Source organism: Perca fluviatilis, chromosome 23 (genome assembly GCF_010015445.1).
Source record: "Perca fluviatilis chromosome 23, GENO_Pfluv_1.0, whole genome shotgun sequence".
Lineage (NCBI taxonomy): Eukaryota > Metazoa > Chordata > Actinopteri > Perciformes > Percidae > Perca > Perca fluviatilis.
The window spans coordinates 897514-969602 of record NC_053134.1 but is presented as its reverse complement, the minus strand read 5'-3'; the positions used below and the strand labels follow the sequence as shown (position 1 = coordinate 969602).

At 42.0% G+C, this 72089-nt stretch overlaps 3 protein-coding genes across 5 annotated transcripts; 2 read left to right on the top strand and 1 right to left on the bottom strand.

Moving 5' to 3' along the window:
• The first annotated feature begins 19288 nt into the window (after window positions 1-19288).
• ncaph2 (non-SMC condensin II complex, subunit H2) lies at window positions 19289-37903 on the top strand. The gene is given in 20 exon segments (XM_039791042.1): window positions 19289-19440; window positions 20549-20690; window positions 21071-21172; window positions 21357-21418; window positions 21798-21893; window positions 22732-22786; window positions 23846-23925; window positions 24618-24775; window positions 26379-26536; window positions 26781-26867; window positions 28682-28745; window positions 29403-29504; window positions 30086-30130; window positions 30254-30324; window positions 30654-30789; window positions 31466-31558; window positions 31865-31914; window positions 35163-35264; window positions 36210-36359; window positions 37340-37903. Coding segments are annotated over 20 exon segments (2028 nt in total). The 3' UTR covers window positions 37463-37903.
• Window positions 37904-38783: 880 nt separating this feature from the next.
• LOC120553557 (protein SCO2 homolog, mitochondrial) lies at window positions 38784-43462 on the bottom strand. The gene is made up of 3 exons (XM_039792090.1): window positions 43392-43462; window positions 41420-41799; window positions 38784-39356 (listed from the first exon to the last, which is right to left on the bottom strand). The coding sequence occupies exons 2-3, from the start codon at window positions 41777-41779 to the stop codon at window positions 38922-38924; spliced, it is 795 nt and encodes a 264-aa protein (XP_039648024.1). The 5' UTR covers window positions 41780-41799; window positions 43392-43462; the 3' UTR covers window positions 38784-38921.
• A 1634-nt stretch (window positions 43463-45096) lies between these two features.
• LOC120553556 (coiled-coil domain-containing protein 136-like) lies at window positions 45097-68846 on the top strand. Of its 3 annotated transcripts, none has more exons than XM_039792088.1 (10): window positions 45097-45216; window positions 51185-51362; window positions 52570-52785; window positions 52861-52935; window positions 53921-54211; window positions 56999-57041; window positions 58287-58497; window positions 61604-61738; window positions 66497-66611; window positions 67635-68846. In XM_039792088.1, the coding sequence occupies exons 2-9, from the start codon at window positions 51311-51313 to the stop codon at window positions 66599-66601; spliced, it is 1128 nt and encodes a 375-aa protein (XP_039648022.1). In that variant the 5' UTR covers window positions 45097-45216; window positions 51185-51310; the 3' UTR covers window positions 66602-66611; window positions 67635-68846. The 3 variants fall into 3 exon arrangements, with proteins under 3 accessions (XP_039648022.1, XP_039648021.1, XP_039648023.1); XM_039792087.1 differs by having other exon boundaries at window positions 51185-51368; XM_039792089.1 differs by lacking the exon at window positions 66497-66611 and having other exon boundaries at window positions 51185-51368.
• Window positions 68847-72089: the final 3243 nt, after the last annotated feature.

The following is a 72089-nucleotide window of genomic DNA, read 5'->3' as shown; positions in this document are numbered from 1 at the left end:
ACATGGCCTTCAACTGAAGACCATTACATCACAAACTTCAAACTGACAGAACACAACCATTACACAGCCTGGTTCCCCCAAGTTAGTTTACAGTCTACATATCCATGCCAGTACCATGTGTAGGGCCCTCCTCCATCTCCTGCTGGTGTCTTTTCACTTTTTTGGCTGTGCTTACACTCTTAAGGATCCACTTTGCACTGGCGGAATGGACACTATTGGCTTTTGAGATCCTAACCATGTCGTCATCCTTCATTGCATTGACAGTCTGTGCTCTGAAGCCACAATTTCTCCATCAGAGCCAGCATGGCAGTGGCACCCTCATTGAATGTAGAAATAGCCTTCATGGCTGCAGTTTTTGGACATTGGGCCCATATCACCAAGTTGAGGCATGTGTTGGTATTCTGAGTGCCTCCATGCTGCACTGTCACTGGACATCCGGTGATACACAGGGATGAGCTTCTTATGGTGATCATTCAAAAGACCAATAATTAGAACAATGGAGAAAGCAAACAAAGTAGACTAAATTGTTATTAGACACATTATCTTCACACTGTCAGAGATACAAAGAAGAGACGGATCCTGACTAAATACAGGCTCAGTGACCACCAACTGGGTCAGACAGAGATACTCTTCCTCCTCCACTGGGAAAAACTATCTTCACTAAGAGATTTACACCTTGGAAAAATAGCCAAAAAAATAAAATTTCCCAAAGATAAAACCAGAAAAGAAGCTGGGAGTTCTCCTAGGAGAGGGGACAGTAGCTCTACTGACAGCTAAATATGGATCTGCCTGCCACAGCCTGAGGGACTCACAACCACTTAGGATCCCAAAATAACAGATTTGTTTAGTATTGTATAGTAATTATATTAGAATAGTATATATGTGACACCTACATATTTAATATATGACATGTAGGCTATGAATATCTGTAAACTGCTTGGTATAGAGAAAGAGAGAGAGAGAGAGAGAGGGTCTGATTACCTCCGCTGTCTGAACACTCCTGTTTTCTGAACGACAGTTTAAACATCAACGTACTATGTGAAGGTATTTCATCATCTGCTGTCTTAGTGTGTAATCCCCTGTGTCTTCTTGCTAATAACAACTGTTTTCGTCTTCTCTGAGGTGATTTTCGACCGTTTTCGACACATTTCTTTCGACATTCTGAACTACCGCGGAAATGAGATGACAGCGTGCAGACAGCGATCGCAGCGCGATGATTTAGAACGCCAACTTTTGTTGAATTTAGGAGAAATCTACTGACGCAAACAGACAAAGTGTAGTAAAATAAAGACCTTAATGTGTATTTTTGACGTTTTTCCACCACAATTCTGAAAGAATACATGTTATTGAAGACAAATAGCCCAAAATCTAATAATTGACCAGTGAAAAAAAAAATGTTTTTGACTGCCGTGTCTCGCCTTAAGTATTGTCCTGGCAGCCACTTTAATGCCAACCATGATTACAGAAAACTCTTTACTTGATATGTTGTGTAATTGACTTCTGTCACCTAATAGACAGAGTCTTGGCGATATTGTTTGGTTTCTTCAGGCCCAGTTACCTAAATATTCCAAAATTATTCTCATAGTCTCATGATAGTTACATAGTCACTGATATGGTCATAACCACTACAGTGCTCACTTACCTATTTTTGAGGCGGAAATGAACTAAAATTTTTTGCAGAGAAGGCATGATCTGTCCTCTGGAGGACATGGCCAGACCACCGGGAGCTCGGGGGATTGGTGCGTGCGTGCGTGCATGCATGCATGTGCGTGCATGCGTTCGTGCATGCATGCGTGTTATCAAACATGATTTATTTATCTCATCATCAGAGAAAACTTTGCAGCATCAGCTCTCTATCCAGTAATCAATGTCCTTTACATGACTCTAAAACCATGGAAGCTGACGTGTCTTCATTCGCACATTATTCAGAGATAAGAGAGCGGGGAAGCACCCCCACACACACACACACACACACATACAGACGATAAGGGAACATCTGCATCCTGTCAGGATCAAAGGTTCACTTCTAACATTCAAAACTTATTTTATATTATTATAATAATAATCATTGGGTATTTATGTCTTATTTCCCATCATTTCTGTTTGTTATTTCTGTAATCTCTCTCTCTGTCTTTTGTGTTCTAGTTTAAAGCTTTTTCTGCATGAATGTGTCAACCCCCTTTTGTTTATATTTTAACAAAATAATATGTTATGTTAATATGTTTATTGGTTTTTATTTTTACAACAAGTACAAAATGGATCCAGGAAATTTAGCATGCAACCATACTTCAAACAAATACACACACCCAAAAACACAACACCAAAATACAACATGGGCTCAGCTACACAGATACAATACAAGAAAAATGAATGAATAAGGAAAGAAAACATACACATTAAAGTATTTTCTCTTATGACCTTATCAGAAAATCCCTCTAACATAATGTCAGCGATAGATTATAGACATAGACCAAGATGTAATAACAAGTTTATAACACTGACAACACTGCAAGATACAACTATTATAAATGCATTAAAGACAATTCATATTCCTTCATATATAATATACAAAATCACATAATATTTAGATTTAAAATAAAACAACTGGAACACACACACACACATACACACACAGACACACACACATACAGACACACACACAGACACACACAAACAAAGACACACACACACAGACACACACATACACAAACACAGACACACACACACATGCACACATAGACACACACATAAAGGTAAAAGTATTTGTAATAAAACTCTTAGGTGACAGTAATGTTAAAAAGTGAATTCTCAACATGTTAAACTATGAAACAAATGTCCCCTAACAGAACAGTATAATCACAACATCAAGAAAAGATCAACTAACTCAATATATATACAATATAATATCATCTATATATCATCTACATATATACACAACATACTAATACAGACAATAAGGGAACAGCTGCACTCTTATGTTATATTATTATAATAATAATCATTGGGTATTTATGTCTTATTTCCCATCATTTCTGTTTGTTGTTTCTGTAATCTCTCTCTCTGTCTTTTGTGTTCTAGTTTAAATGTTTTCTCTGCATAAATGTGTCACATCCCTTGTTTTAAAGCCAGTGTATACCAGGCTGTATTGAAGCCAGTGTATACCAGGCTGTATTAAAGCCAAAGATAAAATGATCATATATGCATATTAAGTGTGTGTGTGAGCTGAAAGCTGCGCTCCTCTCCGTGTCCTGAGGTTCACAGCGACTACAGCAGCACAGAGCATCAGCAGCAGGACACTGAGCACTGAGCATCGCACTTTGAAGAAGGTGGAGTAAATCCCAAAGGGCTCCATGTACACTAACACAGTTCTGCTTCTTGACACACACTGGTTATCATCAAATGGGTCATAAACTGTACACCAGTACTCCCCTGCATCTCCCACTGAGATATTAGAGATAACCAGGCTCCCATTATTATAGTACCTGCTCACTTTGCTCATGCTCTGATCAGACTCTACACTAAAGATTCTTCCCTCTGTTCGGTTCGACTTGATAAACCAGCCATGCTCCCTACCCTTTCTCCAATCTGTGCATCTGAGAGTGACTTCTTCTCCCTCTGAGAAGAACTCTACAGCAGGCGGGCCAAATTTGGGGCACACCACCAGATAATAATGTTGTTGTCTGATAGAGGCTTCAAAGATGTACAGTCCTGAGTGATTTAACATTAGAGATGAAAACACCAGCGAGTAGTTTTTGTCTACTGAAGTTAGGTAGTGTAGTTCTAGGTCAGTTTTGGAGAGTGTTTTGAGATTAACCTTCATCCAACGTGGGGGATGTTCATCAGTGGAGTCAGTGATAGTGCACGGCAACACAGCGGTCTCTCCCACTGAGCGGTAGATTATCTCATACGGTACCAACCGTACACTGTGACTGCTAACACACTGCTGTTGGTTCATTACCAGACAGGTGTACCACATAAAGTCTGTTGTTGTGATGGTGAAAAAAAAAAAAGGGTGTGTTTGTCACCACTTGGTATCTTCCTCTAACATTGTCCATCACTGATGTCGTATTGTCCCCAAAAACTCTGCTCCATGTTTCTTGCTCATATCTAGAGTCCCGTTTGAGCCACTGGATATCCAGATTATCAGCTGCTCCCTCACATGGCAGGTCCACTGTTTCTCCAAGTCTCGCTGCGAAATCTCTCCCATATATTGAAGTACAAACAGTAATAGTGAAGTTGTTCTCATGCGTCACGTTGCCCTCAGTCCAACACTCCTCTCGGTACAGGCCAGAGTCTGAATGGGTCAGGGGGTGGATGGTGTAAGAAGAAGTATTCACCCTGCTGACAAGTCGTTGTTTCAGGTCTTCAGGTACTGAGGAGCTGTTGGACCAGAGGTCAGAGGTGTTCCACAGGACAAGCTTCTCCTCACCAACAGATCTGGAGATCAGGCAGGAGGTGCTGTTCTCGGGGAGATGGAAGGTGTAAAAGGATCTTTCGTGTTTGATGATGATCTGTTCTTGTGCATGGATGTAGTTGATGAGAGCAAACAGCAGGAAGGAGAGCTCTGTGACTGCAGCCATTCTGCTCCGAGGTTGACAAACACTGACACCACTCAGCTCATATACGCTCTACACCAACCCTCATCAGCAGCTGCTCTTTATCTGTTACCAAACATGACTTCTTTATCTCAGCATCACAGGAAACGTTGCAGCATCAGCTCTCTATCCGGTAATCAATGGGCCTCATTCACCAATATCTTCCTAAGTTTTCTCTTAAATATGTTCTTAAGAAGGTTCCTAAGAAAAGTCTACTTCGGATTCATGACGTGTTCTTAAACAGCAGATTTGTTCGCATCTGTGTTCTTAGGATTGATGATTCCCACGTCTTCGTAACAGAAAGCGTGTGCAAGTTGTTCCTAATTAGCATAAGAAAACGCCCCGCAAATTCCCATATAAGGACATTACACTTCCTGTGCACCTCCTTGGAGACAGGTTTTCGGAGATTGTCGGAGCCGCGGTGGAGGAAGTACTGAATCTCAGTACTTAAATAAAAGTACAAATAACCAGAGACATATTTACTTTAGTAAAAGTAGAAGGTGTCCACTACCACAAACAAGGCCTATCTTTTAAAAAAAGTTCCTATCCTAACCAGCATAAAACGGAAATGTGTTGTTAGAATCGGAATGCGGTTGGTTTTATCATATGTCAATGGTTTTATTCATGGATGTATTTTAAGACAGTTTTATTTTCTTTAACCATGCAAGTAAGCAAATAAAGTGTGTGAAGCGGCGCAAATGGGGAGATGTGAAGAGGTCCAGCCAAATAAATAAGATATGAACGAGTCTTACGCAGCCTGGCGGAGGAGTAAACGACGCTGTGGAGAGAAATAGATATAGCAACTTTGATTTAAAAACGGGAATAATAAAAAACAAACATTTTCATTTTCACTTTTACCAGAGGCTGTATTACCGAGGGTCAGCGGCGCTGCGCCCGGGCTCTGGAGCACCGGAGCCAGCTTGGATCGGCGGTGCCCCATATATACAGTATCTACGGCAACCAAACTTTACTGGTGAGACAAACGTGTGACGGTCAGGAAGACGTTTTGGCAGGGGGAAACTGATCAGAAAATGTAACGGAACATTGTAGAAATGTAGTGGAGTAGAAAGAATAGATAATTGCTGCAAAATGTAACAAAGTAAAAGTCAAAAGTAGGCTATGCACTATTGAGTCTACTTAAGTAAAGTACAGATACGTGAAAAATGTACTTAAGTACAGTTACGAAGCATTTGTACTTTGTTACATTCTATCACTGCATTTTGGCCATATAAATAGCGACCAATCACCAAATAATGCAGGATTTAATCAGTTTAATTGCTGATGTAAATTCCAGTGTTAGTGGGTTTTTTTGCATAATATGATTTCTTTTTCAACAAATGATCAGAAATACATTACAGTACAATACTATCATTGTAAACTACTGTAGAATTAAATAAAATGCAGTAACCAATCATTTGGAGCAAATTGTCATCACTCAAATGTGCTTTTCAGTGTTCGTAGATTTTGTTCTTAGCTAAGAACAAATCCAAGTTAAGAAAACATTAGTGAATGCCAGAATCTTCGAAAAAAGTTCGTAAGAAGGGTTTAAGAACACATTTCTTCGTAAGAACAGTTGGTGAATGAGGCCCAATGTCCTTTACATAACTCTAAAACCACAGAGGCTGAAGGGTCTTCGTACACACATCATTCAGAGAGGAGAGAGAGAGGGTGTGTCTGTGTGTGTGTGTGTGTGTGTGTGTGTGTGTGTGTGTGTGTGTGTGTCTGTATGTATAAGAATGTGTGTGTGTGTGTGTGTGTGTGTGTGTGTGTGTGTGTGTGTGTGTGTGTGTGTGTGTGTGTGTGTGTGTGTGTGAGAGAGAGTGTGTGTGTTTGTGTCTATATGTGTGTATGTGTGTGTTTCTGTGTAGGCCCTGGGCAGGTAGATGGCACATTAAAATATAGACAAATTATTTACAGTATACAATACAGATACATAAAGTCATGAAAATCTACAGACATTATTGTCCCCCTATCCCACCCCATCTAGAGCTAAAACTATACCCCCCCCCCCCATAAACACACAGTAATTCAGCACATCAATTCACTGGTGGGAGTAAGTCTACTTTGTTAACAACCAATGATTTGCTAAATGTGAGAATGAGTGCAAGTTAGTGCATGAAGTTAGCTCTGTAGGAAGAGTGTTCTACTGATTTATAGCCACATAGAGGAATGATGTCATCCCAAATATAGTTTTGCGTTGTGGAAGACTACATTCGCCCCTCGTGGCTGATATAGCTACCCATGTTGTTTTTTCAGAGCAGAGAGTAACAAATATTTTCAGAGAAGGAGCAGAAGCATTATGAATTATTTTTAAATTTAAGCAAACATTTGAGTGAAAAGTAAAATTTTCAAGATCTAGCATTTCATATTTAGTAAGAATATGACACTTGGTCAGGCTCCATTATCGTTGTTATTGATGCTAAAAGTCTCCTTTAGCGTCATATAATGTGTTTCATCTCAACGTGCTGGGTCGGGACTATTGGGGTCCCTTTAGACGCAGTTATGTTAAGGAAAAGGTGGTGGGTGGGCTTACGTTTCCGTGACACGCTGGAAGAACGGACGGTTGGTTTTAGGAAATGTGCCGGGCGGGACCTGATCCCCGGTCTCCTGGGTGAAAGTCATGTGTCTTACCAACAAGACCACTTCCATATGTGGTCTTGAATCAGACCCAGATCAGATTTTTTTCAATGCGGCCGCAGTGTGAACAACGAAGGAGGATTTTATGTGACTTTTACATCAATCTACATCAACATTCGTCCCAATTCTGCTCTGGCGGGAGTTAGCCCTAGACACAGACAGTAACATTAAAACCTAGTAGGCCTACAACATGGAGAACAGTGATGGAACAAGTCAGTGGAGGGAGAGGGAGCTGTTAGACCTAATTAGTGCAATTAATGTTATGGCTGACATTACACAAACCAGTGGCGTAGGCAGAAATAGTATTTTTGGAGGGCCAGTACAAAAGTGAGTGGGCCATTTTCAAAATGACATAGAAGTAGCAAAAAGGACAAACTGAAAAAACAGCAACAATGTTATGCCTTCCAAAATAAATTGCATTACAACGGCAATAGCAGTACTGTCTCAAACATGCTCAACCAACAAAACTCAGTCTAAAAAGTTTGTACACAATATAGACAAAAACCTGTCGATTTTAACCTTTTCAGGCTAAAATATATGTGCACCTGCAGAACCAGCAGCATTCGCTCTGCACAGCACTGTTATAAAATTAACCATTTTATTGCACAAAGTGGCAACTAAACATGAACCCAAACAGCAGAGAAGGCATTTACATACTGCATGACATGGAATAGCCAACATCAGACATCACACATGTATACATATCCTTAGTGCATTCATAACAGCATTGTTGCTTCAGGACTATGGTCAGATCATGAGCAACAAATGTGCTACCAGCAGTAAAAGAAAATCAAAGAATGAAAACTTCCAGCCTAGCATTGTTTGAATCATGAAAGATATAATGAAAAGTAGCCAGCAAAGCGTCAAATCTTAGACAGTGTATGGAGTCCACAGCAGTGACAGGATCAAAGAAAACTAATAACGACGTCACTCACAGATAAGTTATCCTCTTCTTTAATGTAGGCAAAACACAAACGTGTTTCAGCTAGAGGCCTTAATCAGTGTTCATCATTTCTTACTAAATAGGAAGGTTACTAGGTTACTTAAATAATAACAAGAACAATAAGCATGAAACCCGTTTTACTTAATGTTACCTGTGTGAGGGCCTCCTCTCTGGCTGATGGGCTGTCAGCTCCGCTGGGGAAATGTCTGCACATGCTGCAGAAAAGCTGCTGGTCAGGGGATAGGACCTGTACATGTAAGCATGGACGCCTGGCCAATAGTAGTGTGTGAATGCTATTGAAGGGCGGGTCTTGGTGTGGCCATGGTGGGATTCGTAATATCGCAGCCCGGAGAGTCTGCCTGTTGTTATCGTAGCAACCACCTACGTTCCAAGGCTTCCTAATTGTTTGATCCTTATTCTATGGTCTAAACCGTCTAATTTTAACCAGAAGAAAATACACATTAAACACACACAAAACAAGTTCTGTTACTATTTCCTTTTTTTTTTTACATATATTTGAATATTTTTCATAACAAAACGTATATTGCTCAAACTTGGCTGGGCGGGCCAGTGCCACCCTGGCCCATTACGGACTACCTGCCTAACACAAACATTTAGAAACGGAAGCGAAAATGCTTACTTCCTCCATAACCTGAGTGAGTGAGTGAGTGAGTGTGTGTGTGTGTGTGTGTGTGTGTGTGTGTGTGTGTGTGTGTGTGTGTGTGTGTGTGTGTGTGTGTGTGTGTGTGTGTGTGTGTGTGTGTGTGTGTGTGTGTGTGTGTGTATGGTTTTAGACTTGTGTAAAGGACATTGATAACTGGATAGAGAGCTGATGCTGCAAAGTTTCCTCTGATGATGAGATAAAGAAGTCATGTTTGATTAAAAAAAAAAAGAGAAAAAGAGCACCTGCTGATAATGTTGTCATGGCGATGTGACGGCCTTGAAGGAGCTGATGGGATAACATTTCACTGGTACTTAAACTAACCACGCACGCAACCAATGCCTGCAGAGCTAACGTTAGCCATATCTCCCATCTCTACAGAGACACACACACACATACACACACAAACACACACACACACACAAACACACACACACACACACACACACACACACACACACACACACACACACACACACACACACACACACACACACACACACACACACACAATCTACAAAACACACACAAAAAAAAAAAAAAAAACCACAAACACACACACACACACACACACACACACACACAGAGACACACACACACATATACACACACAGAGACACACACACACATACACACATACACACACACAGACACAAACGCAGAGCCAGATACACACACAGAGACACACACACACATACACACACATGCACACACACACACAGACACACACACAAACACAGAGACACATACACACACAAACACACACACAGACACACACATACACACAGACACACAAAGACACAAACACACACACACGCACACACACACACACATATACACACAGACACACACACAAACGCAGAGACACATACACACACAGAGAGACACACACACACACATACACACACACACACACACACACAGAGGGGTTGCATATTACAGTTGTATCACACATTGTCAGATATTCCAGAGGTAATAAATCAAACAAGACTTCCTGCTGCAGCCCTTAACAGATGGATGTTTGTCACTAATCCACTGCAGTAATATATTCTTCTGCATATGTAAGAATACAGAAGAGTCTCTGGTGTTTTAACACTACATATCTAGAGGGAGACCAAGAATAAGAGATATTGGCTCCATCTGTAATTTTAGACATTAGACCAGTATCTCTGCAGTTTATGACCAAAGGCAATGGGTTAGAGTCCCAATCTCTGTTTTACATTTAAGACACATTGGTGACACAGTAGGGTTCAAATGATCTGTGGTCTGTGGTTGGGCGATTCATTTCATTCATTATACAGGAAAGGATTAAAAGTAGAATTAAGTTACAGTTTAAACGGGCCTGACTGGTTTCCAGCAGGTTCCTTTTCTGCAGAAACATAGAACACATGTACAGGACATTAGCATGGGCTAGACACATAAAGACAACTAAAGACAGAGACACATATACAGGACATTAGCATGGACTAGACACATAAAGACAACTAAAGACCGAGACACATGTACAGGACACTAGCATGGGCTAGACAGATACAGACAACTAAAGAGAGAGGCACATGTACAGGACATTAGCATGGACTAGACACATACAAACAACTAAAGACAGAGACACATGTACAGGACATTAGCATGGGCTAGACCAGTGTTTCTCAAATGGGGGTACATGTCCCCCTAGGGGTACTTTGGAGGACTGCATGGGGTACGTGAACTTTTTGCAATAATGCTAATTTATAAATATGTCATGCATATTTCTTAAAATAATTATACTATAATAATGAATGAATTAAGTGATGGATTCTAAATATTTGAAATGTAGCATTTAAATGTTTTTGTTAAAGAAAAAGTTTTTGTTTAGTGAATCTAACACTGTCGACGCTGTATTGTACCTCTTTATACAGACTTTTTTTATGTTAAAAATGTTTTTGCGCTGGTCAGGGGGTACTTGGCTTAAAAAACAATTCAAAAGGGGTACAATATTGAAAAATATTTGAGAAACACTGGGCTAGACAGATACAGACAACTAAAGACAACAAACAAGACTTGGACAATACATGAACAATCAATGAGTGCAAGTGTAACTGTTGAGAACAGTTAGTGTGCCTTTTGAAATATGTGATGGATGGTAGTGTTCTGATGTGATGGGGATGTCATTCCAAATTTTGGTGTATGTATGAAAAGCGGATTTCAGACCATATTTGTTTTTGTATGGGGGGGCTGGAATGAAGGCCTGTGAGACGGATCTAGTGAGGCCTACTGGTCTCATGTTGTGTGTTGGGAGAAGTGCAGTAAGTGTTGGTGAAGTGCGATTTTCAATCAGAAAATCAAATGTAATAGCTTGGCTGTTGATTTAGTTCTGATAACTCAGAGCGTTTGAGTGCAATACAATGGTGAGACCACTTTGGAAGATGACTGTGGATCTTCAGAGCTTGACTGTACAAAATATATGCGTATGTACAGTACTGGCCAAAAGTTTGGACACACCTTCTCATTCAATGTGTTTCTTTATTTTCATGACTATTTACATTGTAGATTCTCTACTGAAGATTTGAATTCTTAACAAAAAAGTGTGAAATAACTGAAAACATGTCTTATATTATAGATTCTTCAAAGTAGCCACCCTTTGCTTTTTTATTAATAAGGGAAATAATTCCACTAATTAACCCTGACAAGACACACCTGTGAAGTGAAAACCATTTCAGGTGACTACCTCATGAAGCTCATTGAGAGAACACCAAGGGTTTGCAGCGCTATCAAAAAAGCAAAGGGTGGCTACTTTGAGGAATCTAAAATATAAGACATGTTTTCAGTTATTTCACACTTTTTTGGTAAGTACATAATTCCATATGTGTTCATTCATAGTTTTGATGCCTTCAGTGAGAATCTACAATGTAAATAGTCATGAAAATAAAGAAACACATTGAATGAGAAGGTGTGTCCAAACTTTTGGCCTGTACTGTATATGCATATACATATGCATATGTATATGTATATACATATGCATATACATATACAGTACATATGCATATGTATATGCATATGCATATGTATATACATATGCATATGTATATACATATGCATATGCACAACATATACATACGTATACATACGCATATGTATATGTATATGCATATGCACAACATATACATACGCATATACATACGCATATGTATATGTATATGCATATGTATAACATACATATGCACAACATATGCATATGCATTCTATGTGCAATTTTAAACTGTATTGATTTGGCTCGATTACAAACCAAAACTGATTTAGCGAATAACAGACGATAAGGGAAAATCAACTGTTTACTTCTAACATTCAAAACGTATTTTTCTCAGTAGTAGTATTTTGACTATATATATATATGAAGTGTGTCTCTGAATATTTACTTTAGAGTTTCCTAAATTACTCATTAAATGAGGGTGGTGGTGGGGCGGGGGGACTTGACACTTCTGAGGAAGCTGCATGTCATAGTGAGTGTTGATTGGCTGATACTCGTCTAACATCTACCAACCAGATAGTGTTGTGGGCGGGACATGAAGGAAGACTCAGTGGTGAGGTAAACGGGAGCAGAGGGAGAGACTCAGATCTGTAGCTGAGACAAAGTAGAACACCTTTTATTTAATTAACTTTATAATAAAACACAGATACAGATCATCTGCAAACTGCCAAATATGGGACAGAGCCTTTCCAGCTGCTGCTCCATGACGGTGGAAGCTACTGCCTTCACATATCAGATGTGCTCCCTCCATTTCTGTTTTTATATCTGGGATAAAGAGCCATTATAACTCTCTAATTTCTCAATCTGTTCTCATCATGTCTATCATTCTGGGTTTGGGAACTGCTGCTTGTTGTTGGTTTGGGATCTTCTTTTTGGGTTTTGATATTTACATTTTCTTTTATTCAGCACTTTGTTCGGATTAATGTGTGTTTAAATGTGCTCTAGAAATCAAATTTATTTACTGAAAGTTAACATAAGAAACATTTTACAGACCCAGAGATATGTTGTTTATAATAATTAATCAGAAATCACAATCAGAACAAGTTTTATAGTTCATTAAAAATGTTTATTAAACAGACGATAGATTATAGATATAGACCAAGATATAATGACAAGTTTATAACACTGACAACATTGCAAGATACAACTGTTATACATGCATTAAAGACAATTCATATTCCTTCATATACAGTGCCTTGCGAAAGTATTCGGCCCCCTTGAACTTTTCGACCTTTTGCCACATTGCAGGCCTCAAACATAAAGATATAAAACTGTAATTTTTTGTGACGAATCAACAACAAGTGGGACACAATAATGAAGTGGAACGAAATTTATTGGATATTTCAAACTTTTTTAAGAAATAAAAAACTGAAAAATTGGGCGTGCAAAATTATTCAGCCCCTTTACTTTCAGTGCAGCAAACTCTCTCCAGAAGTTCAGTGAGGATCTCTGAATGATCCAATGTTGACCTAAATGACTAATGATGATAAATAGAATCCAGCTGTGTGTAATCAAGTCTCCGTATAAATGCACCTGCTCTGTGATAGTCTCAGAGGTCCGTGTAAAGCGCAGAGAGCATCATGAAGAACAAGGAACACACCAGGCAGGTCCGAGATACTGTTGTGGAGAAGTTTAAAGCCGGATTTGGATACAAAAATATTTCCCAAGCTTTAAACATCCCAAGGAGCACTGTGCAAGCGATAATATTGAAATGGAAGGAGTGTCAGACCACTACAAACCTACGAAGACCCGGCCGTCCCTCTAAACTTTCAGCTCATACAATGAGAAGACCGATCAGAGATGCAGCCAAGAGGCCCATGATCACTCTGGATGAACTGCAGAGATCTACAGCTGAGGTGGGAGACTCTGTCCATAGGACAACAATCAGTCATATACTGCACAAATCTGGCCTTTATGGAAGAGTGGCAAGAAGAAAGCCATTTCTTAAAGATATCCATAAAAAGTGTCGTTTAAAGTTTGCCAAAAGCCACCTGGGAGACACACCAAACATGTGGAAGAAGGTGCTGTGGTCAGATGAAACCAAAATCGAACTTTTTGGCAACAATGCAAAACGTTATGTTTGGCGTAAAAGCAACACAGCTCATCACCCTGAACACACCATCCCCACTGTCAAACATGGTGGTGGCAGCATCATGGTTTGGGCCTGCTTTTCTTCAGCAGGGACAGGGAAGATGGTTAAAATTGATGGGAAGATGGATGGAGCCAAATACAGGACCATTCTGGAAGAAAACCTGATGGAGTCTGCAAAAGACCTGAGACTGGGACGGAGATTTGTCTTCCAACAAGACAATGATCCAAAACATGAAGCAAAATCTACAATGGAATGGTTCACAAATAAACATATCCAGGTGTTAGAATGGCCAAGTCAAAGTCCAGACCTGAATCCAATCGAGAATCTGTGGAAAGAACTGAAAACTGCTGTTCACAAACGCTCTCCATCCAACCTCACTGAGCTCGAGCTGTTTTGCAAGGAGGAATGGGCAAAAATGTCACTCTCGATGTGCAAAACTGATAGAGACATACCCCGCCACTTACAGCTGTAATCGTAGCAAAAGGTGGCGCTACAAAGTATTAACTTAAGGGGCTGAATAATTTTGCACGCCAATATTTCAGTTTTTTATTTCTTTTAAAAAGTTTGAAATATCCAATAAATTTCGTTCCACTTCATGATTGTGTCCCACTTGTTGTTGATTCTTCACAAAAAATTACAGTTTTATATCTTTATGTTTGAGGCCTGAAATGTGGCAAAAGGTCGAAAAGTTCAAGGGGGCCGAATACTTTCGCAAGGCACTGTATAATATACAACATTACATAATCTTTAGATTTAAAATACAACATCTGGAACACACACACAGACACACACACACACACACACACACACACACACACACACACACATACAGACAGACAGACACACACACATACATAAAGGTAAAATTATTTGTAATAAAACTCTTAGGTGACAGTAATGTTAAAAAGTGAATTCCCAACATGTTAAACTAATAAACCAATGTCGCCTAACAGAGCACCCCCCCCTCCCGAAACAGTATAATCACAACATCAAGAAACTCAATATATATATACAATATAATATACAATATAATATCATCTATATATACACACAACATACTAATACAGACAATAAGGGAACAGCTGCACCCTTATTTTATATTATTATAATAATAATAATTGGGTATTTATGTCTTATTTCCCATCATTTCTGTTTGTTGTTTCTGTAATCTCTCTCTCTGTCTTTTGTGTTCTAGTTTAAAGGTTTTCTCTGCATGAATGTGTCACATCCCTTGTTTTAAAGCCAGTGTATACCAGGCTGTATTAAAGCCTGTGTATACCAGGCTGTATTAAAGCCAGTGTATACCAGGCTGTATTAAAGCCAGTGTATACCAGGCTGTATTAAAGCCTGTGTATACCAGGCTGTATTAAAGCCAGTGTATACCAGGCTGTATTAAAGCCAATGATGAAATGATCATATGTGCATATTAAGTGTGTGTGTGAGCTGAAAGCTGCGCTCCTCTCCGTGTCCTCAGGTTCACAGCGACTACAACAGCACAGAGCATCAGCAGCAGGACACTGAGCACTGAGCATCGCACTTTGAAGAAGGTGGAGTAAATCCCAAAGGGCTCCATGTACACTAACACAGTTCTCTCTGTTGACAGACACTGAAAATCATATCGGTCAATAACTACACACCAGTACTCCCCTGCGTCTCCCTCTGAGATATTAGAGATAACCAGGCTCCCATTGTTATAGTACCTGCTCACTCTGCTCATTCTCTGATCAGACTCTACACTAAAGATTCTTCCCTCTGTTCGGTTCGACTTGATAAACCAGCCATGCCCCTTATCCTTTCTCCAATCTCTGCATCTGAGAGTGACTTCTTCTCCCTCTGAGAAGAGCTCTACATCAGGGGGGCCAAATTTGGGACACACAAACAGACAATTTTGTTGCTGTCTGACTGAGACTTCACAGGAGTACAGACCTGAGTGTTTTAACTTTAGAGATGAAAACACCAGCGAGTAGTCTTGGTCTACTGAAGGAACAGTCTGGTTGTGTAGGTCTAGGTGAGTGATGGAGTCTCTTCTGAGATTAACCTTCCCCCAACGTGGGGGCTGTTCATCAGTGGAGTCAGTGATAGTGCACGGCAACACAGCGGTCTCTCCCACTGAGCGGTAGATTATCTCATACGGTACCAACCGTACACTGTGACTGCTAACACACTGCTGTTGGTTCATTACCAGACAGGTGTACCATGTAACGTCTGTTGTTGTGATGTTGGAAACACGAAGAGCTGATGTGTTTGTCACCACTTGGTATCTTCCTCTAACATTGTCCATCACTGATGTCGTATTGTCCCCAAAAACTCTGCTCCATGTTTCTTGCTCATATCTAGAGTCCCGTTTGAGCCACTGGACATCCAGATTATCAGCTGCTCCCTCACATGGCAGGTCCACTGTTTCTCCAAGTCTCGCTGCGAAATCTCTCCCATATATTGAAGTACAAACAGTAATAGTGAAGTTGTTGTCATGCGTCACGTTGCCCTCAGTCCAACACTCCTCTCGGTACGGGCCGGAGTCTGAATGGGTCAGGTTGAGGATGGTGTAAGAAGAAGTGTTCACCGAGCTGACGAGTCGTCTTTTCAAGTGTTTGGGTACTGAGGAGCTGTTGGACCAGAGGTCAGAGGTGTTCCACAGGACAAGCTGCTCCTCACCAACAGATCTGGAGATCAGGCAGGAGTTGGTGTTCTCAGGGAGCTTGAAGGTGTAATTGGTCCATTCCTTTTGGATGATGATGGGTTCTTGAGCATGGATGTAGTTGCTGAGAGCAAACAGCAGGAAGGAGAGCTCTGTGACTGCAGCCATTCTGCTCCCAGGTCGACAAACGCTGACACCACTCAGCTCATATACGCTCTACACCAACCCTCATCAGCAGCTGTTCTCAAACTACACCCCAATCTCCAAAACCACCAGTTATTTCTTTCACTCAGTTTTCATTTGCATGGAACACTTTTAATCAATTATCAAATAACTATTCTATCCCTAAGACACAAAAATCTAACAAGAAGTGACTTTATTTCCTTCTCCAAACACAGCCAATCACAATGCTGCACCTATTCACCAGGTCACCCCCCCCACACACACACACACACACACACAAACACACACACTCCTAGAGATGGTAGATACGGCTAATGTTAGCTCGACCGCAGGCGTTGGTTGCATGCGGTTGCATTGGAGGCGGTTAGTTTCAGTTCCAATGAAATGTTATCTGTCAGATCGCCATGCCAACCGTCATCAGCAGCTTCTCTTTTCCTGTTTTTACCAAACATGACTTCTTTATCTCATCATCAAACTTTGTAGCATCAGCTCTCTATCCAGTAATCAATGCCCTTTACATGACTCTAAAACCACACACACACACACACACACACACACACACACACACACACACACACACACACACACACACACACACACACACACACACACAGAGACAGACACACAGAGACAGACACAAATAGACACACACACACACACACACACACACAGACACACACACACACACACACACACACACACACACACACACACAGACACACACACACACACACACACACACACACACACACACACAGACACACACACACACACACACAGACACACACACACACACACACACACACACACACACACAGACACACACAGACACACACACACACACACACACACACACACACACACACACACAGACACACACACACACACACACACAGACACACACACACACACACACACACACACACACACACACACACACACACACCCCACTTTTCCGTCTCTCAGTCAGAAACGTGTGATTGGATTCAAACTGAACACGGCCGACTGGTTTTCTCCCAGAATGCACTGGGAGCAGCTCTAATGGACTCATAGTGAAACATGTGTTGTCGTATACATCCCATAATAATGCTCTGATCAGAGTTCATTGAGACACCTGTGTGATGAACACGAGGCTGCAGGAGAAGAATCACTAATGGAGACGAAGAAGAGATGAGGATGGGGGGGGGGGGCGTCTCCTTGGTTACGTCTCTGGCTGTTATATCAGGGAGATTATTTATAGATGGAGGCTCCCCGTCGTCCATTCATTACAGACTAATAATACTCTAATAGTCTCTGATATTAATATGATACTGATGCTGCTGGGGGGTTAGAACTGAACTGAAGGGTTGGGGGGTGACAAAAGTGTCAAAAACATCTGAAAAAGCGACGAAAAAACAAAAATCTAAAAAAAAGAAAAATCAAGTGAAGACATTATGTGTATATATATATATATATATATATATATATATATATATATATACACACACACACACACACAGCCATCACAACTCTAAACATTCAATTACTTCATCACGCTGAGTGATCATCTTCCCTGATTTGAACTGAATTTGCACTTTTCCAGTACTGTGATCTTTTAAAAAGAAGTAGATTTTTTGGTGTGAGAGTACAGCGTGAGTAAGTGTATGAATGTATACTAGTATGTACTAGAATCACCTGTCCCATTATGTATATGTGGGGGGATGGTTTGTGTGCATGAATGTATACTTCTATGCACCGGAAGGAGAAATACTAAATGTTTTTGTGACAATGTTTTACAATGTTTTAAAATTATATATATATATATATATATATATATATATATATATATATATATATATATATATATATATATATATATATATGTATGTATTAAAGAAGTAAAGACATTTTATACTTTTGCATGTTTCTGTTATTTTCTATCATATAGTTTACATTTTCATGTATAAGTATTATGTGTATATAGTATTATGATTGTATTGTGTTTAAGATGTTGAATAAAACAGAAAGTGATCGCGTGATCTCAGCATTTCTCTCATTGTGAGGGGGGAGGGGGGTAGAATATGAGATATCTGGAAAATGAATTGCAAAATGTTGTCCCTTTTTTCAAAGTTTTATGTCTTTTTTGTGTCTTCTTTGACTTTTTTGTCTTTTTTCCACATTTTCTTCTATTTTTCAGACACTTTTTTGATACTTTTATCAGACAATTTCTTGATACTTTTATCTATTTTGACATTTTTGTCTATTTTTTTCCACAGCTTTGTCTCTTTTTCGATATTTTTTTTGTCTCTTTTTGACATTTTTGTCTCTTTTTTCCACAGCTTTGTCTCTATTTTGACATTTTTGTCTATTTTTTCCACAGCTTTGTTTTTTTTCAGACATTTTTGTCAGTTTTTTGACACTTATAGCTCTTTTTCCAACATATTTGTCTCTTTTTCGACATTTTTGTCCATTTTTTGACACTTTTGCCCATTTTTCCAACGTTTCCCTCTCTCCTTTCAAGCTTTTTGCCCTTTTGTCGTTGAGAGCGTTTAAATGACTTCCTGCTCAGAAGGGGGCGGTAGACTCCTAACAGCTGTTTGCAAGCTCCCATTATTCAAGAGAAGAAGAAGAAAAGAAGAAGGCGCGCGGGCTGTTTGTAACCGCTACATAACATTAGCGGAGAGCTGTCATTTGTTTTAACCGCGGTGAGTACTTTACGTGTCTTTTCTCCTAAAGCAGCTTTATAACTTCACGTTAACGTCAGTTTAACATGATTAGGGACTAGTTTAATGAGAGTAGGCTCATATAATGGGTAGGTTTTCGTCTTATTTCAGCCCAGAGAGTCGCAGTGTTTCTGTTTGTTTGAGGAGGACATCCGGGCCGGATTAGGTTCACAAATCTGTCATTTGTGGTCTAATTTGAGTTTTTTAGGTTAAATTCCGTCTGACAGAAAACTAAGTAAGATGCTGAACTAATCGATCTGATATTCTGATGTATTCGGCTCATGATTTAATTTCTCACAGTGTTTATGTTTTACACAATCCGGGAATGTTGTGACGTTAACGTTCAACCCGTGAACGGCGCTAATATTATGAGAAATAACCAGAGATTTAAATTGTTGTTGTTATTGGTGGTAAAAAGTCACACCTTTAGACCTTTAAACACATTGCACCTCAGCTATAGGTAACGTAAGTACGTTATTTTGTCTTTTTAATCAAATATGACATTAGTAGCCTACGCTTAAAATGTCAGATTTTTAAATGGAGTTTGGCGTAAACAGCGGTGGAAGAAGTATTCAGATTACTGCAGTAAAATTACTAATACCACAACGTAACAATACTCTGTTATACTAAACGTCCTGCATGGAAAATGTTACTTAAGTATAAGTCTGTAAATATCATCAGGAAAATGTAGTTAAAGTATTAAAAGTAAAGAAAAATCCTCACATTTAAGAAACTGGAAACGAAAAAAGCTAAAAAAAAAAAAAAAAGAAGAGAAAAGGGTCAACAGCATCAAATGTTACTGCACAATTAATTGTCTCAGAAATAATTAGTTTATTTTCTTTTGTAAAATTTAAACATATTTATTTATATTTTTCAAACCAGTAAAGTTTTGAATGAATTCCAGGATACACATGACCCAGATAATGTAATAACACAAATACACAGACTATGAAGTAAACAATGCCTCTTTATTATCATAAAACATTGTAGTTTGTACACACACACACACACACACGCACGCACATGCACAGACACACACACACTGTGATGTCGTTGGGGTCCTGACTGTGATATTGTTGATATTGTGCAGGATCGGAGTGCGTCTGGTTCCCGGCGTGCCCGCCATGGAGTCAGCAGAGAGCCGATTCCCTCATCTGCTGCAGCCAATCAGAGAGCTCACCAAGAACTGGGAGATCGACGTGGCGTCCGAGTTAAACGACTACTTAGACGAGGTAAACTCTTCGTTATCGTGTCAGAAAATCAACCATAAGATAATAAGATGTTCTGATTAGAAACATAATTCAACATCTATCTATCTATCTATCTATCTATCTATCTATCTATCTATCTATCTATCTATCTATCTATCTATCTGTGGACATATCTGTGTAATGATCAGCCATTGGTCAAGATTTTAAGACCTGATGTGGGATGATCAGCCATTGGTCAGGATGGTAAGACCTGCTGTGGGGTGATCAGCCATTGGTCAGGATGGTAAGACCTGCTGTGGGGTGATCAGCCATTGGTCAGGATGGTAAGACCTGCTGTGGGGTGATCAGCCATTGGTCAGGATGTTAACACCTGCTGTGTGTGTGTTCCTGTGTGTCTGTAGCTGGATGACATGTGCATCACGTTCGACGGAGGGAAAACCAGACTCAACTTTGCAGAAGCGGCGCTGCTGATCCAGGGCTCGGCCTGCATCTACAGCAAGAAGGTCTCACACTGGACCACACTACCCACTAGAGAGTTATTGTGTGTATTGTTTTGTTTTGTGTGTGTGTGTGTGTGTGTGTGTGTGTGTGTGTGTGTGTGTGTGTGTGTGTGTGTGTGTGTGTGTGTGTGTGTGTGTGTGTGTGTGTGTGATGGTTTCCTGATAAAGACGTGTGTGTGTGTTTCAGGTGGAGCTCCTGCACAGCCTGGTTTACCAGACCCTGGACTACATCAACGACCGGAACAAGAAGTAAGACTCTGCACCAATGTTTGACAGGAACGTGCGTCAGCTGATCCTGTGTGTTTGTGTCAGCTGATCATGTTTGTTTGCGTCAGCTGATAATTTTTGTTTGCGTCATCTGATCCTGTGTGTTTGTGTCATCTGATCTGTGTGTTTGTGTCAGCTGATCCTGTGTGTTTGTGTCAGCTGATCATGTGTGTTTGTGTCAGCTGATCCTGTTGTGTCAGCTGATCCTGTGTGTGTTTGTGTCAGCTGATCCTGTGTGTGTTTGTGTCAGCTGATCCTGTGTGTGTTTGTGTCAGCTGATCCTGTGTGTTTGTGTTAGCTGTTTGTGTCAGCTGATCCTGTGTGTTTGAATCAGCTGATCCTGTCTGTTTGCTCCTGACAGAGGAAACAAACAGACGGCGGCAGCTAAGGGTGCCGCAGACTCAGCGGCAAGCGACCACGACGGCGATGATGAGGCTGCGGTGAGAAACAGCTGTGTGTGTGTGTGTGTGTGTGTGTGTGTGTGTGTGTGTGTGTGTGTGTGTGTGTGTGTGTGTGTGTATTAGGGATGTGCTCGATTGAAGAACTTCTTAGTCGACTAACACTCATTCAGTTGTATCGACTAATCGATTAGTTGATTTAATCGACAGATCTGTAAATCTGAGTTTCTCCACAAAGAGTCATGCAAAAGCACCACTTTAATTCTTGTGTTTACCAGATATGAGCTCGTACGGTTCTTGGAAATAAGTCCTTCAGCATGAAAACAGCATCAGACATGACTAATGGACTAAAGAGATCTAAGTTGACTAAGACCAAAACCACCGATTAGTCGACTAATCCACTAAGAGGGAGCAGCCCTGCACTGTGTATTTCACACAGTGCAGAGCTGCAAAGATTAATCAATTAGTTGTCAACCATTAAATTAATCTTCTTTCATTCTCTGCATTTCTTTCCTTCCTTCCCTCTTTCCGTCTTTCCTTATTTACTCTTCCTTTACTATCCTTCCCCTTTTCTTTCCATCCTTGCATCCTGTCTTTCATCCTTCATTCCTTCCCTACGTACTCTCTTTCTTCCTTCCTTCCTTCCTTCCTTCTCTCCTTACATACTTACTTTAAACTTAGAAAGATTAACGGATTAGTCATCAACTATTATTTTGATCTCCAACTCGTCTGTTAATCAGTTTGAGTCATTTTTTATGAATGAAACTTGCAAACTGTCAGTGTGTTAAATGTGAATATTGTTCTAGTGTCTTCTCTCCTCTGGGACAGGACACTGAATGTCTTTGAGTTTTTGGGTAACGTAGGATATCACTGAGCCTAACTGTCTGTCTCCTTCAGTTCTCTCCTGGATATCGACGCCTCCGAGAACTCGCCGAAGGCCGACTCGGACACGGTCAGTATCTGTGTCTAAGTCTGAATCAGACAGTGTATTTGTAGTGTATAGTGAGTCAGACAGTGTATTTGTAGTGTATAGTGAGTCAGACAGTGTATTTGTAGTGTATAGTGAGTCAGACAGTGTATTTGTAGTGTATAGTGAGTCAGACAGTGTATTTGTAGTTTATTGTGAGTCAGACAGTGTATTTGTAGTTTATAGTGAGTTAGACAGTGTATTTGTAGTTTATTGTGAGTCAGACAGTGTATTTGTAGTTTATTGTGAATACAGACAGTGTATTTGTAGTGTATAGTGAGTCAGACAGTGTATTTGTAGTTTATTGTGAGTCAGACAGTGTATTTGTAGTTTTATTGTGAATACAGATAGTGTATTTGTAGTTTATTGTAAGTCAGACAGTGTATTTGTAGTGTATAGTGAGTCAGACAGTGTATTTGTAGTTTATTGTGAGTTAGACAGTGTATTTGTAGTTTTATTGTGAATACAGACAGTGTATTTGTAGTTTATTGTGAATACAGACAGTGTATTTGTAGTTTTATTGTGAATACAGACAGTGTATTTGTAGTTTTATTGTGAGTCAGACAGTGTATTTGTAGTTTATTGTGAATACAGACAGTGTATTTGTAGTTTATTGTGAGTCAGACAGTGTATTTGTAGTTTTATTGTGAATACAGACAGTGTATTTGTAGTTTATTGTAAGTCAGACAGTGTATTTGTAGTTTTATTGTGAATACAGACTGTGTATTTGTAGTTTATTGTAAGTCAGACAGTGTATTTGTAGTGTATAGTGAGTCAGACAGTGTATTTGTAGTTTATTGTGAGTTAGACAGTGTCTTTGTAGTGTATAGTGAGTCAGACAGTGTCTTTGTAGTGTATTGTGAGTTAGACAGTGTATTTGTAGTTTATTGTGAGTTAGACAGTGTATTTGTAGTTTATTGTGAATACAGACAGTGTATTTGTAGTTTATTGTGAGTCAGACAGTGTATTTGTAGTTTTATTGTGAGTCAAAAAGTGTATTTGTAGTTTATTGTGAAGTGTAACTGTGATCTGTTTGATTCTCAGACTGTGAGCGTTGCTCCTCTTCCTCCCGAGGCTCTGATTCCTACGGAAACCTTCGAGAAGCAGAAACTCCCTCTCATCAGGTCAGTGTGTAATATTTACATCGATCAGGTCAGTGTGTAATATTTACATCGATCAGGTCAGTGTGTAATATTTACATCGATCAGGTCAGTGTGTAATATTTACATCAGACTATGTTCTACGTGGACATAAATAACGGGTCGAATAGTCCGATATTCAACAATATCCTACAGGGTTCAACATTAAGGTTAATGTTGGTGTGTGTGTGTGTGTGTTCGGTGTGTGTTCGGTGTGTGTGTGTGTGTGTGTGTCTCTCTGTGTCTGTCTGTGTGTGTGTGTGTGTGTGTCTGTCTCTGTGTGTGTGTGTGTGTGTGTGTGTGTGTGTGTGTATATATGAGTGTGTGTGTTTATGTCTCTGTGTGTGTGTTTGTCTCTGTGTGTGTGTGTGTGTCTGTCTCTGTGTGTGTGTGTGTGTGTGTATATGAGTGTGTGTGTTTATGTCTCTGTTTGTGTGTTTGTCTCTCTGTGTGTGTGTGTGTTTGTCTCTGTATGTGTGTGTTTATGTATCTGTGTGTATCTGTATGTCTGTCTCTGTATGTGTCTGTGTGTGTGTGTGTGTGTGTGTGTGTCTGTGTGTGTTTATGTCTCTGTGCCTGCGTGTGACTCTGTGTGTTTATGTGTGTGTGTCTGTATGTGTGTGTGTGTGTGTTAATGTCTGTGTGTGTGTGTCTCTGTATGTGTGTGTGTCCTTCAGTGTAACGGGGGACGTCCCGTGCAGTCAGAAGGACTTCAGGATCAACCTGTTCATCCCGGGAGACGAGGATCTGATCCTGCTCGTGTCTGGATCAGCTGCTTCCAGGTTGGACCACGATCTGCATCCTGCAGACTCTCTGTACGGACCGCCCCCCCGAGGTAACACACAGTCCCAGGTTCTCTAACGTAGCACTCGGAGGTCTGCATCGGATTCTTATTTAATAAGGTCTGAGGTCCAGAATGATTGGCGATTTAAAAAAAACAACACACAACAACACATTAACCAAGTCGCTTACAACTTTTAAGCAACTTTCACTGAAGTTGAATAATCTGTTTTTCTGCTCAACTTTAGCACAGATACCCAACGGTACCTTTTGTTTCGGTAGCCTACTTTCTCTCTGTAGTAACTAAAGACATTTTTTAGTTGTAAAATGATTCATCTTCTCACATTTTGTCATTTATTCCAGGGCTGTGAAACTGGTAATTTTTTTAATAGCGATTAATCGCCATATTTCTATAGTTAATCGCGATTAATCGCATGTTTTATCACATTAATTAAATTATATTATTTTGCATTTCAGAACAGTTTTTAAGTCCATATTAACAATGGAAAGAAATTCTTACCAGTGTATCTTGATTGGTAAATCAAATGAATGCAAAGAAAGTGACTTTATGAACTTGACTTTAAGATTTGTATTAGTTAATTATTTATTTACTGTAAACAAAAGAAAAATGTGTGAATCTGTTATTATTCAGAACATTTTACACAAACAAAACCCGTCCCTACGACCTCTGTTACACCGCTGCTGTATGTTCAACGTCACCGACAGTTTATTGATAGTTAGAAAATGGATTTAAAAAAAGAAAACATTACACTTTCATAAGGTTTTCAATTCATAGCACGAGATCCGGATGCAGTCCTTGTTCTGGACTTTGAAAAAAAGCTGCTTTACACCGTTAAAAATCTTCTGGCTGCGTGGTGTTTTCTACGTCTTTTCCCACCAGAAAGGTGTCTGACGCGCTGCTGCTGCTGCTGCTGCTGCTGCTAGCCTCGTCTGAACACATGGATGTTTCCCATAAACATAAATATATTCTGATCTGATTACAGCAAAGACAACGTTGGCAGTATTGACGGCAGAATAAGCTCCAGAATATTTCCTTCTGGATCGACAGGTGACATATTAGGAAATCGAATAATTTTTTAAATTACATTTATATATCTGCATTTATATCCAAACATCAACATGTCATTTATTAATATGTATTTGTGTCTAAATGACATATAAACATCTTTTCCTGTTCTATGTTGTCTGGAAACACTTCCAACACGCTGGCGTGTCACGTGAAAAATAGGCGTCGGTTCTATTTCTAGCGTGCATGCGTTTTCAGCGCTGCTCGAGCCGCACCTGAGACGTGCGTGTCACGCAGGCAGTGTGTAAGCTTTAACCTGTTACCATGGGTGCCCAAATATAAACGGACACGCCACGCAGCTGACACGCTCACGCCACGCTCACGCCACGCTCACGCCACGCTCACGCCACGCTCACGCCACGCTCACGCCACCCACGCAGCCAGTGTGTAACCGGCCTAAGGGCGCGTTCAGACCAGCGTGAGGGGCCCATTCTCTGCAGGGTTTTGCAGAGAATGGCCTACTTAACTAACTTAACAAATGTTAATATTCCAGCTGTTGATGTAGCATCATGTAGCCCTCTGGTTTGAAATGTTTGATTGTTTCCTCTGGCTCCAGATGCTGCAGCTCCAGATGCTGCAGCTCCAGATGTTGCTGCAGAGGCTGATGTTGAAGACGACTTCCTTCCTTTAGAGGAGAACAACATGGAGCTGGACCAGAACCCAGAGGAACACGTAGACCGACACCAGGAGCTGGACCAGAACCCAGAGGAACACATAGACCGACACCAGGTCTCAGAACCTGTCTGTGGAAACGGACTTCTTTAGTTTATTGCCTCACTTTTGCACTATTTAGAATATTATGTGATATCTTGGTACTTATTGCAGTGTGAGTCGGTGTTGATTCCTCGGTCTGTCTGACTCATGTTTAGAGAGTTGACAGTAAAGTTTACATATTGTTGTTGTGTGTAAACTGTGTTGCTGTCTGTCTGACTGTCTCCCTGCCTATCTGTCTCTCTGCCTGTCTCTCTGCCAGGCTCCCACTGAAGGCCGGATGATCCGAGAGAGACGCCAGGTCCAAGACGACAGAGTGGCGAGGACAGAGACGCCGCCACCGCCGCGGGTATGTTCATCTTGTCTACCGGCAGCACATCACCCATTCATTCTCATAACATCACCCATTCATTCTCATAACATCACACATTCATTCTCATAACTTCACACATTCATTCTCATAACTTCACACATTCATTCTTATAACATCACCCATTCATTCTCATAACTTCACACATTCATTCTCATAACATCACCCATTCATTCTCATAACATCACACATTCATTCTTATAACATCACCCATTCATTCTCATAACTTCACACATTCATTCTCATAACATCACCCATTCATTCTCATAACATCACACATTCATTCTCATAACTTCACACATTCATTCTCATAACATCACACATTCATTCTCATAACATCACACATTCATTCTCATAACATCACACATTCATTCTTATAACATCACACATTCATTCTTATAACATCACACATTCATTCTTATAACATCACACATTCATTCTTATAACATCACACATTCATTCTTATAACATCACACATTCATTCTTATAACATCACACATTCATTCTTATAGCATCACACATTCATTCTTATAACATCACACATTCATTCTTATAACATCACACATTCATTCTTATAACATCACACATTCATTCTTATAACATCACACATTCATTCTTATAACAACATTCCATTCCATTCCATTCATTCATTCATTCATTCATTCCATTCATTCATTACATTCATTCATTCCTTACATACCATACACATTCATTCTTATAACATACACATTCATTCCATTCATCATACATTCATTCATAACATCAACATTCATTCTTATACATCACACATTCATTCTTATAGCATCACACATTCATTCTTATAACATCACACATTCATTCTTATAACATCACACATTCATTCTTATAACATCACACATTCATTCTTATATCACACATTCATTCTTATAACATCACACATTCATTCTTATAACATCACACATTCATTCTTATACATCACACATTCATTCTTATAGCATCACACATTCATTCTTATAGCATCACACATTCATTCTTATAACATCACACATTCATTCTTATAGCATCACACATTCATTCTTATAACATCACACATTCATTCTTATAACATCACACATTCATTCCTATAACACACATTCATTTTAATCTATAATCACACATTCATTCTTATAACATCACACATTCATTCTTATAACATCACACATTCATTCTTATAAAAAAAAAAAAAAAAAAAAAAAAAAAAAAAATTATTGTTTACTGTAAGGTCCTTGCACTCTGAGTCTGATTCATTCATCTGTTGAAACAAAACCAAATGTGATGCTGCTGTCTGTCTGCCTGCCTGTCTGTCTCCTTTCTCCCTCCATTCATCCCTCACTTCTCTCCTCTGTCATTCCATAACTACTCTCATGCTATTTGTCTCTGTCTGTCTGTCCTCTCTGTCTGCCTGTCTCTCTCTCTCTCTCTCTCTCTCTCTCTCTCTCTCTCTCTCCTCCCATCACTAGATTGTTGCTTTTTTTTCTGTCTCATCTTCCACTCTTCCATTACCGCTACTCCTCCTCCTCCTCCTCCTCCTCCTCCTCCTCCTGTATATTACCATCCTCCTCCTCCTCCTGTATATTACCATCCTCCTCCTCCTCCTCCTCCTCCTCCTGTATATCACCATGTTAACAGCAGACTGTCTGAGTTATGAAATGATACGCTGCTCTCTGCCAGTGTTGGTTCATACCTTCTCTTTATTAAAACACACAGAAAATTCAACGTGTCTTTTAGACCGTTTTAGTCTTGAAATATTCAATCTTTATTCTCGTGTGTTGCAGGTGGACGTGTGGGCGTTGCACGACGCATACGCTGTCTTCGGGGAGGACAAACCTTTTAAATCGGGTCAGCTGTGTGTGCAAGTATAAGTTTATGAACCCATGCTAAAATTGACTTAAAAAAAGGAATTAAAAAATAATCTTTTGGAAATTAATGCCTTAATTAAAAAGAATAGGAAAAATCCATCCTTTAAGGACACCAATTTTCTTTGTGAATGAATAATGTATCGTAAATAAATAAATGTTCTTCCTTAAAATACAGGGGGCATAAGTCAGTCCACCCCTATGTTAGATTCCCATAGAGGCAGCAGATGTTTATTTTGAAAGGCCAGTTATTTCATGGATCCAGGATACTATGCCCTTCACCATACCCCAGTGTGATGTTGTATATCAAAATGCATTTAACTCAGACCTTGTTCCACTTAACACAGTATATAATAGACTTTGCTGATATCATAACATAGACATAACATGACATATAATAGACTTTGCAGATGTCCTTATCTCACTCATCACTGTATAATGCACTTAATTGGTCATCTCTAAGTAGTAGAAGACACACACACTGGCTTCAACTTATATTTAAATGTATTTATTTCAATTATCCTCCTTATTTAAAACAGTATCTTGTACCTTATGCATCAAACTATGAGGTTCGGCACTCTACTCAACTTTACTTCTCTGTCCCGGAGTTAAAGCTGACAGCGGTGTGTTTCCTCCGTAGGAAAATGCTACAAGGTTCCTGACGGTCTGGACGACGGCGGGAAGAGGAAGAGGAAACGCCCGGCAGCCCTGCAGGACTTCAGGAGCTGGTTCAGAGGAATCTGTGAGAAACCTGTTCCGTTCAGGGTCCTTACAACAAGTCTTAGAGATTTAAATGTAAAGTCTTGTGTCCTAGGTCCTACATAATGATAAACAGGCCTTTATTTGCCTACATCTATGTAACGATACCTCTAATGCTCATTGACATGTTTTTTATTCCATGGAGTTGTAGTTCTTTCTTTTGTAGTCCAAATATAATTTGCTGTATTATGAACTACAAATGAGACCAACATGCAACTATTAACATAGAGAGAGAGACACACACACACACACACACACACAGTCCTGTTACTGGTCTCTTTTAGATTGGACCAATCCTAATCTTCCTAAAGGTCTGATAATCCCAGACCCGTCCTGGTAGAGCCTGGTAGAGCCTGGTAGAGCCTGGTAGAACCTGGTAGAGCCTGGTAGAGCCTGGTAGAGCCTGGCAGAGCCTGGTAGAGCCTGGCAGAGCCTGGTAGAACCTGGCAGAGCCTGGCAGAACCTGGCAGAGCCTGGCAGAGCCTGGTAGAACCTGGCAGAGCCTGGCAGAGCAGCTGCTCTACGCTGTGAATGGAACTAAATGATTTCATGTTTGTGTTTCAGTTAATCCTCCGGAGCAGAAACTCAAAAATGGACCCAAGTTCACAGGTAACACGTCTTAAAGGAACCTCTTCTCTGTCTCCCTGAGAGCCAGATGTTCATATTAGATTAGCTTAGCTTAGCATGAGGCCTGACTGTGTCCAGCTGATTAACATGTTGTATCTTTTTCAGACCTGAACTACATTTATTTGAGCACAATGAAAGACAAACTGAAGACTAGAAAGAGGATCTACAGGAGAGCGGTAGGGTGTGTGTGTGTGTGTGGGTGTGTGTGTGTGTGTGTGTGGGTGTGTGTGTGTGTGTGTGTGTTTAGGTGTGTGTGTGTGTGTGTGTTTAGGTGTGTGTGTGTGTGTGTGTGTTAGGTGTGTGTGTGTGTGTTTAGGTGTGTGTGTGTGTGTTTAGGTGTGTGTGTGTGTGTGTGTGTGTGTGTGTGTGTGTGTGTGTGTGTGTGTGTGTGTTTGGGTGTGTGTGTGTGTGTGTGTGTTTAGGTGTGTGTGTGTGTGTGTGTGTGTTTAGGTGCGTGTTTAGGTGTGTGTGAGATCCTGTCTCTGATGTCTCTGATGTCTGTCAGGGCGTGCTGGTCTCCGACGAAGAGTTGAGGAGGACCTTCCTGCAGCCGGAGGAGGCGGGGCCTCAGCAGCAGGGGGAGGGGCCTCAGCAGCAGGGGGAGGAGCCTGACGAGAGATTCAGACACCCCGACCTGCTGGGTAAGGAAACGCTCCTCACTTCCTGTCTCCTAGAGGGGCGTGGCCTCGTTTAAAGTGTAGTGATGAGTGGTCATAGGGCAACAACTAGTGTCCCACACATTCCAGACTCCCAGGCATCTTTTGAAAGGGCCCGGGGGAGAAAAAAAAAAAAAAAAAAAAAAAAAAAAAAGAGAGAGAGAGAGAGAGAGAGAGAGAGAGAGAGAGAGAGAGAGAGAGAGAGAGAGAGAGAGAGATCCATTATTGATAAGATTATAAAAGTAATAATTACAGCATGCATGATAGTTCGGCAACGCTGCTATAAGTTTCACAACACTATTATAAGATTACCTAGGACACACACACACAGCGGTTGTAGGAGGGTGTAGTCTGTCTTCTTTGCTTGTCAGTGATGAGAAACAGATAACTGCTAGTAGCGAGAACGTTAAGCGTCCAGTGCCAGGAAGCGAGGCGATACCTGCCATCAAACACCCCACAGTGGACATGTAACATGACTGATATTATATAGCTAGAGTTGGTTACTCGCAACAACATTTGAGACACAGACAGTAAAGAGATCCTGACTGGTGCTGGCTAACCGTGGCTAATGGTGGCTAACCGTGGCTAATGGTGGCTAACGGTGGCTAATATGGTGAGAGAACTAGTTTGGTGATTTAATTAAGTTGAAACTCTTTGACAGGCGGCGACGACGACATGTCAGACAACGAACACGAAGCGTTTCCTGACGACCTTCCAGCCGAGTTCAACGGAGGAGCGGACGCCATTTCCCCAGGTACAGATCAGACACACACACACACACACACACACACACACACACACACACACAGACACACACACACACACACACACACACACAGAGAGACACACACACAGAGACACAGAGAGACACACACACAGAGACACACACCCACAGGAACACACACACATACACACAGGAAAACACTCAGAATACAGATACGTGTGTGTGTGTAAATATATATTATGTTAAATATTTGTGTGTATATTTATATATTTGTGTGTGTATTTATATATTTGTGTGTGTATTTATATATTTGTGTGGATGTTTTGTGTGTTGCAGGCGCTCTGAGAGACGAGCTGAGTTATGAAGATCTGGTGAAGCTGCGCGTGGTCAGTCCTCATTACGTCTCCTCTGATCTCTGACCTCTAATCTCTGATCTCTAATCTCTGTCTCTGATCTTTGATCTCTGATCTTTGATCTCTGATCTTTGATCTCTAATCACTGATCTTTGATCTCTAATCTATGATCTCTAATCTCTGTCTCTGACCTCTAATCTCTGTCTCTAATCTCTGATCTTTGATCTTTGATCTCTAATCACTGATCTTTGATCTCTAATCACTGATCTTTGATCTCTAATCTATGATCTCTAATCTCTGTCTCTGACCTCTAATCTGTCTCTGATCTCTGATCTCTGATCTCTGATCTGACTCAACATCTTCTTCTAGTTCTGGATGAATTCAATTCAATTCAATTTTATTTATAGTATCAAATCATAACATAAGTTATCTCGAGACACTTTACAGATAGAGTAGGTCTAGACCACACTCTATAATTTACAAAGCCCCAACAATTCCAACAATTCCAGTAATTCCCTCAAGAGCAAGCAGTGCGACAGAGGCGAGGAAAAACTCCCTCTTGGGAAGAAACCTGGGACAGACCCAGGCTCTTGGTAGGCGGTGTCTGACGAGCCGGTTGGGGGTGTGATGAACAGTGGCGATAGTAGTCACATTAATAATGGAACAGTGACTGGATGTAGCGGGAATCAGCTGTATTGCAGGGCATCGCTGAGCTCAGCAGGGAGTGCAGCAGGACCACGGCGACAGCTGGCCCAACTGCTTCTCTTCATAATTGTTAGATTAATAATACATAACAAAGTAGAGGGAGGCAGGCCAGCCAAGCCAGATCCGGCAGGGGGAGAGTTCTAAGCCCGAAAAAGCTACCTCTCCTTATGACCTGTCTCTCTTAGTTACCTGTTATAGTTACGCTGTTATAGTCCTAGACTGCCGGGGGACTTCCTTCCTTTGACACACTGAGCTGCTCTCTCCTCTCCCTTTCTATTACTGTTTCTATTACTGTTACTATTACTATTACTATTTGTGTGCAGCCCATCCCAGAAATGCTTGTTACTAATCCTAGCTTCTGGGGAGTTTACTCCCCGGAGTCCTTATGCTGAACACTGCAACTCCTCACTCCCTAACTATAAGCTTTATCAAATAGGAGAGTTTTAAGTTCATTCTTGAATGAGGTGACAGTTTCTGCCCCCCGAACCCAGATCGGGAGCTGGTTCCATAGGAGAGGAGCCTGATAACTGAAGGCTCTGGCTCCCATTCTACTTTTAGAGACTCTAGGTACCACCAGTAACTCTGCATTCTGGGAGCGCAGTGCTCTAGTAGGACAATAGGGTATTAGGAGCTCTTCTAGATATGATGGTGCTAGACCATTTAGAGCTTTGTAGGTCAAGAGAAGGACTTTAAACTCAATCCTGGATTCAACAGGAAGCCAATGCAGAGAAGCTAATACAGGAGAAATATGATCTCTTTTCTTAGTTCTTGTGAGAAACGCTGCAGCATTCTGGATCAGCTGGAGAGTCTTAAGAGACTTATTTGAGCAACCTGACAGTAGGGAATTACAATAGTCCAGCCTGGAAGTAACAAATGCATGGACTAGTTTTTCAGCGTCGTTTTGAGACAGGATATTCCTAATTTTGGCAATGTTACAGAAGAAGAAAAAAAGGCTGTTCTTGAGGTTTGTTTTAGATTGGCATTAAAGGATATATCCTGATCAAAGATAACTCCTAAATTTCTAACAGTGGTGCTGGAGGCCAGGGCAACACCATCCAGAGTAGCTATATCTCTAGATAATGGAATTCGGAGGTGTTTAGGGCCCAGCACAATAACTTCAGTTTTGTTAGGGTTTAACATCAGAAAATTATAGGTCATCCAGGATTTTATATCCTTAATGCACTCTTGAAATTTTGCTAGCTGACTGGTTTCGTCTGGTTTGATTCACAAGTATAATTGGGTGTCATCCGATAACAGTGAAAGTTAATTGAGTGTTTTCTAATAATATTGCCTAGAGGAAGCATATATAAGGAGAATAGAATTGGTCCAAGCACTGAGCCTTGAGGAACCCCATGGCTAACTTTAGCGTACTTGGAGAATTTCTCATTAACATTCACAAATTGAGATCGATCAGAGAAATAGGACCTAAACCAACTCAGAGCAATTCCTTTAATGCCAACCAAGTGTTCCAATCTCTGTAACAGGATTGAATGGTCAATTGTGTCAAATGCAGCACTAAGATCTAGTAAAACAAGAATGGAGACAAGACCTTTGTCTGCAGCAGTTAAAAGGTCGTTAGTAATTTTCACCAGTGCCGTCTCTGTGCTATGATTCTTTCTAAATCCTGATTGAAAGTCATCAAATAAACTGTTGCTATGTAGAAAATCACATAACTGATTAGCAACCACCTTCTCAAGGATCTTAGATAGAAAGGGAAGGTTAGATATAGGTCTATAGTTTGCTAAGACCTCAGGATCCAGGGTGGGTTTTTTCAGAAGAGGTTTTATCACAGCTACTTTAAATGACTGTGGTACATAACCTGTTAATAGAGACATATTGATCATATCTAGTAATGAGGTGTTAACCACAGGTAATGCTTCTTTGAGTAGTCTCGTTGGGATGGGGTCCAAGAGACAGGTAGATGGCTTAGCTGAGGATATCTTTAACATTAATTGTTGAAGATCTATAGGATAAAAGCAGTCTAAGTATATGTCGAGACTAGTCTTTATTTCTAACGACTCTGCGTTTAAAGGTGAACCGTTAGAAGTTGAGTGTAAAAGGTGATGAATTTTATCTCTAATTGTTGTAATTTTATCATTGAAGAAGCTAATCTCTAATCACTGATCTTTGAGTATTTCGGGATGAATGGATTAGTTGTTTGGTCTCTAAAAGGTGAAAAAATGTTGAAGATTTTAATAAAAAAAAATCAATAAATAGAAACGATAAAAACAGTAAATAGAGAAGAATAAAAACAATCCACAGGGGGGGGTGTGTGTGTGTGTGTGTGTGTGTGTGTCTGTCTGTCTGTCTGTCTGTGTGTGAGAGCTGTGATTGGTTCAGGATATTAACCCGCTGTGTGCGATGTGATTGGTTCAGGATATTAACCCGCTGTGTGTGTGCGATGTGATTGGTTCAGGATATTAACCCACTGTGTGTGTGCGATGTGATTGGTTCAGGATATTAACCCGCTGTGTGTGTGCGATGTGATTGGTTCAGGATATTAACCCACTGTGTGTGTGCGATGTGATTGGTTCAGGATATTAACCCACTGTGTGTGTGCGATGTGATTGGTTCAGGAGCAGTTGGTGAAGAACTGCCGCGGCTACACGCAGGAAACGGCGCTGTCTCGCCGCGTCAAAGACTGGGAGGACATGGTGCGGCCGGAGCTGCTGCTGCAGGTAATCACACTCTGACATCACTTCCTGTCTGCTGCTGCTGCAGGTAAAACACCTGAGGGGTCTTTGGTGCTGTCTCTGCCCGATGTGAGTCGCGCATGCGTCACTTTGCGACAAGTAGCCTCCAAGATGCTAACGGCTTTTTGAGCTAACGTTAGCAATCAAACAATCATAGAGAGCTAAAACGTTGTTGAAATGATTTCCATCTCCTGTTATTGTACGTAAAGACAAACGTTTATTATTTTATGGATTTCACAAATTCCAGTAAGACGCGTTATGCCGTAAACCGTTTAAATCTGAGCACGCTCGACTCACATCGGGCAGCGACAGCGCCCCTCGTTGTCTCTTACTGTAACTGCACTATGGAGCTTCCATTGTGTCCTAAATAAAGTAATTATTAACAATATTATTATTACTAACAGCCAAATTCTAATTGATTTCTGTTAAATAAATTGTGTGTGTGTGTTCGTGTTCCTGTGTGTGTGTGTGTGTGTGTGTGTGTGTGTGTGTGTGTGTGTGTCTGTGTGTGTGTTCCTTTGTGTGTGTGTGTGTGTTCGCTCGTGTGTGTGTCGGTGTGTCTGTCTGTGTGTTCGTCTTCGTTCCTGTGTGTGTCTTCCCGTGTGTGTGCTCGTGTGTGTGTGTGTGTGTGTGTGTTCGTGTTCGTTCCTGTGTGTGTGTGTGTTCGCTCGTGTGTGTCTGTGTGTGTGTTCGTCTTCGTTCCTGTGTGTGTGTGTGTGTGTGTGTGTGTGTGTGTGTGTGTGTGTGTGTGTGTGTGTGTGTGTGTGTGTGTGTGTGTGTGTGTGTGTGTGTTGATGATGTCACTCAGGTCACATAAATAAACTCTTTGCTTTAACTGTAGGCGGACCGATCATGTTCCCTGTCGTGTAGTCTGCTCTCCTGGCTGTTCACACTCTGACATCACTTCCTGTGTGTGTTTTGGTTTCTCAGGAGCAGCGCTCCGTGTTTGACATCCACGACTACGGCGACAGGATCGTCGGAGCGCTGGGCGCCGTTGGCCAGCGCAGATCTTTCGCCGCCGTCGTCGCCGGTCTCGACAACTTCGAAGCCTGCAAATATCTGCTGGCTTCACTGCAGCTGGTAAATATATATACACATACACACACACACTCAGACACACACATACACACACACTCAGACACACACACACACACACACTCAGACACACACACACACACACACACACTCAGACACACACTCAGACACACACAGACTGACTGTGTTATTCTAAGTGTTTGACAACATTATGGGATGGATCCCTACAGAGAGACCTTTTAGTTAAAGAGTAAGATCCTTTTAGTTTAACATGAAACAGCCCCGAAATCACCATCACCAAACTACACCAGACTCCATGTAAATAATCAGGACTTTTATCATCGTAAAACACACTTCATTCAAAGTGGACAGAAACTAAATAAAACTTCCAAAAGCCGTCTTGGTTCATCTTTCCACTGTTCCAACAATCACCACTCTGGTTTGGTTGAAATAAACCCTTAATTCACCCATTTACATGTGGAGATATGCTGGCTCTATACACGCTAAAAGTCCTGATTATTTACATGGAGTCTGGTGGGATATGCTGGCTCTATACACGCTAAAAGTCCTGATTATTTACATGGAGTCTGGTGGAGATATGCTGGCTCTATATACGCTAAAAATCCTGATTATTTACATGGAGTCTGGTGGAGATATGCTGGCTCTATACACGCTAAAAGTCCTGATTATTTACATGGAGTCTGGTGGAGATATGCTGGCTCTATACACGCTAAAAGTCCTGATTATTTACATGGAGTCTGGTGGAGATATGCTGGCTCTATACACGCTAAAAGTCCTGATTATTTACATGGAGTCTGGTGGAGATATGCTGGCTCTATACACGCTAAAAGTCCTGATTATTTACATGGAGTCTGGTGGTGGTTGTTTTTTAACCTATAATGGCTCTAATACACTGCCTTAAGCTGCGCTGCAGCAGACCAGAGAAACGTGTATAGTATATACTGTGTGTATATATATGATGAGGTAAAGACAGCGGTGTTGTGTGTGTTTCTGGCGTCTCTCAGGCCAACGACTACACGGTGGAGGTGGACAGCGTGGCCGGGCTGGAGGAGAGCGTGGACTCGATGGGACTGACGCTGCTCAGCACTCACAGAGCCACCGACAGATTCAAAGACCTCAACACCTGAACCTGAACCTTTGTGAGTTTGTCACACTGAGAGTCGCACAAATGTGCCACGAGCTTCTGCTCCGGTGTCGGGTAACAGCCAAGACATCTGAGGGGACGTTTGGACCCCCTCTGTCTTTTAAAAAGGACACTTCTCTACTTTCATCGGTCATTATCTGTCTGTCTGTATGTGTGTCTCTCTCTCTCTCTCTCTGTCTGTCTCTCTCTCCGTCTGTCCGTCTGTCTGTCTGTCTGTCTGTCTGTCTGTCTGGCTGTCTCTCTCTGTCTGTCTGTCTCTCTCTCTCTCTGTCTGTCTGTGTGAAGATACAATTAGGAATTATGCTGTTAAGTATTTTGTCCGCCAACAATTTTTAACAAAACTCTTCATGTTAAATTTGTACGCTCATAAAAAAAACAAAAAAATTGAATATATGGGGAAAAAATAAATGATAAATTAAATGTTTGTATTTTGTCTGACTGATCTGTCAACCCTGACGTACACGCTAACCATCGTCTTTTTCTAAACCAAACCAGTATGTTGGTATACAGAGGCAAAGTCCCGCCCCTTCCTGTGTGTAAGTCCCGCCCCTTCCTGTGTGTAAGTCCCACCCCTTCCTGTGTGTAAGTCCCACCCTGGACTATATTTGAGTTAAAACAAACCGCTGGTGTATGTGTGAGATCAGCCTCTGTACTGTGCAGCAAAGTCCTTTCTAATGCAGACAGAGATAAGTGGAAATTTGGAGATTTTAAGAGAGGGAGAGACCGACAGACAGATCTGTCTTCCCAGCTGATGACATCAGGTGAGAGGTGTTTGGGGAACAGAGAGAGGTCACTGAACGGTTTCACCCTAAACTAAACCGTCCTACGACACACGGAGACTTTTAAACTGACAGACATCAGGAGTGTAATTCATGGCTCAATTCAAACAGGATCAGAACATTAGTCTCTCCGTGTTCGCCACCGGACACATTTAAACCGGACTAAAGTCCCGTGATGGACACAGGAAGGGGCGGGACTTCCCCTCTCTATAATCCGAATATTAAAGCCTTGTCGGCAAATCAGAAGGCAGAGTCAAAGTTGCGAGAAGTCGAGTTTAATATAACAAACTTTATTTTCTGCACAATCTGAGGAAGGTCCGAGAGTTTAAATAACGTCAACAGTTTACAGTCTGACTGTCCGTGGCCTCGGCGCTCTTCTACAGCCAATGGGAAGCGTGGAAATGACGCTGCCTGTAACCCACATGTTCCACCGGGCGCCCCGCAACCAATCACAGCCATTCAAGGGGGACATTGCTTTTTTTTCTCTTTTTTAACAAACTGCAGTTTTTGCAATTTCGCATAAATAACCCGCATATTCCATCAGCATTTTTTAAGAAAACGTGCCGCACAATCAAGGATTTTTGCACGCAACGATCACAAAAAAAACTCAAAGCATTTTTCTGGAAGGAGTGGTCCGTGGCGGAGGCCCGTGGATCGCCGTGGTTACTGTGTCCCGAGCGTGACGTAGGTCTGGATGTGCTTCCTGACGCTGTCTGTGATCTGGTCCTGGCTCTTGGTGCGGTTGTAGTAGTCCAGGAAGAGCCCGTCGGGGCTGACCAGGTAGATCAGCACCGTGTGGTCCACGATGTAGTCCCCGTCCTCGTCCCTGGGCCCCGCGCTGGCGTACACGCGGTAGTCCCGCCCCGCGGCTTTCACCTCCTCGGCCGTGCCCGTCAGCGCCAGCAGGCGCGGGTGGAAGTCGGCCACGTAGCGCGCCAGCGCGGCCACGTCGTCCCGCTCCGGGTCCACGGTGATGAAGACGGGCTGCACCGGCGCCAGAGAGGCGTCCCCGTCCAGCGCCGACACCACGGCGCTCAGCTTCTCCAGCTCCTCGGGACAGATGTCGGGACAGTGCGTGAAGCCGAAGTACAGCAGCACCTGGGGGGGGGGACAAAATCAGGTATTTAATCAAGTTAAACTCTTCAGACTCTACTAGGGCTGTGCTCGATTGAAGAAATACGACTAACACTCATTCAGCTGTATCGACTAATCCATTAGTTGATTTAATTGACAGATCTGTAAATCTGAGTTTCTCCACATAGAGTCATGTTAAAGCACCACTTTAATTCTTGTGTTTACCAGAGACTAAAGCAGGGGTCACCAACCTTTTCTAAACTGAGAGCTACTTCCTGGGTACGGAGTCATACGAAGGGCTACCAGTTTGATACACTCTTCTGAAATAACAAATTTGCTCAGTTAGCCTTTAGTTATATATGATTATTAATGATTAATGATAGTTATATATGATTATTAATGATTAATGATAGTTATATATGATTATTAATGATTAATAATAGTTCTATATGATTATTAATGATTAATGATGCTCATCTATGTGAGGACACTGATGATGTTAATGATTTCTCACAATAATTATCAACAATGACTTAACAAGGTGGGAAACGGATAATATCTATATTCAATTTTCATTTTTAGAACAGGCCTGAGGGCTCCTCATGTGGTCCTGGGGGGCTACCTGGTGCCCGCGGGCACCGAGTTGGTGACCCCTGGACTAAAGAGATCTAAGTAGACTAAGACCAAAACGACCGATTAGTCGACTAATCCACTAAGAAGGAGCAGCCCTAGACTCTACGGTCCGAGAGAACCTAAAGCCACGTGGCGTGTTATCTGGACGCATTTTGAGCTTTCTGCGTGTATGTCTACGCTGTATGCAGCGGACGCCAGTCTGCAACGTCACAGCGCAAACATACACGCCACTTTCTAAGGCCACGTGGCGTGTTATCGCGAGGCTACGTGTTTAGGAAACGGGACACGAAAGGAACGGGACAAGCTAAACTTTCCATTGAAAGTAGAGGTGTGAATCTTCACTGATCTCCTGATTCGATTATTATTATTATCATGTCAGCGATTCGATATCTCGATGCATCACGATGCGTCAAATCCATGTTTCTATTAAAGCCATGTAGGATATTTAATCCATGTTTCTATTAAAGTCATGTAGGATATTTAATCCATGTTTCTATTAAAGCCATGTAGGATATTTAATCCATGTTTCTATTAAAGCCATGTAGGATATATAATCCATGTTTCTATTAAAGCCATGTAGGATATTTAATCCATGTTTCTATTAAAGCCATGTAGGATATTTAATCCATGTTTCTATTAAAGCCATGTAGGATATTTAATCCATGTTTCTATTAAAGTCATGTAGGATATATAATCCATGTTTCTATTAAAGTCATGTAGGATATATAATCCATGTTTCTATTAAAGCCATGTAGGATATTTAATCCATGTTTCTATTAAAGCCATGTAGGATATTTAATCCATGTTTCTATTAAAGCCATGTAGGATATTTAATCCATGTTTCTATTAAAGCCATGTAGGATATTTAATCCATGTTTCTATTAAAGCCATGTAGGATATATAATCCATGTTTCTATTAAAGCCATGTAGGATATTTAATCCATGTTTCTATTAAAGCCATGTAGGATATTTAATCCATGTTTCTATTAAAGCCATGTAGGATATTTAATCCATGTTTCTATTAAAGCCATGTAGGATATTTAATCCATGTTTCTATTAAAGCCATGTAGGATATATAATCCATGTTTCTATTAAAGCCGTGCAGGATATTTAATTCAGAGCTTTTCAAGCTTCAAAAACCAAACATTCTGCAGAGCTCTGATACTAAATAACTTGGATACATGTAACTATACAGCACTGAGCACATGGCACCTCCTGAATGTGTTAACATACCAGAATATGTAAACAGAAATGTTGTCAGGCCTACATTACATTATAAACAGAAATAATTGATTATGAGCCGGCCGATTATCAATGCAGCATCGTCCATGTCCACGATTCCATGCATCGATTATTTGATAAATTTCAACACCTCTAATGGAAAGTTTCTGGAAATAAACCGGAAAATGTCCTCCCTTTTGCGCCCCTAATGAGAACAAACGTCAGCGACCCACCCAGCTGCCCAGGAAGTCGGCCTTGGTGCGGCGGCACCCGTGGTGGTCCAGCAGGCTGAAGGCGCCCTGACCGAGCGCCACTTTCTGCAGCTGCTCCACCCGTTGCTGCCGCAGCTTCTGCTGCTTCTCGGCGTACACGTAGCGCCACGCGGCCAGCAGCCCGCCGCCGACCAGCAGCGTCACCGCCAGGCGCGTCCGCAGCTTCAGTCTGGCGGAGGAAGCCGAAGGACTCCCGCCACGAGACAGGAAACGCCGCTGGGCCAGCTGAGGAGGTCTGGGGGGCGCCGAGACGGGAGGAAAAGCTCTCAGGAGTCGCCCTGCTACACGCAGATCTCCCACAATGCACCTGAGCAACAACATCTCTAACGCCACGCGTCCTCCTGCAACACAAACACATTTATTTACAGTAAAATCACCATTAGACACACACACATATAGACAGATAGACACACACACAGAGACACACATACAGACGCACACACACACAGAGACACAATGACACACACACACGCAGAGACACACAGACAGACACACACAAACACATTTATTTACAGTAAAATCACCATTAGACACACACACATATAGACAGACACACACATAGACACACACAGAGAGACACATAGACACACACACACACACGCAGAGACACACATACAGACACACACACACACAAACAGACTCTCACACACACAGACGCAGAGACACGCAGACACACACACACACACACACACACAGAGACACACACAGGCACACAAAAAAATAAGGAAAAGAAAAAGGTCACTAACGTTTTGGCAAAATATGTCAACAACAACAAACTCATCAAAATGGTTTCGTTGCTTTTTTAAAAACTTTAAAGTCTCTGTGCCCTTAAATCACACAAGACTGATTTAATTAAATAAATATAAGATATTAAAATCGGTATAAATATAAAAAGTATATCTACCCCGCTGTTAAAAAGTAACTAAGTAACTTTTACTCTCAGTACATTTTAAATTAACTACTTTTAACCTTAACTTAGTAGATTTTTATGCCGGGAATTTTACTTGTTCTTAAGTAAAACTTTATCAAAGTAATAGTACTTGATATTATATTGTTAGTTGAAGTACTTTAACTTAAGTATTATATAGTTAGTACTGTGCTGCAGTCAGTGTGAAGAGAAGGGTCCAGTAGGAGGCAGTAATGCACCGTATGGGATGCAAAACTGCCGTAAAACCCTGAAGAAGAAGACCTGTATTGTAATGAAATTCCCCTGCACCTGATGGGAATAAGCAGTGTTTATGTTGCCTAAAACCCGCGTGACATCGACATGAACCCCGCCGAACTGTTGCTGAGAGGTTCCTCTGCTCTCCGGTACGTTTATATCATATTTATTACCACGATAAGTTACCTTTATTAACGCTTCATGTCAGAAATGACCGTTTCACTCGGCGAGGGTTGTGGCTTGAAGGGATACAGCTACGGCCGGAAGTTACGCTAATAAATTTCGCAAAAATCTAGGCTAATATAATAATATATTTTAATACTTTCACCCAGGAAACGCGTGTTCTTTCCTCGGGAGTGTTTTAACCCACATTACGATATTTTCCTTGAACTTAAATAGTCCTTTTGGTGCCCAAACTTAACTGTAGTCACCGTAGCTGTATCCCTTCTAACCTCAACCCGAGATACGTAGAAGCTTCTTCTCGTCTTTTATAATATAATATAATAACGCTAACGTTAGCAGTTCTGTCAGTTAACGGTCGGTACCGTATATAGATTCACAGTTAACGGTCGGTTCCGGTTTAAATGATAACATTAGCTTATAGCTAAAAGATTAATAAAGGTTAGCTAACCCATAGCATATGATATATATCTATGACCTCAACGCGTTGCTCTGAAGCTAACGTTACATGACGTACATACGTTAGCATACCAAGCTAAGCTAGCGTTTAGCTGTTAGATTAATTTTTATTTTAGAAAAGGAATATCTAACCTTTAGTCCCCCAAACAGCCGCTGTGCTCTGAACATGGATCACACATGTAACTGTGCCGGCTATTGTCAACTGTCAATAAAGTTTGTTTAATAAAGGGGAAAAAAAAGAAAAAAAAACGTTTTCAAATTTACTTTCATTTGTCAAATATATTCAAATTTTCTAAATGTTGGCACCATAGACTAAAAAGGTTTTTTTAAAATAATTTATACAAGTATTGGAAATAATTACAAGTTTTTTTCAAAATTAAATAAAAATATGTGCAAATAAATTAAAAATGTAACAAATAATTAAAAACAATTACATGAAAAGGGAATAATACTGAAAATAAAGCGTGTTTTTATTTTTATTTATTTATTTATTCATCGGATACCCAGCTAAAATAAGAAGAGATAGTAATAATGTGCATTTAGGTTCTATGGTTCAATCTTCGGGTCCGATCGGAAAGATTCGTGCTTTTCCGGAAGCAGTTGTGAGGCGGGAACTCTCCACCAGATGGCGCCACAAACACGAGACTTTAACAGTCAGTTTACTGAAGAAACTGAAAGATAATTATTACAAATTATAATTTAAATATTTATAATAATGTCGATAGTAAATACAATTTTTAAAAATATATATATATTTTTAAATAATATATATATTATTTTTATATATATATTTAAAAAAATTGTATTTATTTTTTATATATATATTTAATCAGTTAAATCATTAATGTATTTAAAAAAATATTTAAATCTAATATATACATTTGAATTACAAATTTAGAATAAATGAAAGTGATTAAAATAAATTCAATGTTAAAATTAAAATAAAATAATAAAATAAATGTTAGAAATAAATTAGAAATATACAATTTATTAAATATTAATTAGAAACTAATCAAAATCTAATTAAAAATTAATAAAAAAAAACTGTACAAATTAAAAACAATTAACAATCAATTAAAAATATAAAAAAAATCTAATAATTAAAAATACATGTAAATGATTAACATTATTAAGAGCAGTTTACAGAACATCACATCCTCTTTTTCAGCGTTTTGGCCCAAATGAGTATTTCTGCTAAAAACTAAAAATGGAAATGCAGCAAACTCCCATCATCAGGTCTCTCTCACTTCTGAGGGGTTGCTAGGCAACACAAACCCAGGCCGGGTACCGCGAGTGTCCCGATAGGAAAACAGGGAAATAAACTGCGGAGGTGATGTGGTCGGCAGCCTGTACTGTCTCTTTAAGAGGAACTGATCTCAGATGATGTTAAAGGTGTGTGTGTGTTGTTTTGTGTTTTTGTTTTTTTTTTGTGTGTGTGTGTGTGTGTGTGTGTGTGTGTGTGTGTGTGTGTGTGTGTGTGTGTGTGTGTGTCTCTGCCTGTGTGTGTGTATGTGTGTGTGTCTCTCTGCCTTTGTGTGTGTGTGTGTGTGTGTGTCTCTCTGCCTTGTGTGTGTGTGTGTGTGTCTCTCTGCCTGTTGTGTGTGTGTGTGTGTGTGTGTGCGTGCATGCCTGCGTGCGTGTGTGCGCCTGTGTGTGTGTGTGTGTGTGTGTGTCTCTCTGTCTGCCTCTGTGTGTGTGTGTGCGTGCGTGCCTGCGTGCGCGTGTGTCGGCCTGTGTGTGTGTGTGTGTGTGTGTGTGTCTCTCTGCCTGTGTGTGTGTGTGTGTGTGTGTCTCTCTGCCTGTGTGTGTGTGTGTGTGTGTGTGTGTGTGTGTGTGTCTCTCTGCCTGTGTGTGTGTGTGTGTGTGTGTTTAACGTGACGTGTCTCTGCATCACAGCAGCTGAGGAGAGATACCAGCGAGCAGCGAACGCAGAGCTCCATCTCCATCTCTGCACCAGGTAATTTACTTTCTTCCCTCTTTGTATATGCGGAGCGTCTGTCGTATGAAAACACAGAGAGCATTTCATACCAGAGGACGAACACACAGGAAGGTCATTGAGAGGGACGAGAGACGCTAGGATAGCCTGTCACATCTTAAAGGGACAGTTCACCGTGACACAGGGCTGCAACTCATGATTATTGTCATCATCGTATAATCTGCCGGGTATTTTTTGGATGAATTGATTAATCGTTGTCAGAACATTTTCAGAAAAATGTCCAAGGTTATGTCTTTGTTTTTCAATCTGGACTCTCTGTCTCCATGTGTGTGTGTGTCTGAGTGTCTGATGGAACAACAATCTGTGAAACTGGTCCAGTATTAAACCAGAACCGAGCTGTAATGTAACCCTACAGGACTAATGTTCAGCAGCAGTTAGAGTCACTAAAAGTTCTGTTGTTGTTGCTGACAGACTCAGATTATTATTCTAAGTGTCTGACAACATTATGGGATGGATCCCTACAGAGATAGACCTTTTAGTTAAAGAGTAAGATCTTTTTAGTTTAACATGAAACAGCCCCGAAATCACCATCACCAAACTCCACCAGACTCCATGTAAATAATCAGGACTTTTATCATCGTAAAACACACTTCATTCAAAGTGGACAGAAACTAAATAAAACTACCAAAAGCCGTCTTCGTTCATCTTTCCACTGTTCCAACAATCACCACTCTGGTTTGGTTGAAATAAACCCTTAATTCACCCATTTACATGTGGAGATATACTGGCTCTATACACGCTAAAAGTCCTGATTATTTACATGGAGTCTGGTGGAGATATGCTGGCTCTATACACGTTAAAAGTCCTGATTATTTACATGGAGTCTGGTGGAGATATGCTGGCTCTATACACGTTAAAAGTCCTGATTATTTACATGGAGTCTGGTGTAGTTTGGTGATGGGGATTTCAGAGCTCTTTCATGTTAAACTAAAAGGATCTTACTCTCTAACTAATGTTCTAACATGGCTGCTACGTGCATCAACAGCAGTGAAAGCTGTAGTAACATACAATTATTAGCACTTCTGTCTTATTTGTGTCGTACACAAAATATGTGTGTCCCGCTGCGGGGGCCAATAATGTGACAGTAGCTAACGGTAGACTGCAGAGAGAGTAGCTAGCCAACGGTAGACTACAGAGAGAGGAGCTAGCTGACGGTAGACTACAGAGAGAGGAGCTAGCTAACGGTAGACTACAGAGAGAGGAGCTAGCTAACGGTAGACTGCAGAGACTACAGAGAGAGGAGCTAGCTAACGGTAGACTACAGAGAGAGGAGCTAGCTGACGGTAGACTACAGAGAGAGGAGCTAGCTAACGGTAGACTACAGAGAGAGGAGCTAGCTAACGGTAGACTACAGAGAGAGAAGCTAGCTGACGGTAGACTACAGAGAGAGTAGCTAGCTGACGGTAGACTACAGAGAGAGTAGCTAGCTGACGGTAGACTACAGAGAGAGGAGCTAGCTGACGGTAGACTACAGAGAGAGGAGCTAGCTGACGGTAGACTACAGAGAGAGGAGCTAGCTGACGGTAGACTACAGAGAGAGGAGCTAGCTGACGGTAGACTACAGAGAGAGAAGCTAGCTGACGGTAGACTACAGAGAGAGGAGCTAGCTAACCGTAGACTACAGAGAGAGTAGCTAGCTGACGGTAGACTACAGAGAGAGGAGCTAGCTGACGGTAGACTACAGAGAGAGTAGCTAGTTGACGGTAGACTACAGAGAGAGAAGCTAGCTAACGGTAGACTACAGAGAGAGAAGCTAGCTAACGGTAGACTACAGAGAGAGAAGCTAGCTAACGGTAGACTACAGAGAGAGGAGCTAGCTAACGGTAGACTACAGAGAGAGGAGCTAGCTAACGGTAGACTACAGAGAGTGGAGCTAGCTGACGGTAGACTACAGAGAGAGGAGCTAGCTAACGCAGAGCTACCAACAATCACGCATTGGCCGTGAGACACACGCATTTGATTGATTTCACACGCTCACACGCCACACCCCCGATTTCTGACGCTGAAGTGTCAACCCGGTCGCAAAATGAAAATTACGAATCCCACTATGGCCACGCCAAGACCCGCCCTACAAAGCAGCTCGATTGGTTGGGTTTAGGATAGCTGATTGGTCAGGGGATAGGACCAGCATGGACGCCTGGCCAATAGTAGTGTGTGAATGCTATTGAAGGGCGGGTCTTGGCGTGGCCATAGTGGGAAAACATTTTTGCAACCCAGTCGGTCAAATGCCTGAAAGATGAGTTCACCTATAGATCTACCTGTTGAGCCGCTCGTGATCGACTAGTTATGCTTTCAGAGACGGTGAGAGGGTTCAGAAGCGCTCCCTGTCTGGAATTTTTGAAATGTCGCAAATGTGAGAACATTTATTCACGAGCCATCCCAAGCGCATTCCCTCGGCTTCAGGTATGCTTTGAGTATTACAGACCCGTCCGTCGCTTTGTGTCCACTCTCTCTGTAAAAATAGAGGTGAGCAGCGCGGTGTAGCAACTTCAGTTTATTTTAGTGGACTCGCTCTGCTGTGGGCAGTGACGCGTTGCATCAGTGCTCTACCTCTGATGAAGAGCAGCGTACAGCCACCTCTAAACTTCGTCAGAGACCAGAGACCCAAATGGGCCTCTGTGTCTGTCAAACGGTCTGAATAAGATACTACCATATCAGCGGAGCAATAACACGCACAGCAGACTATATTGCAACTCTCCAAATCTCGGAGAACACAGATGTGAGGAGTTATATTTTGAATGTGCACAAAGTTGTAAACGAGCAGAAATCTGATGTAACACATCTGAGCTATTGAAGTCCAGGGGTTTATAAATTAATTAAAATGAATTAATGTATGATTCACATGAATAAGTGGGGGAGGGAAGAGTAAATTGCTGACTCAGAGAGATGACGTTAAATTAGATAAAGTTGATCTACTAGACTAGAGAATAGTTGAAAGTAATACAGAATGCCTGAGGGCCTTATTTTTCTATATTTTCAATTGTTTCCAGCATAAATTGATGTAAAAGAAGGGTAGAAATAGGTGCATAAAAATCCAGTGTTTAATGCTCAAAATTATATGTCTCCTCACAAAATCTGGAAACAGAACCTATTCCATTTGGTTTCCAGGCCATGCAGCTGTGACTGGTCCAGATGTTTGTGCCAGCTCACCGGAGGGGGGAATACTGGGAAACTCTGGGTAACTATTGTGCATCTCTAACCTCTGTGCATCTCTAAATGTAACTGTAAATAATTCATTAAATGTTTAATAAAATGGACGCATGGGCACAGAGGATGAGGGCCAAACATTACTGGGCCTTGGCACAAGAAAAGTTTGAGAAAGGCTGTGCTATAATACATGCACAAAATGAGCCATGCTGTGTCTTTTGTCTTGCTGTTGATATTTTTCAGTCTATTTTCTGCTGGACCTTGTGGTGGGGAAAGACCTTGATTGAAGAATGAATTTCCCTCACTGCCTAATCTAATGAGATTTGGTCTTTGGCCACCAGTCCCCCTGGTGTCCAAAAAATTGTTATTTCTATTTATTTAGTTTGAAAGGATTAGAATGTATGTAAATCAGTGGTTCTCATTCTTTAGAATTCCAGTGGTCCTAGTAGATCCCTTTGGTAGACCAATGTTAATTTAACTTTGGGTCCCTGGTGCCTACACTGAGAACCACTTGTGTGTGTGTGTGTGTGTGTGTGTGTGTGTGTGTGTGTGTGTGTGTGTGTGTGTGTGTGTGTGTGTGTGTGTGTGTGTGTGTGTGTGTGTGTGTGTGTGTGTGTGTGTGTGGGGGGGGGGGGGGGGGGGGGGGGGGGGGTGTGTGTGTGTGTGTGTGTGTGTGTGTGTGTGTGTGTGTGTGTGTGTGTGTGTGTGTGTGTGTGTGTGTGTGTGTGTGTGTGTGTGTGGGTGGGTGGGTGGGGTGGTGTGGGGTGGGGGGGGGGGGGGTGGTGGGGGGGTGGTTTGTGGGGTGGAAGAAGTGTTTGTGTGAGGTGGACCTGGTCACCACAGACCCAAATCTTCTGAGCTGTTGCTACGGTCATATGCCGTCTCTTCATGTGGCACATTGTATGGGTCACTTCAATAACAAGGTAATATAATGTGTAATCAAGTGATGACTGATTGACAGCAATGTAAATGCTAAATGCCCTAATACCTGATGATACTACAACAATGCAAAGTTTGCAGTTTTGCACATATCATGTAAGACTCGATTTCTCCATTTCTTTGCACAAAACTCTCCAGAAAGTTTTTTTTTTTTTAAATCTCCCGGGGGGGCATACCCCCGGACCCCCACCCCCGCCACATAACAAATCACAATTTAAACCCTGACAGTAATGATGCTGAATGAGCCAAAGAAATTTGCTTTGTACGCAGCAAAATTTGGGTTCGCCCCACCAAATCTCACTCCAAGGTTTTTGGAAAAGTTGGCAGCTCTGGCTAACGGTAGACTACAGAGAGAGGAGCTAGCTAACGGTAGACTACAGAGAGAGAAGCTAGCTAACGGTAGACTACAGAGAGAGGAGCTAGCTAACGGTAGACTACAGAGAGAGTAGCTAGCTGACGGTAGACTACAGAGAGAGGAGCTAGCTAACGGTAGACTACAGAGAGAGGAGCTAGCTAACGGTAAACTACAGAGAGAGGAGCTAGCTAACGGTAGACTACAGAGAGAGGAGCTAGCTAACCGTAGACTACAGAGAGAGTAGCTAGCTGACGGTAGACTACAGAGAGAGGAGCTAGCTAACAGTAGACTACAGAGAGAGGGGGATATTTTTATGTCCGTTTCGGAGCCACAGAGGGAAAATATTTCAGTCGGCACATTAAGTGGTGTCACTGCACGATGTGAGTCGAGCATGCTCAGATTTAAACGGTTTATGGTAACGTGTCTTACTGAAATCTGTGAAATCCATAAAATAATAACTTTTCTCTTTACATACAATAACAGAAGATGGTAATCATTTCAAAAATGTTGTAGCTATCTATGATTGTTAGATTGCTAACATTAGCTCAAAAAGCCGTTAGCATCTTGTCGGCTACTTGTCGCAAAGTGACGCATGCGCGACTCACATCGGGCAGTGACACTGGAACTGAAATTTTGCGTTCTAATCCGGTCCGATCAGGTCCAGGTTCCATAGTGGATTCGGTACCCAACCCTAGGTAACAGAGATCAGACTTGTTGGGGTGTTTTTGAGGATCCACTGGGAAATAAATAAAACATAAAATAAATTCCCTACCAACCCATGACCTCAACTGACAACCAACCAGAACCAAACTAAATTTAAAATAAAATAATAAAACAAATGTTATGCCTGAGATATTTCCCTAATATCGTGCAGCTCCAGATCTATTAAGCATCTGAGATTATACGGTAGTGGAATATGAAGTCTTCTTGTGCTACGTTGGGGGTTTAATAACATAACAGGACTTGTTAAATGGAAACCCTTCCTCCTCAGGTGTGATGTCATTCCCAGCACTGACTTCTAAAAAGATTGTTAAGATTGTTTGAGAGCGATGGGCTCGGGTTATAAATCTGTGTCGAATGTGTCAGCATATAAAGTTCTGGTACTTTACACCCCCCCCCCCCCTCCCTTCCTCCTCCTCCCTCCCCCCCCCCCCCCCCCCCCCCCCCCCCTCCCCCCTCCCCCCCCCCCCCCCCCCCCCCTCTCCCCTCCCCCCTCCCCCCCCCCCCTCCCCTCCCCCCTCCCCCCCCCCCCCCCCCCCCCCCCCCCCCCCCCCCCCCCCCCCCCCCTCCCCCCCTCCCCTCCCCCCCCCCCCTCTCTTTTCCTCTCCTCCTGCTCGCCTGCACACTCTTTTTCTCCCCCCCCCCTCCTTCCCCCCCCCTTCCCCCCTCCCCCCTCCCCTCCCCTCTCTCTCCCCCCCTTTCTCTCTCCTCTCCTCTTCCTCTCCTTCCTCTTCCTTCCTTTTTTTTTTTTTTTTTTTTTTCAATCAGTTGTCTCTGAGTTGAAGATGAAGGGGCTGCAGTGGCTCAAACTCCCCGGAGCGTAAGGACTCTTCCTGGGCTCCTTCAGCCTCTGATCATCAGTCTGCAGCGTCTGTCTGTCTGTCAGCTGGAAACATGGACGGCCTGCGGCTGCCACCCGTCATCGAGGAAGTCCTGGATTCGTCCGGTCAGTGTATGTTTACATGCAGAATCATCTGTTCAATGTATGCTCCTGCTTTAAATCGATACGTACGTAGGTACACTACATGTGGGTGGTGATGGCGCAGTGGCTATGACACGTGCCTTTGGTGCGGGATATCCGGGTTCGATTCCCAGTGTGATACATCAACCAATGTGTCCCTGAGCAAGACACTTAACCCCTAGTTGCTCCAGAGGCGTGCGACCTCTGACATATAGCAATTGTAAGTCGCTTTGGATAAAAGCGCCAGCTAAATGACATGTAATGTAATGTAAACTACACCGTAGGATTTAAAGCAGAAGCATAAATTGACCTTAACATTAAAAAAGCAAAACAGAATGGCCCGTTCAGTAGCTTGGTTAAATGTAAAATCTTAAAGGTCCCATGACCTGCTGCTTTTTGGATGCTTTTATATAGGCCTTAGTGGTCCCCTAATACTGTATCTGAAGTCTCTTTTATATAGGCCTTAGTGGTCCCCTAATACTGTATCTGAAGTCTCTTTTATATAGGCCTTAGTGGTCCCTAATACTGTATCTGAAGTCTCTTTTATATAGGCCTTAGTGGTCCCCTAATACTGTATCTGAAGTCATAGTGGTCCCCTAATACTGTATCTGAAGTCTCTTTTATATAGACCATAGTGGTCCCCTAATACTGTATCTGAAGTCTCTTTTATATAGACCTTAGTGGTCCCCTAATACTGTATCTGAAGTCTCTTTTATATAGACCTTAGTGGTCCCCTAATACTGTATCTGAAGTCTCTTTTATATAGACCTTAGTGGTCCCCTAATACTGTATCTGAAGGGGGGGGGGTGTGGCCTTGACCAACTGCCACTTTGCTCGTTTGAAAGCCATGATGTCTCTCTCTCATGGCTGGGCCAAATTCTCTGGGCGGGCAAAGCAGAGAAAGGGGAAGTAACCTTTCCCCTTATGACCTCATAAGGAGAAGATGCCTGATTGGCCCATCTGAGCTTTCATTTTCTCAAAGGCAGAGCAGGATACCCAGGGCTCGGTTTACACCTATCACCATTTCTAGCCACTGGGGGACCATAGGCAGGCTGGGGGAACGCATATCAATGTTAAAAAATCTCATAAAGTGAAATTTTCATGCCATGGGACCTTTTTAAACCTGGTTTGATAAAAATATGAATTAAAAACTCTGCAGCTGACGTTGATCTCTCCTCTCTGTCCGAGGAAGACGAGCTGTGCGAGCTGAAGCTGCAGAAGCCGATCACGTTGGCAGAAACTCTGCCGGCCAAAGAGACGGAGTCCCCGGAGAAAGAGGAAGAGAGGGAGGAAGAGGAAGAGAGGGAGGAAGAGTATCTGAGAGCTCAGGTGTTGCAGCTATTGCTGCAGCTGGACGAGACCAGAGAGGTTTCCCAGAGACACGAAGACAGTTTCCTGGAGATGCAAGGTCCGAAACGTAAAGATATTAAAGATAATGTTGTTATTAGAGCATATGATCTCCATCCTCTGTCTCTGATCTCAGGTCTGTTGGAGGACGAGCGGCTGGCGAGCGCTCATCAGGCCGAGAGCTTCACCAGACAGATCCAGAAACTGCAAGGTGACGCACACTTCACACCCGAAAACACACACACTTCACACCCAAAAACAGACACACACTTCACATCCGACAACACACACAGACCCACGTGGTTGGATTCTAACAGCCACTGAACTATTTTTAAAGCAAAGATTCAGACCAAAGACACATCCAGCTACAAAAAGCCTGAAAAGTGTGAAGTTAGAACAGTACAAAGTACAGAGAGTTGTTTCCATGCAGATGATACACCGTCTTGTCTTAAAGACAGACAGACAGACAGACATAAGTAGGTCTTTAACAGTTTTGGAAGAAAACCTCTGCTGTGGTTTTATGCTTCTGCTAGAAACGTCAACGGTAAAACTTCTCCACTTGTTGTATTTGAAAAACCTGAATGTATTTTTAAAACTTGAATTTTTAATTGAATAACCTGACAACATTATGGAAAGGATTTCTAATGAGGTCAACCTTTCTGTTAAAGAAATAACAATAAAATAAACCTAAAAAACATGTAAATAAACAGTAATTTTAGCATCGTAAAACACACTTCAAGCCGTTTTGGGTCATCTTTCCACTTTTCCAACCATCACAACTCTAGTTTTGGTTGAAATAAACACATAGTTTACTGATTTACATGTGGAAATATGTTGGCTCTATACACGCTAAAAGTACTGTTTTTTTAAATGGAGTCTGGTGGGTTTAGCGCTAGTGACTTCAGAGCTGTTTCTGGTTAAACAGAAAGGTCTCAAAGAGGTTGTAAAGGTCTATCTCTGTAGAGATCCTTTCCATAATATTGTCAGACACTTAGAATAATAATCTGAGTCTGTCAGCAGCAACAACAGAACTTTTAGTGGACTCTAACTGCTGCTGAACATTAGTCCTGTAGGGTTCCATTACAGCTTGGTTCTGGTTTAATACTGGACCAGTTTCAGAGATTGTTGTTAGACACAGAAACATGACTTTGCAGTTATTTGGGTAACTTAGCTTGTTGTTGTTTGAATGAATGCAGCGGCCCTGCGGTCGCTGCAGGAGGAGATGGACGGTCTGGAGGAGGAGAAGGAGAGCGAGCTGCAGGAGGTGAGCGAGGACCTGCGTGCGGCCCAGGAGGAGGTGCTGCTGCTGCAGGCCGAGGCTGAGGATGCGGCGGCCGAGCGGGAGAACGACATCGCCTCTCTGCAGGAGGAGCTGTGTCGGCTGCGGGCCGAGCTGCAGAGGCTGCACGCCGCGGCGCCGCAGTACGAGCTGGAGATCAGCGCGCTGAGAGCCGAGATCGGCGAGAAGACACACGACACAGACACAGGTCAGTCCGCTGCAGGAATATATTACAGTAAACTAAGGGTTTTTTCACACCGACAGCCTTTAGTTCGGTTGAATCAAACTAGAGTTTGTTTGCCCCGCTGGTGCGGTTCGTCAGGGCAGGTGAGAACGCGGCAATCAAACTCAGGTGCACACCAAAAGCGGACCAAACAAGCGCACCGAGACGAAAGAAGGGGTCTCGGTACGCTTTCAATCCAACGCTGGAGCGGTTCGTTTGTGGTGAGAACGTGATCCATACTCGAACCGCACCAACTATACAAACTCCTCCAGTCTGATGTCTCCTGTAGTCAGCTGTGTTCAGCAGTCTGAGCTAGTGTCTCCTGTAGTCAGCTGTGTTCAGCAGTCTGAGCTAGTGTCTCCTGTAGTCAGGTGTGTTCAGCAGTCTGAGCTAGTGTCTCCTGTAGTCAGGTGTGTTCAGCAGTCTGAGCTAGTGTCTCCTGTAGTCAGGTGTGTTCAGCAGTCTGAGCTAGTGTCTCCTGTAGTCAGGTGTGTTCAGCAGTCTGAGCTGATGTCTCCTGTAGTCAGGTGTGTTCAGCAGTCTGAGCTAGTGTCTCCTGTAGTCAGGTGTGTTCAGCAGTCTGAGCTAGTGTCTCCTGTAGTCAGGTGTGTTCAGCAGTCTGAGCTAGTGTCTCCTGTAGTCAGGTGTGTTCAGCAGTCTGAACTAGTGTCTCTGTAGTCAGGTGTGTTAGCAGTCTGAGCTAGTGTCTCCTGTAGTCAGGTGTGTTCAGCAGTCTGAGCTGGTGTCTCCTGTAGTCAGCTGTGTTCAGCAGTCTGAGCTAGTGTCTCCTGTAGTCAGGTGTGTTCAGCAGTCTGAGCTAGTGTCTCCTGTAGTCAGGTGTGTTCAGCAGTCTGAGCTGATGTCTCCTGTAGTCAGGTGTGTTCAGCAGTCTGAGCTGATGTCTCCTGTAGTCAGGTGTGTTCAGCAGTCTGAGCTGATGTCTCCTGTAGTCAGGTGTGTTCAGCAGTCTGAGCTAGTGTCTCCTGTAGTCAGGTGTGTTCAGCAGTCTGAACTAGTGTCTCCTGTAGTCAGGTGTGTTCAGCAGTCTGAGCTAGTGTCTCCTGTAGTCAGGTGTGTTCAGCAGTCTGAGCTAGTGTCTCCTGTAGTCAGGTGTGTTCAGCAGTCTGAGCTAGTGTCTCCTGTAGTCAGGTGTGTTCAGCAGTCTGAGCTAGTGTCTCCTGTAGTCAGGTGTGTTCAGCAGTCTGAGCTGATGTTCCTGTGTAGCAGTCTGAGCTAGTGTCTCCTGTAGTCAGGTGTGTTCAGCAGTCTGAGCTAGTGTCTCCTGTAGTCAGGTGTGTTCAGCAGTCTGAGCTAGTGTCTCCTGTAGTCAGGTGTGTTCAGCAGTCTGAGCTAGTGTCTCCTGTAGTCAGGTGTGTTCAGCAGTCTGAGCTGATGTCTCCTGTAGTCAGGTGTGTTCAGCAGTCTAAGCTGATGTCTCCTGTAGTCAGGTGTGTTTAGAAATCGGAGATGCAGCAGAGCAGTAAACTGCAGTCAAGCTCGCCGTCCGTCACTCGTATCTCCGTGGTCAAACCAGCTGCCGCTAAAATTAGAGACAGATGCCGGCAGAGCAGCGCGAAGGAGGAGTCGGGACCTTCTTCCTGTATTTACTTTCTTGCTCCCTCCCCCAGACATATCCAACCAATAAGAGGGCTTGACGTTCTTGCCTGATTTGTAATGACGCATTTTGGTACGCTTGGATTTTTCCAGGTGTGAAACCAAACCAAACCGACGAGGGCAAATCGCTCCAAGTTTACTGACTCACCAACTGATTCGGACCAAAGCAAACGAACTACAGGTGTGAAAACGTCCTAACACTAAAACTCCCGGGATTGCTCCGTTGCCGCTGGATGTCCCTCTTCCCCCTCTTTCCCCCCTTTCCCCCCTTTCCCCCCCCCCCCCCCCCCTTTTCTGTCTCTGTGTTGGCGTTCTAACCTCCGGTGGATTTCTGAGGACTATGGTTAACTGCTCCTTAGATCTCTGCAGGGTAAATCCAGACAGCTAGCTAGACTGTCTGTCTGTCTGTCTGTCTGTCTGTCTGTCTAACAGCTAGCTAGACTATCTGTCCAATCTGAGTTTTCTGTTGCACGACTAAAACTACTTTTGAACATACACATGTTCCACCAAAACAAGTTCCTTCACGAGACTATTTAGTAGAGGCACCGTGGCTCCGTCTGGAGCTTAGCCCCGCCCACGATGATTCTGATTGGTTTAAAGAAATGCCAATAAATCAGAGCACGTTGTTCTCCCATCCTGGTATGCTGTGAGGACTAGACAGACCCTCCTCCACAGAGCTGTACTTTTTTTTTTTTTTTAACAGTAAATTTATTACATACGGTCAGGGTTCCATATTAGCACCATCTACCAGCCAAACACTGGTAAAATAGGCAAGTGGCTGTTAGATCTGCTACACTCACCAGCCAAAAAAACAATGGTATTGAGTGGCTGGTGAAATTTGAACATTGAATAGCCATTTGTCTGGTGGATGAAAAAGTTCATTTTGAACCCTGCATACAGTTTTATCCAAGTCCAAACTATGAATTTGTAGGTTGAAGTAAAAACTTCCAAACTATTAAAATTACGTCGCAGAATTTTTATTTAAAAGTCACAAATTGTCCAACATAAAAAACTAAAGTCATTGTTTTCTGTGTTATCTCAACCGGGTAGTCATCGTTACACATTTAAATCAGTTTACATGTGATATATGATGAGTATCTGCTATGAAATGTGTGTGTGTGTGTGTGTGTGTTAAGCTGAAGTTTGTCTCTCTGACAGATGAACGCAGCGACAACACAGATCTGAAGCAGCAACGAGACACGTGAGTGGTCACAATCTTCACCGGTCTGTTTGTATTTATGTGTCTATAATAACCATAAACTTAGTAATACCGCCGGATGTCCGTCCCCTTCCTCTGTCTCTGTGTCGGGGTTCTAACCTCCGGTGGATTTGGGAGGACTATGGTTAACTGCTCCTCAGAGCTCTGCAGGGTAAATCCAGACAGCTAGCTAGACTATCTGTCCAATTGAGTTTTCTGTTGCACGACTGACGCTGGGAACACACCGCACGCTGGAACGCCACGATTAGCCGGGAAGCGTAGATTCATACCAGATTGTGTGTGTGTGTGTGTGTGTGTGTGTGTGTGTGTGTGTGTGTGTGTGTGTGTGTGTGTGTGTGTGTGTGTGTGTGTGTGTGTGTGTGTGTGTGTGTGTGTGTGTGTGTCTGGTGGTGTGTGAGGAGTCCAGGGAGGTGCATATTTTGGAGGTAGGCTGCAGCTTTGATTCCAGCATGGAGGAGTCTTTCTACACCAAGGTAGTTAAATACCAACCGCTCCTAAACACCATCTCAGAGCTGGGCTATAGGTGCACATTACTGGTTTTTATATTTGGTAGCCTAGGAAACACACACAGGTTGGTAGTAAGAGGGCTGCAACAACTTGGAATGGCCAAAAAGAGGCTAAACAGCTTGCAAATACTGCGCCATATCTACTATTATTGGCAGCCGCCACATATGGCGCTGCTACTTATACCCTTAAGAACCGAGTATTATGCTACTTATACTCTTAAGAAGTGAGTTTTGTGCTACTTATACTCTTAAGAAGTGAGTTTTGTGCGTGTAAGTGATATTGTGAAAATCTGCTGCGTGCCACTGGTCCATGAGTTGTGTCTTGTATTGTACTGCATCTGTAATATTTGGGGGCGTTTTTTTTTTTTTTTTTTTTTGAAAAAAAAAAAATTTATAAAAGGTGGGGGGGGGGTTTTTTTTTTTTTTTTTTTTTTTTTTTTTTTTTTTTTTGTGTGTGTGTGTGTGTGTGTCCTGCTGTAGACCAGCTGAGAAGTGAAGAAAGCCAAAATCACCATAAACCTATTAGGTGTTTTATTTTGAAATGTCTTTTTTTTTGTAAAGTATCCAGCTGCTCTGTGGCCTTCCTGCCCGGCTCGACACATTCGCTCGCAGCTCGTGGAAGAAATACAAGAGACGCCAAAACGACCTTCCTCCTCCACAGCGCTGTGGAGGAAGGTCCGGCGATGCGAGACTAACCATAAACAGACGCCCTCTCTGACAGGTGTGATGACGTGTACCTGGCGGTCACTGACACCGAGCGCGAGCAGGTGAAGGCGGACTCTTACATCACTCTGTCTCGGTCCGGAGACGGGGAGCACCCGGGCCGACCCGCGGAGGACCCAGACTCCACGCCGGTCTGCAGCTCGGAGGTCAGCGTACTGAAGGTCCAACTGAGACGAGCCGAGGAGACGGCTCACAAAGTCCAGACTGAGGTAACGGAAGTTATTCCATCTGCTGTGATGTCTGGTCTCACACACATGTGTCAAACTCAAGGCCCGGGGGCCAAATCCGGCCCCTTGCAAATTTTGATCCGGCCCGCATTTCAATTTAGGTTCACAGCAGATTTTGGCCGGACTAGTCGTACACCACACCAAAAAAATCAGGAAACTGTTTTTCATACTGTAATTATGCGACACTGCCGTGCAGAATTTGACAGATTTGTTGACTTTGAGACTCCCCGCAGAAAGCTGTGAATATAGGTTGCTGTGAGTCGGCTGCTTTTAAAAATGTAATGTTTGTTTTTCATGACTTGCTAAATTCTACGAAGGCTAAGAAACTTTTTTACTGACTTTTTTAGGGTTTTATGTCGACCAGACTGTATGGGAGAAAGCTATGTATGAGACATGCAGTAATACAAAGTTAATTTACTTTTTTTTTGTTAAATAAAAGCATGTCAATAAACTCAACATGTCTGGCCCTTATTGTGATCATCATTTCCAGTGTGGCCCTTAGTGACATTGAGATTGACACCGCTGGTTTAACAAAACTGTTCAATGTGATCATATTTCCTCAAACAAATCTAGAGATGCACCGAATCCAGATTTTTGGGGTTGGTCTGAATCCTGAATCCACTGGTTGAGATTGTGCTGACTCCTCCTCCCATCCTCAGTCCATGAACACAGTAAACACATGAATGAAGTAAACAGTGACTGTCCTGCTGCATTTTGGCTGCTGTATGGAGATAGATAAACCTATTCTGGTACAACCTCAAAATACACTTATGAGCCTGAAAATGAGCATAATATGGCCACTTTAATGTTCAATCCACACGCTCTTTTCACATCGTAGGAAAGCACATTGCTATCGCCAGATGAGTCTCTAACCAGTGTATGATGAAGGCATGTTGTGGGGGGGGGTGAAATTAGAAAGCTAACGTTAGCTAACGAGCAGCAGCCGGCCGTTCGGTCTCTCTGCTCCCGCTGTAGGGAGACTCTGAGAGAACAGCTGACAGCCCAGGAGAGGCACTGTCTGGTTAACACCAGTTTTTAGCTGTGACTGTCCTTCCTTTGCTGTACCTGAAGTTGCTGCATTCTGGCTGCTGTCTGGAGATTCCTTCGTGCACAACTCGTATTCTTTCAGATGTTTCAGACCAGATGTTGTAACAGCGGCCATGTTGTGTATAGTTTAGGGTCCTCGCCACCACCAGACCAATCAGCATTGAACAGATTGAACATGTAGCTGGACTTGAATGGCCTTCTTTTGACTGAAAGTACTGCCAAACAACAACTTGTTCTGCTCACCAGATCCATGTCCACTTTCTCACAGCCTGCTGCATTGAACGCTCCACCTACGTAAACACCTTCCCGTAATCAACGGCGCCGTCACTACGGCGACCAGCGTAGCGCGCCGAGTGTGAGCGTAGGGTTCGGTTCCCTGGGAAACAATTTGATTATAATATAATAGAATATAATCTGAAGCTGAATCCTGGATTTGGTGCATCCCTGAACAAAACCACATAAATCCAAAAAGATTATTAATTGCATTAATATTTGTGTGTATTGTGAACAATATTAAATGTGTCAACCCGAATGTTCTCTGAGATTAAAATGAAGCCGGACTGTAGATTATTAAAGTCACACCTGCATTTCTAACATTTTAAAGCCAAAATCAATTAATTCTAGATTAGTGTATAGAGTCGCTTTTTATTCTCTATTCTAGAAATGAGAATTACACAAAAAACATATTTTGTACTCGTACTGACAGGATGTGTAATTTCTCCTCCAATATATTGACCTTCTAGGCTGACCAGCCCCACATCCAGATGTTGGGTCTGGGAACTCCCCATTGGTCAGGGCTCAATCCGAGGGGCGGGACAAACAGTTGTCTTTCAGATTCCCTCTGCACCAATAGGATAGCACTACAACCAATCAGAGCAACCCTAGCTGATAGATTAAACTTTAAACTCTGAACACATCTTCCTTTTTTAAGAATGACTTCAGTGCCGTTCTTTGTTCTTTTCTCAAAGAAAAGCTGAACTCCAAGTCTTCAGAAGACCGCTGTTCACCACCAGCAGCAGCAGCAGCCATAAGCCCCGCCCACCGGCTCTATACACGATGTGATTGGCCTGACTAGAGTTTTTGGTTTTTCCAGCTCGCAAGCCAACGGAGAGTTGCTAGACCCCCCTGGCTAGGGCGGTCTAGATTTCTAGGCGCGTCTAGATTTCTAGGCTATTGATCTTCACCAAAACAAAAGAAAGCAGAAGATACCTCCGCCATGATCTGTGATTGGTCAATATATTGGTCTATGATTTATATAAGTTTAGCTCTAATTTAGCCCCTCCCAGGGGCTCAGCCCAAATCTAGGGCGGGTCCGCGGGCATGCTCCATTTAAAGCAGCTTATATGCATGATGCATGCCTTAAAAAGCAGTTTATCATTTGGGAAAACATGATAGTTGTGGAGCAGACACCCTGCTTTGTATCTAGTTCTCAAACTGTCTTCATCATCTAATGTTGAGGATGTTTTCCCTCCGGCCACCTAAAGAGAGGCAGAACACTTCTGATCTATGTAGGTAGTTGGCATAAACTGTAGCGCTGGGTACCGAATTCAATACTTTTTAGACACCGACCGAATTGCCTCTGTATTGTATTGAGAATCGAAAAATGCCTCGTCATTCAATACCCAATTTCAATAAATTGAGTAAATCTGATCCGCGTCAGTGAACCAATAAGCATGCAGCATGCTTCTACCAAGATCTAATAATGTTTGTGATTGGCTGTTTTAACGTTGCACGTCTAGAGACGCGCAGGAGACACACTTAAGTTACGCACAGAGACGGGGCTCACGTAGAAGGAGCCGAAAAATATATATAAAGATTTGTGCCATAATGTTATTTCTTTTTGTTTTATAAAATTTGTATTGGAAAAAAAGGATTGTTTAGGAAACCGTATCGAAGTCACGGTTATGGTACGATACCCAGCCCTAGTAAACAGTGAGTTTGAATGGCAGTAATAGAACAGTTTCTCCATGTATTTGCCAGTCCAAAATTACACAAAGTTATTTTAAAACCCTTTTGGGAAACCTGTCTGTCTTTTTGTCAGTGTGACGGGTTGAAGGGCGAGCTGGGCGACCTGCAGCAGCTGTACGACAGCAGCCAGCGGGAGCGAGAGGCGCTCCAACAGGAGCTGCAGCGCTGCAAGGCCGAGCTGCAGAAAATGCAGGGCAGCAAGTCGCAGGTGAGAGGCCAACGGTCGACGGCTCAGGTATAAGGGGGGGGGTGTTCCAGTCACCTGTATGTCGTCTGTGATCTTAAGGTGCAGTAGGTAAGCCTTATTAAACTACCGTTCTGTCATATTAGCTGAAACTGACCCTATGTTCCAGTAGAACTACATGAAGCAGGTCATTTAAAAAAAATAAATCCAGCTCCTCTGGCTCCACCTACTGCCTGGAGTGAGATTCACAAAAATCCACCACTCCCTGTTCAGATGCACCAATCAGGCCAGGGGCTTCAGTAGTTTAAGCTGAGTATTTAGACAGTTTAGTCAGTACTTTAAGCAGAATATTCCAGCAGTTTAGTCAGTACTTTAAGCAGAATATTCCAGCAGTTTAGTCAGTACTTTAAGCTGAATATTCCAGCAGTTTAGTCAGTACTTTTAGCTGAATATTTCAGCAGTTTAGTCAGTACTTTAAGCTGAATATTTCAGCAGTTTAGTCAGTACTTTAAGCTGAATATTTCAGCTGCTTAGTCAGTACTTTTAGCTGAATATTCCAGCAGTTTAGTCAGTACTTTAAGCTATTTATTTCAGCTGTTTATCCAATACTTTTAAGCTGAATATTTATATAGCTTACATAACTGCAACATCTAGTGTTCAGGTGCTACAGCTGATATATTCTTTTATCAAATCATCATAATAATAATAATAATAATACATTTTATTTGTATTGCACTTTACACATGAGGAACACCTCTCAAAGTGCTACAGGTGCACAGATAAAAACAGTAGACACTAAAACAGTTAAAAACAAGACAGCATGAAAACAAAGATTATATTAAGAAAATACAAAATAAGTGGGTCTTTAATTTATTTTTAAAAACCTCTATAGACTGTGGCGCCCTCATGTTGTTTGGGAGGGCGTTCCACAGTCGAGGCGCAGCTGCCTGGAAGGCCCTATCTCCCATAGTGCGGAGTTTGGACTTGATCATGATATTATAATTTAGTTGAGCTTCTCTACACTCTTTCCACGTAGCCCCTGCAGTACCAGTTCCCCTGGTTTGGGAATCACTGGTCTAACACTGTCTTGTTAACGTTGGTACATTAGTGTGCCGGGTGTCCGGCAGAAACACAGTTTAGAGTTTTAAAAAGAAATGTTAACAAGGTCCGACATTTCTCTCAGGCTGAAGCGTTACTGTAATCTTGTAAAATAATCAAATACACTGAACAAAATTATAAACGCAACACTTTTGTTTTGCCCATTTTTCATGAGCTGAACTCAAAGATTTCTACGTACACAAAAGGCTTATTTTTCTCAAATATTGTTCACAAATAAGATACTTACTGGTTTTCGGACCCCTCCACCTCCCCAATACAGTAAAACTGCACATTTTAGAGTAGGGCTGGGCGATATGGAGAAAATCAAATATCACAATATTTTTGACCAAATACCTCGATATCGATACGCAACGATATTGTAGTGTTGACTATTGGTGCTTTCACAAAATATTTACACAATGAGATTTTAGATAAATAATCATCAGTAATGTGGATATAATGACTAAGTGGGTAAAGGTGAATAATAGAACAGTTACAACAGTCTGGTAAGTTCAGAAGAGTACATCACTTTACTGTAATGTAGCCTTTAAAACCAGGAAAACACTTGTGCCATATCACTATATTACAATATCCAAAATCTAAGATGATATCTAGTCTCATATCACAATACCGATATATTTTATCGATATATTGCCCAGCTCTATTTTAGAGTGGCCTTTCATTGTGTCCAGCCTAAGGCACACCTATGCAATAATCCTGCTGTCTAATCAGCATCTTGATATGCCACACCTGTGAGGTGGATGGATTATCTCGTGCTCACTAACACAGATTTAGACAAATTTGTGAACAATATTTGAGAGAAACAAGCCTTTTGTGTACATAGAAAAAGTCTTAGATCTTTGAGTTCAGCTCATGAAAAATGGGGGTAAAAACAAGTGTTGCGTTTATAATTTTGTTCCGTGTAAAACAATTCAAGGTAAGTGCGATACCGACACACACTGAAACCTGTTTGACGATATTCTTCAAATCCTTGATTTGTACCGTGATGTCTGTCCGTGTGTAGTGTGTGCATGCGGGTCGATAACAGCTTTGCTGAAACTTTCTCCGGTCGCCTCATCTGTCATTCTGCTTTCTGGTCTGCAGGAGCTTCAGCTCTACTCACGTTGCTGGTTTTTGAGCGTTTTGTTGTGTCGCTGCTGGGCAGTTTGTTTTCGTCAAAGCAGTCATCTGTCTGTTTCTACTTCTGCTCAATTTACTGCTTCCTCCGTATACAGCCTTCAGGAAACTAGAGGTTTATTCAGTTATCAAATGATAAGACAACAGTGAAGCGTACTGATAGTCGAGGTCCATCTGATTGGCTGATAACGTATCATGTGGAACATCTCCTTCAATCCAAACATACAGATGTTTGCCTGATCTCACTACTCTTCAGAGGTGTGGACAAGATTTCATAATGGACTCTACTGGTCAATGTCAAAAAAGGACTTTGACCCCAATGACTGATGACTTCACAAAGACTTGAGCCCCAAAATAACAAGATGCAGAGGAGTCTTGAGAAGAGACTTGGGATTGGGTCCTGGACTTGGGATTTGCCTGTGTTTAATGAGCACTTGACTTGTGGATCCAAACAAACAAACAAACAAACTTGGAACTCAACCTGGGATTTGAGGGTGAAGACTTTAAACTAAATTGTACTTGCATTTTTAAGGCAATCAGTCTAAACTTGACATGGGACTCTTTGTGAATTCACCTGGAATTGGACTTTTTTTAAGTTTAGACCTGTGATTTGGTGTCTAAACTGCAGACAAAGACTTAGCTTTCTCAACTGGGGACTTGACTGTCAATACTTGAACTAGATGTAGGTCTTGGCTGTCTTAAGGCTCTGACACACCAACCCGACGGCCGACCATCGGCAGAAAAGGCAGTCGGACTGATCAGTCGGCTCACAGAGGTCAAAAAGTGCCTCAGAACACACCGAAGCGACGCCAACTTGAGCGTACGTTCTGCGCGTGCGCGAGACGTAATCTGTCTCCATAACAGTAGGTGGCGCTAATCTATATTGGCACCCAAAAAATTAAAACCGTAAATGAGGGACCATCTCTGTAGACCTCGTAAACACAGAGCATGCTGTCGTCAGTCATTGTTTTCATCAGAGAGAGGTGTTAGTAGTCAAGAAGGATCGTTGTTGTCATGTACTCGCTGAACGGAAGAGAATACGATGGCTAGTAATAAGATGATACTGGCGCTGGCAGCTCCGGTTTTCTTGTGCACTGATTCGCTAGTCAAGGGCTAGCACTCCACCAATCAGATTGGTCATTGAGTCCGACTGCACACTGGCCGATTCAACATGTCAAATCGGCCCAAATGAAGGCCGACAGCTCCTCCAGCTGACAACGGCAAGGAACACACCGAAACGACTCGAGTCACCGACCTCACCAGACTGTCAGATGGCCGATCAGGTTGGTGTGTCAGCACCTTTTAGACCAGACTTGCTACTAAACTGCCTTGACTTAGGACTTGACTTGTGAGTTGGCATGGGACTTAAATGTCCAACCTTGAGACTTGCCTGTCTTGACTCAAGACTGCAAACCGGACAAGGGAGATTTGACTTGAGGCTTTACTCGAGGCTTACCTGTTCTGACTTGGTACTTAGAACTTCACTCGAGACCTGAGACAAGACTCTGGACTTGTCTCAGAGGCTTGACTTGGCGTTTGGTATGGAACTTAAAACTAGACCTGGAACTTGAATGTCAAGACTTCAGACTAAATTTGGGATTTACAAGTCTGGACTTGGGATTTCCTTTCTTCATTTGGGAATTGACTTGAGGTTTGACTTGACGTGGGACTGGACTTGTAGCTTGAATCAGGACTGGAGTGTCAAAACTTGAGACTTAACATGGGACTCCCTCCTTGAGACTTCATTTGGGACTTGATTTTCTTGACTTGGGACTTTCTTTGAACTTTAGACATGATGTACGACTGGACCTGAAGCTTGTCTCAGGACTTGAGTGTCAAGCTTGAGACTTAACTTAGGACTTGTCTTGAGACTTTGGACTTGCCTTTCTGAGATTTGACTTGATGTAGGACTAGACTTGTAGCTTGTCTAAGGACTTGAGTGTCAAGTGTTAACATGCAAGTCTTGACTTGGGACTTGTAAACAGTGACTTGTTCCCACCTCTGCTCCTCTCCATTATTTCATTCACTTGTCCTTCATAGTTGTAGTTTACCTCAACGTTAAATCTTTTACCCACAGTGCAGTGCTGCTGATCGAGTCCATTGTAAAGGCAGCACTTCAAAGTGTCAGCAGAGATCTTTAAATGACAAGATGTAGATGTTTGTAACTTTACTCTGGTGGTGATAAACTGCTACCGAAGCTTCCCATCTTGTCTTTAACCATCTTTGAAGTCGTTCTCTAATTGCCTGCTCTGTCTGTTTACTCCCTTCATCGTCATGTTTTTATCTGTTCGCCATCACTTTGCACAATAAACTTGATCAAATTCTGTAAATTTGATGGTTTTGGTGCTCACCCTGCCTGCAAATCCACCTGCTCCTCTTTTCTTTTTCTATCCATAATTTTATCTGTTGTCTTCTGTTTGCTCCCTGCTCGCCTTTCCTCCCGACACGTTCTGACTTTAATATTCAGATTATTTTATGGTTTTATTTTCTCTTACACGCCCCTCTCTCCATGCTCCCCTACACTCCTACCTTTTGTCTTTTTCCCAGAACTGCACTGGTCCGTCTGAGCCCCCTGTTCTCTCCATCCCCTTCATAGGAATGATTGTTATAGTGGCCTTGATTTGGTGCTGGTTGGAGGAGCTGGTGCTGTAGAGGGGACCAGGTATGGCCACGCCCTTCTTTCTCTACCGCTAGACGCTCTGCTTCCGAGAGTGGCTGAATCACGGGGTTGCATCCAATCTAACTGCCTCTATAGAGTTTCTTCTCTCCTCTGAACTGAATATATTTTGAGTTGTGGACAAAACAAGACATTTGAGGACATCATCTTGGGTTTTGGGAAACACTGGTCCACAAATTTTCACAGTTTTGACATTTTAAAGACCAACAACTAATCTTTTCACCTAGAAAACCATCCACAAAGATGAATCAACAATGCAAATATCTTGTAAATTGCAGCCCTGTGACGCACCAAAGTTTCAAAGTCGGTGTTTAAACGTGATTGACACAACATGCAGTCGTATTTATTTTGTAAACGTGAACCAATTTGAGACTTTGTGTTCAAAGGCCTTCAGTCATAACATAGGACAACTTTTGGTAAAGGTCTAAATCTTTTGTATTTATTCTGACAAGATTATTTAATCCAAAAGAAAAGCAAAATCCTTTCCCTAAACCCATCGGACCTTAATCGGAAAAAATATCTCCCAAACTGAGACTTTCTTCACTTGTTAAATTATCTTTTAAACTGACAAACATCATGTGTGTAATTCATGGCTCAATTCAAACAGGATCTAAACTTTATTGGTCTCTCCACGTTCACCACCAGACACATTTTTTACTGAAATAAAGTCCCATGGTGGACACAGGAAGGGGCGGACTTCATCGTCTTAAACTGAGAAGGAGTGGCAGCAAAAACTGTCCTGTCCTGTTAGTAGTGTCCTGAGGAGTGTCCTGGGACAGTCATGGGAGTCACAGGACAGTGTCTGACTGTCCTGGGACAGTCATGGGAATCACAGGACAGTGTACAAGACTGTGTCTGACTGTCCCGGGACAGTGTCTTACTGTCCCTGGACACTACTAACAGGACAGGACAGTTTTTGCTGTCGCTGCTGCTGCTCAAACCTTTAACCATGTTTCAGAGTCCAGCAGTCTTTTCTTCACTCACGTTATTTCATCTCCTTCTCCACAGAGCGACACTGAAGGCTGGAATCTGGCGGTGGCAGTTGTTGCCGTGGCAGCCATTGTAGTTCTGGTCGTCCCCAGCTTCACCCGGGCCTGAGGACTACACAGGAAGTGACCTCACTCTGGGATTGCCGTCACCCATCCAGCTCATACTGTACACGTCGCTGTCCTGATGTCTGTTTGTCGCATCACCGAGACGATTTCACCCGAAGGCCACAGACGTCCGGGAGTGAAGGGAAAAGCAATACCAATTTTTAGACAATAAAGCACGCAGTCGTCTGCAAAGACTCGAAGCTCTCCATGCAGCCCGGCGCTGTGCAGAAGGTCAGTTGGTTGATTTATTGATCAGCTGTGAGGTTTTCAAACCTCCACCGTCGTGATCCAAGTGTCAAACTGGAAGTCGTCTTTCTGCTTTGCTTTTAAAAAATGTTTGGCAACACGTTACTTGAAGGTATCTACATAAGAGTGACATGACATGACACTGTCATGACACATGAACCCTAACCCTAACTTAGTTTATTGACAAAAACAGGAATTCCTTAGAGCTGAAACTCCCGTACATTATGTTCCAATTAATTGATTAAACATTTGGTTTGTAAAATCAAAAGTTCTTTCTATTTATAAAAATATCACACAGAGAAAAATAGCAAATGTTTTGTATTTCAATGATCAGTTGATTATTTCTTGTTGGAATCCTTCCAGCTCTTAAATTCTTTGCCTTATTGTTCCGTGCTAGTTGAGATACCTGTACCAGATGAAATAAGAGTCTTTTAAAAGGCCTACATTAACTCTGCTTTAGTCCTGCTTAAAGCTGTATATAATCATGTTAATATTGCTATCACTTTTATAAATAGGGATGCAACGAATCCAGATTTTTGGGGTTCAGCCGAATACCGAATCCACTGGTTCAGATTCTGCTGACTCCTCCTCCCATCCTCAGTCCATGAACATAATAAACACATATAATGAAGTAAACAGTGACTGTCCTTCCTTTGCCGTACCTGAAGTTGCTGCATTCTGGCTGCTTTCTGGAGATTCCTTCATGCACAACTCGTATTCTTTCGGATGTTTCAAACCATTTCAACCAAAATGATGTAACAGCGGCCATGTTGTGTATAGTCTAGGGTCCTCGCCACCACCAGACCAATCAGCATTGAACAGATTGAACATGTAGCTGGACTTGAATGGTCTTCTTTTGACTGAAAGTACTACCAAACAACACTTTTTCTGCTCACCAGTTCCATTTTTACTTTCTCACAGCCTACTGCATTGCTCCACCTACGTAAACACCTTCCCGTAATCAATGGCACCGTCATTACGGCGACCAGCGTAGCGCGCCGAGTGACAGCATAGGGTTCGGTTTGGTGGGAACAAATTCTAAGGTTCGGCAGAAACCCAACCCGTCAAAAACCCCAATATTCAGCCCTATCAGAAGCCCAATCCTGGATTCGGTGCATCCCTGATTATAACATTTACATTACATGTCATTTAGCTGATGCTTTTATCCAAAGCGACTTACAATTGCTATATATGTCAGAGGCCGCACGCCTCTGGAGCAACTATGGGTTAAGTGTCTTGCTCAGGGACACATTGGTTGATGCATCACAGTGGGAATTGAACCCAGATCTCCCACATCAACTTAACAGATTTATTTTGTAGCATGAGAAAAACAGCAGATCTAAGAAAATAACCAGCTTTATTTGACCTATATATCTCTTTACAGATACTTTTAAAATGTCTGTTTGTATGTTTATAGTACCAAACACGTATAGCATGTACAGTAGTAAGAAAACACTTTTTATTTTTTATTTTAGAAAAGGTATTTGTTGGAGCCGAATCATTCCAATGAGAGATTTTTTGTTTTGACTGATTTCACTGTGCCAGTTTTAAACTCAGATTGTGCCGGAGTTGCTTTAAATTATAGAGGAATATTTTTGCACAGCAGATGCAACAGATAGTTTATGACATTTTTTTTTTAGTAACAAACATTTAGAAGAATGTTTGTTTGTTTTTGTAAAGAAAGCTGAAAGAACCGTATATGTTGTAGACATGTGTTGATAATGTTAGGAAAGAAGCGTAACTATATGCTGCTATTATCTTATTTATACACGTTATATTTAAGATCTGAAAGACTAAAGAGTAAAGCTTTTCATGAAACGTTAAAGATTGAAAATTGTTAATTGTTTAGCTTGTATACAGCCCTATTCACACGGGATTCATATAATATAAAATCCCTCGCATGTGCGAACCCCAAATCCCTCCTCTGTCTTCTTTTGCAAATAGACAAGTTTCAGTTTTTAAATGGATCCTGATTCATGTTTACATTTAAGTGGTGACCAAATAATCATAGAAATTATAATCAGATCAATGACTGTGATCCTTTTTTTGTTGGAATCAGGTATTTAGGTTAACCCTCTGAGGTCTGAGGGCATTTACACATATCTTCTTAAATTTACCTTTTTAGGGTATTTGCATATAACTGATCTCTGTGTGTTTCATCTCGAAATGTCCAAAACAAACTCAGCATTCAGTAACGTGACGCCCAAATCTGTCCCAGAGCAATGTGTAGGGTTGGGTACCAAAACCCGGTGCTAATACGGTACCGGTGCCTAAACGACCAGTATCTACCGGACCGAATTCCAACGCTAGTCAACACTTCACTTGACAGCAGTTAACGTTAGCCTACCGCTAGCAGCTGGCTTAAACACGGTTAAATGCTGACAGCCCAACGGTGTAAAAGTGTGACTGTATTTCACTGTAGAGGATCCAATAGCAGGACATTAAGCAGTGTGCAGCTGCCGTTGTCGGAAAAACAACAGATGGTGCATTCACTTGAAACTAGTAAGCCTCGTGGTGCATTCAAAGTTAATGTAAAATACCCTATTCCCCTATTTTTTTGATTACTTTTTGGGATTTTCTGCCTTTATTTGATAGGACAGCTAGGTGAGAGAGAGAGAGAGAGAGAGGGGGGGGGGGGAAGAAATGCAGGAACTCATCACAGGTCGGATTCGAACCCTGGACCTCTGCGTCGAGGCATAAACCTCTCAGTATACGTGCGCCTGCTCTACCCACTGAACCAACCTGGCCACATTACCCTATTTTTTTTTTTTTAAGTATCGGTTCAGGCACCATTTTAAAAGTATAGTTTTAGCACTGGTATCGGGGGAAAAAAAACAAAAAACATACCCTAGCAATGTATGGAGAGAAAATTTGGCGCTAAAGCTGAAACGTTGAAGTTTGCTTTTTGAAATTCCTCAAATCTCTTTTAAAAACAAAGCTTAACTTATGGCGTGTTGTACGAGTTGTTTTGGAGCTTGAAATGAGATTACCAAAGTCTTTAGGTTGTATATGATTAAAATAGTAAATGCATGTCTGAAATGACATTTTGTAATGTTGCTTTTTGAGTCTGAGTTCTGTCAAACATTATTTGGGTCTTTCATCCCCAGACGGTTAAAAACAAAAAACTCTTTTAATTGTTTTAACTGTCTTCTTTTGTGATGATGCATGACCAGTTGTAAAATTTTAAAATAAAAGACATTCCAGTTTAAATACAAGCACTATAGCCATATGACACTGTAGAGAATTTAAATATATAACTAAACATTCCCTGCTCGTTCTGTTAAGTGTGGGCAAATATCTGAAATATATTAGTACTGAATGAGAAAAGACTGAACAGTGAAATTAAGTTATCGTGACAAAGCAGGCCTTTAATAAAATGTAGCAATTTGATAAAGTGATACATACAGTATGTTTAAAATGATAGTGTATCATTTATACCTTTTTATAGTTTTTCCATGACAGTAAGACATGCAGTTACTAGGGCTGCACGATATGAGAAAAATATGCGATAACGTTATTGAATATTTTGATAACGATATAACTTGCAATACATAAACAGATATTAGGCCTCCTGCACACTGCCTGCCTGACGTGAGCGTGGCGTTTCTGTTGCGTGTCAGCTGCGTGGTGTCTGCGTGGATTTTTCTATGTCTTTCCCCACCAGAAAGGTATCTGACGCGGCGCTGCTGCTGCTGCTAGCCTTTTCTGGACACATGGATGTTTCCCATAAACATAAACATATACTGATCTGATTACAGCAAAGACAACGTCGGCAGTATTGACGGCAAAATAGGCTCCAGAATATTTCCTTCTGGATTGACAGGTGACATATTTAAATTACATTTATGTCAAAACCTCGAGACTTTCAGACATCAACATGTCATTTATTAAATGTATTCGTTTCAAAATTACATATAAACATCTTTTTGTGTTCTATTTTGCCTGGAAACGCTTCCAACACGCTGGCGTGTGACGTGAAAAATAGGCGCCGGTTCTATTTCTAGCATGCACGCGTTTTCTGAGACGTGCGTGTCATGCAGGCAGTGTGCACACTCTAACCGGTTAACATAGCCCAAATAAAAACGGACACGCCACGCAGCTGACAAGCTCACGCCACACAGAC

Coding starts and splice junctions, on each gene's coding strand:
- LOC120553557 (XM_039792090.1), bottom strand. CDS start 41,779: ATGTTGTTGCTCAGGTGCATTGTGGGAGATCTGCGTGTAGCAGGGCGA. Junction 39,357..41,419: donor CCGACTTCCTGGGCAGCTGG/GTGGGTCGCTGA, acceptor CCCCCCCCCCAG/GTGCTGCTGTACTTCGGCTT.
- LOC120553556 (XM_039792087.1), top strand. CDS start 51,311: ATGGACGGCCTGCGGCTGCCACCCGTCATCGAGGAAGTCCTGGATTCG. Junction 54,212..56,998: donor GACACACGACACAGACACAG/GTCAGTCCGCTG, acceptor TCTCTCTGACAG/ATGAACGCAGCGACAACACA. Junction 61,739..66,496: donor TGCAGGGCAGCAAGTCGCAG/GTGAGAGGCCAA, acceptor TCTTTTTCCCAG/AACTGCACTGGTCCGTCTGA.